Source organism: Schistosoma haematobium, chromosome 1 (assembly GCF_000699445.3).
Source record: "Schistosoma haematobium chromosome 1, whole genome shotgun sequence".
NCBI lineage: Eukaryota > Metazoa > Platyhelminthes > Trematoda > Strigeidida > Schistosomatidae > Schistosoma > Schistosoma haematobium.
In genome coordinates this window covers 78,852,774-78,924,862 of record NC_067196.1, presented here as the reverse complement: position 1 = coordinate 78,924,862, position 72,089 = coordinate 78,852,774, and the positions used below count along the sequence as shown (strand labels likewise).

Genomic DNA, 72,089 nt, shown 5'->3' with positions numbered 1-72,089 from the left:
CTCTTCCACCCGAAATGCTCTCAAGTGGCCATGTACATACAAACACTGCCAGGGAAGTCCTACTCACTACCTTCTCGTGCAGGGAGTGCTGTTTACGAAATTGAGAGGACGGAAAGCGAATGTTCGGCGCTTTAACCGGATCCACCTAGAGGAGTTGAGAAACCCTGATTACAAATCAGTGGTTTACATGGGCTCCCACATCTTGAGGGAACAAATGGCGTATAAACCAATTATTATTCACCGGTTACCATGGAACTGCATCTCCTGACGCTGCTCCCCTGTTTTGTAGATCAGATTTTAGATCAAAGGCTCTGGTTATGGCCTGCTTAGAAAACTACGTAGTTCGGTTTGAGCACCCGGGCAGTATCCCAGCCCTCACAAAAATAGAGTGATTTATGTGGCACATATCTATTTGGTGCCTCCTTGTACCAATGTTTATGTGTTTAAATAAATGAATAAATAATAAGTAATAAACAACAAAGTCATTCACTCCTGCCCCTCAACTTGTTCATACTTATTTTTTATTTACATTCACACTTTTGATATCATTCACTTTTTCTATGTTAGTTACTATGCTTTACTGTTTTTGTGTAGAAAGGTGTTTGTACAGATTGTTACAAGCAACAATCAGTTTCACTCATTTTAAAAATTCTGCTGTCATAAACTGACGATTATTGTTTTTAGTAAAGCAAAAATTACCATTTAGACGTTTGGAAACGAACGAATACTGCATATATATATTTATTTTCAATAATTTCTCATCACGGATCTACACCGAAATGTATGTTTAAAAATTACCATAAAATCAATAGCACTCAAGAGATGGTGTGTAAATTATAATTCATAAGTTTATGCCAGGAACTGATCTCAGCTAGATCGTCATTGAAAACAAGGGAAAATCGGATGGCTATATCGTCCTATTATGGGACTCCTCAGATATCTCAATCCATCATCACACCACACACAATCGGACCAACCAACCTCCGTCACAGCTAATCAATACTTCACCTCTATATCACTGAACGACAAAACAATAGCAACCACGAACTCATTGATCACTACACTCCTGATACATTTTGTGGAGTTGTAGAGATGAGTCGTGACTAGTGGAGCTCATCCATGTTGAGTGTGAGGTATTTATTGATTACAGATAGTGATAGAATGTTGTGTAATATATTGAGTTGATGGAAGTTTGACTTGGTGGTGTATAGATTGAGTGTGGATAATTGATAGCGAGAGTGCTAGATGTGATTTTGATTTGTGATTGGATGGATATGTATTGTTGAGTAGTCTGATAATAGGATGAGTGAGCAATCCATTGCTTTCAGGTTTTCCATGGTGTTCTAGTCAATAATAATTTCTGAGTTCAATCATTATCATGTACACCTGTTATTAATGTTCTTCATACTGGACAACTTTTATTAACAGTAGCCTTTGTACAACACATAAAGAACAAATCTTTTTCTAGGTCAAAATAAAGCCACAGTAAATAAGGCTAGAATTTAAGAAAGAGTTGACATGTAAAGTAGAAATAAAACGATACTTCTGTTTACTTAATCCAACTGAACAATCTCATCTATCCACTAGTACGATATCTGTCATATTGCACAGCCGGCTAACATAACTATTTAGAAACAAAATGATTTAGATAGTTCCTTTTATTTTGACCGAGGATATTATACTATTTATACAAAAGCAGTTAACGAGTCCCAAGTAGTACGAAACGCGTTTCCTAGATTCCATTGCTAGCCACTATCCATCTTTGCTTATAATGCTTGTGACTTGAAGTAATACCGAGACAATCCGCACAGGATGCATATATTCCAATAAGAGATCAATTGCAGTCCTAAACATCAATGGGAAGATTCAAACAAACAGTATTAAAATGAATTAAAACTAATATTGTTAGAATCAAACAAAAACAGATTATGGTAGACCCAAGTCAGAAGACAAAGAAAATAGAGCAAGACCTATTGTACATCTAAAAAGTATTTCAAAAATTCTATGTGAGTGTACTGCTTTTTCTGTGTTATTTACACTAACCATTAGTCAGATTTTGAATAAATTAAACTGCCTATCATTTAACACTAATTTTTCAGGATAGGGATTTGTGGAGATTGAAGTGATTTCAATGGTTGAATTAATGAATCGATTAGTTGAAGTTAGACGTTAACACCATTGGATGTCAGCCGGCTCAGCGGTCTAGTGATTAAGCGCTTGCGCGTGAGACTAATAGGTCCTGGGCTCGAATTTCGCTAGGCGGGATCGTGGATGCGCACTGATGAGGGGTCTCATACTGGGACGAAACGGTCTTCCAGTGCTTCCAGGTTTTCCATGGTGGTTTAGCTTCAATTGACCCATGATCTCAACTATTAAATTTGCTATAATATCCACAAAATCCCTTGTGATATAAATTTTTAGCAGGATATGCTTTGCTATTTTTGGTTCAATTTATATCCATGAGAACCTTTGGATGGTAGATTTGTGATTGTTCATAATGAATAAGTTAACTAAGATGATAATACAGAGGCATATTTCAGCGAGTCAGGTGATCATTCGCAGAACTTGACAATTATAAACCCAATCATGGTTACTAAAGTTAACCCTGAACTAAAAAAGATGGTCTTCTTTTCTCATGAGCACCTGTGTACTTTGATGATTAGTTATGATAACTAAAAAGACAGATTTTGAACAACATGATGGATAAATTAAGACAGTTTAGGTTAAGCACCTTACCCGTTTACATGAATCTATATTATTCCAAACATCTTAGTACTGATAAACTCGTTAATTTAGACTTTCTTTTTTCCTGAAAACCGATGAAAATTCAATTATTTTAACGTCAGACTTTATTGAAAAAAACAATGTGATAAGAATTAGTTTTTATAAGATCAGAGAAGAGGTGTTTGTGGTGCTCCTGATAATTGTTCGAAATTGAAATTCGTATTTTAATTTAATTATCATAATTTCTTTTTTGAATAGGTTTAGGGCTGTAACTGCTCAATCTGTGTTATTTAGACAATCATTTTTAGGAGAAAGAACCTTATGAAGATGACGTATTGCGACATAATATTCAGTGTCTTTTTTAATAATGATTGACGGGTGTTGAAAGCATTTATATTAGGCATGTTTATGATCTTATTATGCATTTCAGTTAGTTTTTCCTTCAAGTTGTCCTGAAAAGAATGATTATCTAGAAAACATTTAATGATCATTTCTCTCAGATCGTCTATCTTAGTGTCAAGCAGTTAGTTTTAACTTGAGATTTGAAACTGCATTGACAATATTCATTAAAGCATACTATTCATGTATTTATATACTTTCGTGTTAGCATAGACAATTTCCGGATATTGTTCATTTTAAGTGCGATTCATATCACTGTAGTGTTTTCGGTGCCCATTGTTAGGGAGAATCATACTAGTGCGAAGACTGCATAGCTAAAGTTAGCCGTTGATACAATAATGGTTTCTTTAATGAAAAGTAAATTAAATGTTACACATCTTACTGTAAGGCTTTCATCAATCTCTCTTATATTTATCTTTTTTTTCAGTATTAAGAAATTCTTTTCGTCCAACGTGATATGTGAAGAAGTTGTGTATTTTTGACAGTACCAAATATTTTCTATTGCAATTAATCGATTCATGTGTATACCTTATTTTCATTTTGAATTTTGCGTAAGAAACTATGCACTACCGCAAAGATCTATAATAATTACCAGGGGTGTTATAGGTACTGAACTTTGTTATAAATATGAAGATAGTGGCTAGCAGTGGAATCCAGGACGAGCGTTTCGTCCTGTTTTGGACTCGTCAGCTGGACGTACCTATATCTCGAAGTTGATGTTCACTCTGAGACTCGAACTCAGTACCATTCGCTTTAAACCCCATCGCGTTATTCATTTAGTTACTGAGTCCTGATAGCCACTTGTTTGTGCAATGGGGTGAAGTTTAATTCACTTGGTATTGTTTTACTTGAATCTTCCCATTGATGCTTGTAAATTAAGGCAATATCGAGGCATACACACAGTATGCACATATACCAATAACAGACTGATCGATTTCAGTCCTAAACATCAATGGGACGATTCAAGTAAGACAATACCAAGTGAATGAAGATAGTTGTTAGCAGGTATTTGAATTATTGTAAACAACTGGCTAGTGTACTTCTACCATATTCGAGGTGTTTACTTAACTGATAACATTCCCGGCGTTTATTCTCTGATGCAGTGAGAAGTGAATTAAATACATAAAGCTAAGTAAAACAAGCTTGATTGCATCTTATCTAACGTATATACTATGCGATGAAAAGTTTTCAGAGAACTATTCTATAAATGCTACAAGTAAAAATTTAACTTTCCAAGATTAAGAGGTAGGCTTTATCGAATACTAAACTGAAAATTAGGAAACTGTGAGCATTATACAGATGTTTTATCTTTCTTTACTATTTGTCGGCATTATACATGTACTACAGTTACCGCTGATAATATTAGGAAACGATTGTTCTAAACCATAGATCGTCATAAATATAGATTAGTGAACTCCAGCACAGTGACTCAATGATACAATACCCATTTAAAATTTGAATGTGATGGATTCGATTTTTTGTATAGTTGTTTTAATGTTGTTGGAAAGTTTCAAACTAAGGTGTAGTGGATGGTTTGTCATTCATAGTTTCTAACAGTTCTCTAACTGATATCATGCCATAATGTAGACTAACTTCAAATTGATAGACTTTAATGAAATCCCAATTTTAACAAAATGTACTTGTTTGTCTACATTCATTTTAATAGGTTTGCTCTATAGTGAATAAAATGAATTTATTAAAATTAAATTATTGTCTTTCTTACAGAAATTAAGTTAGTGACACACTGAGGTGTTAGGTGGTTGGTTGATCCTCATTTCGAGCCTGTGTTATCGAGTTTCATTGTCTGAGGTGGAAGTCCTAACTTCATTACAAATTTTAAGAAACGAAATTATTTAAGTAAACAGAAAGTACCAGTAAAATATTGTATTTGTTAAAATCAGTTTAGCTAAGGTGCATATTAGCTTGTGAATAATAACTAAGTATCTATTCTTATAGTCAATTAAAATATTGATTAATTTGACTCAAATCTTGAAACATTCAGTTGGTGATTCATTTAGCTAAGTAACCTGATTAGTAATTGATTTTTCATGTTCTTGTATGATGCTTTTATGCATGAACTGTTATAATATAGGTAAACTTTCATAGAAATTAGTAGATATCTATTTGGTTCAACTTTGAACTTTTAGTGCTACGTGATCTCTTGGTCCTTTTAAATTTTGAACATATAACCATAAAATTTAGGATCACCTACTTTACTGTTCAGACGCTGATCATTACAGTCATATATTCTAATTTGATTTGTTTGCCTTACTGATAATGAAGTTTTGTTCAATCAATCACATACTGATGTGTTCCGTAATTTATATTGTTTAAAGATAGTTTAATTACAGTCGAATATACTCCATAGAAGTGTGGAAAACCAATAAACCTTGAATATGTATTGCATCTCAATGAGGATCTATCTATCCAAAAATTATGTAATCATAATAAATCTGTACAAAGCACTCAAACCAACATTTATATGATTATGTTCGATAGTGACTAAATTGACGATGAATTTTATAGAGGTTTTTTAAGATGTCATGAAATCTATAGTATTGCTCGCATTATATTACCAATCGAATGGATCAAAAATGTTTGCGACCTGTATTCTTACTGAATAGCTTAAAGGTTATATGCTCACTACAAGACCTGATAGTTGTAGCGCAGTCGTTTTCATGTGGATACACAATGGTAAATATTCCAGATGAAAGACAAGACGGTTAGCCAGTAATTTCTAGCTTTCAACAATTAACCAACTGATGTTATTTCATGATGAAAATTATTGTTTAGTGAGAATAATTTTGAATTGATGAAAGTACCAAACTGCGTCACAAGGCAAACCCTCACTTGGAATCCTCAAGGCCAATGGAGGAGAGGAAGACCAAAGAACGCATTAGGCCGAGAAATGGAGGCAGAAATGAGAAGAATGAACAACAGTTGGATAGAACTAGGAAGGAAAGCCTAGGACATAATGGGTTGGAGAATGCTGATCGGCGGCCTATACTCCACTGGGCGTAACAGACGTATGTGAGTAAGTAATAAGTAGGTAGCAGAATACTTTTATTTTATCTGTACGCGCTTAATTATTTAGATTTAATAAAATCATCTCAATGAATTAAAACATTTCATCACTAATCAACTATAAATAATCATTTTGTTATTGGTAAACAGATTATTATTTATGCTTACCAACATGGATATTCCAATGGTCACTTCTTTTATTTCAAATGTTTACACTTGATCATACAAACAAGCTCAAATAAATTGTTTACATTTAAATAAAAACGAGATGTTATTGTTTTTGCACTCAAGGTATATGATTGTCAAATGAACATATTTCACTGAATGGTTTGTTTGAAAATTAGTAAGTAAATAATTTTAGCATAGAATTTCACCAGTTGAATTGTTTACATCATGAATAAAATAATTCTGAATGATCAATTTACATCATTAATATTATTAGTATCATTTAGTTGGACGGTTTGTTGTGATTGATTCAATGTGAAAGAGATCTGTTTATCTGTTTATCCCTTTTAAAAACCAGGGATCATTGTTTTTTCATCCTTGCTGTGACTCTTAAGCAATATGATGGATTGGATTCTGGCTTGTCAGGTAACGTTACCTTTAAAGCCGTGAACTTATGAACTTTGAGATGAACTATTGAAGTTATAGAGTGAGATTAAGACCCCTACAGTTTAACTCTATCATCACCAATGAAACTTAATCAAGCTCATTATTATTATTAGCAGTAGTGGTAGTATTGTCATGATTATTGATGACTGGTAGTTTTTTGAAGTGATAACCCGAAATATTAAACAAGATATGAGGTTTGTAAAAGAAGACCTGAGATACGTTTATCTCTGTCTCATTGGCCAAAAAATATTTCGTGACTAACTGAAGATAGGGGTTTGTGGAGATTTTTAGAAATTTTCACAGATTGAAATCATGAGTCAATTGAAGCTAGACCACCATGGAAAACCTGGAAGCACTGGATGGCCGTTTCGTCCTAGTATGGGGCACCTCAGCAGTGAGCATCCACGGTCCCGCACCCCATGGGATTCGAATCCAGGACCTACTAGTTTCGCGTGCGAGCATTTAACCATTAGACCACTGAGCCGGCATCCAACGGTGTTAATGTCCAACTTCAACCAATCCAAAAAGTTTTGCCACCGTATACCATTGTCTTCAGTTAGCTGATATCTCACAACAGACCTGGTTGATAGTTAGGGAAACATTGATAAGCATAGGTCAGATGACAATTTTTGGTCTTTGCTGGTGTTTTTTAAAACGTTTACATCAACAACCCACTGAGAACTTTATTTCTTGTGATACGTTGTGGTCGCGTTATTTGGAAATTCAATTGATATTAGGAAATGTAAACAACTGGATTCCAATTCATTATGTGAAATGAGGCAGTTCAACTATCTAAAAGTCCAGAATTCCGTCCCACGCAGAGTAAAGAGTGTAAACTGATGATTAGTTTAAAGTTACGACGGACAATGTGTTATCGCTTGTTAAATGTGAGCAATTACGTTAACTTATGATGCAAGGGCCCCTTATACTGAAAGTGATTAGCTGATTTCTTGAATAACAACAACAGAAAACTATGACAGAATATGGGCATCAAATTAGATTACAATAAATTCAAAAAATACAGTGGTTCCGTCAGCCAAGATTTTTAAAGATGGTATTGATAAATAAAGTAAAAACAGCATAAACATGCGTAAACATGAAAGAAAAAAACTTTATTGGCAGTGTAGTCATTGTATAGGGCCAACATCAAACTTGGCTGTATATTCATTAATAAAGGTGACTCTGAATCAAGAATTGAAGAAATATAAGTCTCAACTAACTAATAATGTTTTTATAAGTTTGAACAGCAACCGAACTAGACAATTCAACTAAACAATAAGCCTGAGAATCTGATGGATTTATTTTGAAACGTCTATCTGCCTACATGCCATGAATGTGTGCTTTTGAGGGGTCCCTTACCAGAATGAAAAAGCTGTCCAGTGTTTTCTGCTTTCCAACGATTATTTAATGAAGGTTAGTTTGTGTTATAGACTACAAAATTTCGTAGTTACGGTGTATTTACTGTGTATTCACATTCCTGATGAAGCCAAAGTCTGTAACTAATATCTCTACAACAGAAATCCAAGTAATCTACCTTTAAGCTTATCACCAGTGAGGGTGCGATGATTATTCAGTTGAATGATTCATGGAGATTGTCTTAATGGTAAGACAGTTTTCAAGAAAAATTGAATGTTTCATTTCAGTGTCCATCGTCTCCTTAAAAGTGATATTCCCCATAAAACTCTATTATTTTTTTAACCAAAACGCCCAAAATTAGAATCTCTTAAGGCTCATCTGAAAATGACGTTTTGAAACTGTATTTGTTGAAACTACCGTATCTGTTTAGTCCAACATATTCACATTGTGATCGATTGAAATAAGTACGTTATTTGAGTTTTGTATTTTGGGAATTTATCTGTGTATTTATAGTAGAAGTAAATTTCCAGTGTATTGGAATCAATTTAACAACACTCGAAAGATAAAAATGGTATTCCTAAACTCTGTAAAAACAACAAATATCTATTCAGTATTCACATGTATTTATTGATTATGTCTACCAGCCCAATCAAGGACTGTTTCCAGCTGAATCGGTCAAAGAAAGGGAGTATGACAAAAATATTGGCACCACGAAACAAGTATTAATTGAACATTATCTAACTTGAGGTAAACAAATGGTGTATTTGTTTCAAAATTTCTCTCGTCCTATAAAAAATAAGGAAATGATTTAGAGAAATTAATCATGTACAAGTTGGACAGAATATCTGTCTTTTTCTGACTCCGTATTACTTTTGATAGGAAAAAAATTAATATAGGAGTGACAGGGTGGTAATACACTGTAAACAATCTTTAATTTCAGTATATACCATTCGTAAATCGTTCATCATATAGAATCATATTGAAGTCTCATTAGGATAGCTCCGTTTGTATGCATCTTTCAGTTACAATTGTTTATAAGTTTTTAGTAAGCATTAAAGTGTGCTTTATTATCAATGGAAGCTCATACTGTTGAAATAAATCTAACGTATATAAAAAGAAATTAATTGTACATTTGCTTCTGTTACTTATTTTGATACATTTTTTATGAGTTTAGTGGGACTATGTGTTCTTCTTTATAGGAAAACGACTGTTAATATGTATAAGTAAAATTAATTCTTTTTAGTGAATTTATATTCACCGTATTCTCGTTCAAGAGAATGTCATATTCTTTGGTCCAATTCAATAACTCATACGTGCTTCTTAAACAGTTCCCTAGACATCTGTGCAGATAAAAAGGATTTAGATTGTGTGAGAATATTTAATCCTAAAGGTTGAATAAATATATACAAAACTTATGCGTATATGTATAATGCTATACTGGTCCAGACTGGGATTTATAGGAAGTGATGTTAAGTAGATAAGCAATCCATTATCAGTAATTCCGCACGCATTTGAATTCTTAGTTATAATAGTATATGAACATTCCATGCTTTTTCCAACATACTGAAAGCCTATTTCATTGTGAAATATAATGTATTTAATAACGACTATACCTTAAATTAAAATGTTTGCTCTTCAGATCATGAGAAAATCCCATTTCTGCTACAACATCCATTACTTTATCATTATTCAGAGTCAAAATTCATTATATATCTTACCTTTGTTCGATTTCGATCATGGTATCTGTCACAAACAATATGTAATATCATATGTAAAATATTGTTTCGATTCTCGTTTGGGTTGGTTCAGAATCTTTATTCTTAACTCTTATCCTCATAACAGTTATACTTGTTTACTGAATAATGTAGTTTATTCACCCCATTGCACAAGCAAGTGGCTACCAGGACTCAGTAGCTAAAAGGGATAACGCGATGGCGTGTAAAGCGAACGGTACTGAGTTCGAGTCTCAGAGTGAACATCAACTCTGAGATGCAGGTACATCCAGCTGACGAGTCCCAAACAGGACGAAACGCGCGTCCTGGATTCCACTGCTAGCCAATATCCATCTTTGCATGTAATGCTTGTAAATTAAGGCAATGTCGAGGCATACACACAGTATGCACATATGCCAATAAGAGGCTGATCAATTTCAGTCCTAAAACATCAATGGGAAGATTCATGTAAAACAATACTTAGTGAATTTCTAAGGAACTATTAATCAGTGTCTTGGTTTCAGAAGTATTGAAACTAGCATGTATCTGTTATGAATAATTCGCTTCAAATTAATCAGATTCTTGCATAATTCATCATGCCATAGAAATCTCCAGTTTATTAAAGTTCTATTTTCTTTTCTTAAAGAAAATACACTTGGAAGTAACGGAATTTAAAGTCTAAAACCAGAAATTTTAGATTAATCAAGTTAACCGAATAATCATTGATAAATGGATTATTAAGTTGAAATAAATTTGATTAGAATTTCATTTTTAATGGATTTCTATGTATTTCAAATGTATCACCGAAATTATTCCTAATTCATTTCAAACAATAGTTTCATTATCAGAAGGGGTTTTGTGGAGAGTTTAGAAATTTCAATAGTTGAAATCATAAGTCAATTGAAGCTAGACCATCAGGGAAAACCTGGAAGCACTGGATGGCCGTAACCAATGGAGTTCAACCAGGTCTGTTGTGAGATATCAGCTCACTGAAGATAATAATGTACGATGGCGCAATTTCGTGAATAGTTTCATTGTTAAAGTATTTAGTTTTCAACCGATAGATTTAAGTTGTAAACATCGTTTGATTCATTTAGCTTTGGTTAGTCAAGTTAAATCACTAAACCTTAGATACGAACAGTGTTGCTCAAGGTCGAATTCATAAACTTGTACTAGGTAAATGAATTACATTAGGTAACGTTTTATTTTAATTTATACGGTTCATATGAACATAATCTAAGTTCCGATTGTAATATAAATTTTTGTTGTGTTGTGAATTAATGTTATTTATATTTAAAACAATTAGTTTTCAAACGAACCGCAATCACAGGTGACAAATATAGAAATGCCTGGCAAGCGCAATAAGATCACTGAAAGTATGGTTTTGGGCCAAGAAGAAATGCAATCAAATGCACCTCCAGATGTACGGCAAGTACCTTTAGATGCATTTTCATGTCATAGGTCTAATGTTAGTTTAGTTAGTTTATATAGAAATATGTAAACAATAATTAAAAAAAAGAAACTAAGATATGAAAGATGAAAAACAATAGATGTACATTCCCGTTTTTCTAATGTCCCGTTTTTCTCATCGAGTAGTCAATGATTGGAACGCCTTACCTGAACAAGTGGTATCAGCCCCATTAGTGAATATTTTCAAGGAGAACTGGACCTTCACTGAAAGGCAATCTGTCAGGATTAACACAGGTTCACCAACCTACTATCCTTATTACTGAAGACTGAATAAACAATATTTTCCAAAACTTCAATTTGTTACTTTAAAAAGCACGAGAATGTTTACTTAATTGAATTTTAACTTTGTGATTATTGATAAACCAACTTTTAATTTTGAATGATTTAATTGGCTATGGTTTAGAAAATGAAGACTGACTAATGAATTGCTAGCAATATGAAAAAATCTTGATCAGTTGTCGAGTAATATATTTCGTGTCTGAAACATGTCTGAAGCTCAATTAATAGTGAGTTCTTTTATATAAGCTTATACAGTTTCCTGCTAAATGTTACAGCTTTGAATTTTGGCGAAAAAAATTGGTAATCCTTTACAACAGGTTTTATTTCATTGATCTTTCGAAAATAAAAATTCGGGTCCTTAAAACTGGTTCATCTCTTCTATGTAGGTCCTGGAATATTCCCGTCTGTACATATTTTGATCAGTTTACAGCTCATTAAACTGCCACTCACAAATAAAGAATATTCAGACAGAAAATTCAGTCATTAAAATCCTTGAATCTTGAAGCTGTTGAATAAAAATTGATTAATCTAGAAAATTGTGAATATTTAAGCTAGAGGACGCAAAATCCCATATAAGAAACCAAATTTATGATATTTGAAGAATATCCAGTATCCTCAGTTCCTGCCCTTCTACTGTCGGAATCTATCTAGTTTACCAACAGGATAAAAAGGCATCCTGATAATTACACACTAATGTTAAATCATTTCGTATAATAATAAATTAATTCCACAAAAGATTATCAGTGAAAAGTATCGACCTTTCAAGAAACCATAAATCAATAATTGTTGACCTTATCTGACTTGACCAAAGATGTATACAACTAGTGTGCAAAGTATATTCTAATTTTGTCTAAATCATGAATGACCAAGATTAGATCACATGGTTACTTAGTATTTAGAAGCAAATAGAAACACAACAGAATTTATTTTGTTATTGGTGCTTTTGTCTTATTCGTCGTAATAAATTCATTTTTATTATATCATATATCAGTTAACACATCTAGCATTTAAGATGACATTATTATAATTGATTTTCTTCTTCATTTATTACATGAAAAAAAGGGGAATATATCAGAATGAAAGTTGAATTTCCAGCTTATTTCTAGGTAAAACTTGTATTTTCGTAATTTAGAGATTAAAGTTAGACATTAATACCGTTGGATGCCGGCGGTGGTCTAGTGGTTAAGCGCTTGCACGCGAGACTGAAGGCCCTGGGTTCGAATTCCGCGAGCGGGATCTTGGATGCGCACTGCCGAGGAGTCCCACAAAAGGCCGGAACGGCCGTCCAGTGCTTTTAGGTTTTCCATGGTGGTCTAGCTTCAATTGACTCATGATCTCAACTATTGAAATCGCTATAATATCCACAAAACCCTTCTGATATGATTTAGAGATTGATCACATATAATTACCATCATTTGTAAAGCATCATACTTTTAAATAGAAACGCTCGAATTGTATTTTATTTACTTTACTTTACCACATATAAACATCCTTTGTTAATTTACAACCTTATTATGTCCAGCTGTTGAAAAACCTATATTATTTGAAAGATAAAATACGATATGAAATCATAATGTATTACATTCTGCATAAAAGTTATGTGTAACCTAACAAAAAGAAACATTGAAGTCATGTTCAGTGTTTATCAGCATTCATGAATGAATTAAGAAGTCTTATGACTCTTTAATGAACTAAATGTGCACCTGTTGCTATTCTAATATTGTTGAGTTAGTTTGCCAATACAATTCAACACTATGATTTTGTACAAATTGTTCCTTGTTTTTGATAAATTAAAAAAAACACAACAAGAATTAGAAAATTTACAAAGTAAAATGAATCCATTCTACTCTAAAGCTTTGCATCAATTGTAAACAGCTTAAAATTACAAGTCATAATATTATAATTAGCACAGTTTAACAAACTTTAGCCATTACAGTTTACATTGATATTTGAAAAAGGGAAAAAGTCTTAGGAACAATAAGTAGTTCAGGTTGATGCTTAAGTTTATTTTAAAAATGAAATCATAAAGAAGAAAGTTATGTCGTAAATTCTAGTTTACACAATGAGTAAAAACTAATCAACAACTAATAATGCAAATGAGCAACATAGTTGACATTAAATTGATGTCATATGTGAATGTCAGTGGCTAATATAGTAAACAGATGAAGATTATGACAACTATGGTACATTAATGTAATGCATTTCGAACAGTCTGATCACATGTATACTTGCTGAGTACATTTATATATGTAAAGATAAAGTTCAGCTAGACAAATGGAAGGAAAGAAGAAACAATGATAATTAAGAAAATATTGTAATAAACAGTCGGATAATCACAACTCTGGATAATAAACCAATCAGAAGGACTAGTTGTTTTGAGTGTCAGTGCATTGTTTGGAAAATCTTGGGTAAAAAGTGTCGTGTAGTAGGATATTTCACTGTGGTAATGAGAGATTTATCATACCTTCTTTCTATGTAAATGGATCAGGTCGAATGAACTTGATGTCATTTACTTCTACATAGCTTAGTGGAAGAATTGTTTGCTACTTTTTGGTTATTTGAACGCATTTGTGATACTAGCTTCTTGTTCGCTGTACATTAAATGTCTAGTGATTGAAACTCCTAGTATATTACTCACTTCCAGACATAATTTTCAAGGTGTAAGTCCAAAAAACCATGTGAATAGCCTCCTCTCAGTCCTTTTTATATAGCTGTCAAAAATAAATATAAATTTATAAATACAATTGGAGGTGACCTCAAAGAGTAATGTCCTACGTTTGATCAGTTTAAGTACTATTTAGAATTATACGGAAGAACTGGTTGAACAGCAAGGAAGCTTCTTTTAATACCGCCTTAGTTCTTTTAGGATACTACCCCAAATCTTATCCCTTTGAATGAAAGATGAATCAAGGCAGGTTTTCCTATCGACCGAGTGTCATGAGTTTTGGGGAAATCTCCATGTTTTATATTAAATTTTCACTCAATTTTTAGGAACATAGTTTTCAACGTCTACGAGTACCTCTTATTTGTTAGGTTAAAGACAACTTTTTAGCTCTTATTAGTAGAGTTTCAACTAAGCATCGACTGAAGCTATCCAAAAGAATTCAAGAACATTGTCCGGCGTGACTAAAAAGAGGAGGCAACGGCTCAGTAAGAGGTTCAATAATCGAACACCTCGTGAACATAGGTCACTCAATCAAGACAGACTCTGCGTTCAAAGTCATCTACAAGGTAAGTAGAAGCCTTCCAAAGAATATTAGGCTGCATCTTCTCTGCGTTGCCGAAGCATTAGCTATACATCTGGAAGAACCAAAATTGTGTGTGCAAAAACGGCTGGTACAACCTATTCTTCAACCACGGTCCTAATGTCTTATATATTCTCTTTCTCATACTCTCCTTCCTTTACAGCCATCTGGTTCACCTTCCATTCTTCCCCTTAAATCCTCTACCCCCAACTAGTTTATTTTGTTTCCACGATCATTCTGATTACATGTATTCTCAATTTCACCATTTTATCTTATCATACTGAGCCATCCTTTCCCGTTGATAGTTTTCCCTATCTGTTTTTGATGAATACTTAAGCCAATAACAATTAAACTTTCCTTGTTTTAGAAAACAAAGAAATGTTTAATACCTTTGTTTATTTTACCTCACTATCACCATGTCTAACAGAAGTTTATTATCAGTATTATTATCATCCTGTAAAAAAGTATATATATTTACCATTGTACCGCTTTGAAAATGAATTCACCGAAAAGAGGACTCTTCGCTGAGCTAATCATTCTTATTTAATTTCTTAATGGGTGTATTCCGTTTACTGAAGCTAAGAAGACAATTTAATTATCCCACAGTCTACGTTTCTTTCTTAAATACCCCTCATTCAGTTATTCCATCATTTCACAGTTTTATGCCAAAATCCATCAGTTTATCTCAATTACTGTTTATCGAGTTAGAATTGAACCATTTTTGTACAGAATAATGGTAATAAATTTCTTAGCTCGTTTTGAAGAAAAAAAAAGGAACCAAACTCAATTAAATTCATTTTATACTGCAAATTGTTTGTTCTAGCTACACTTGCCTGGCGCGAGACTGATAAGTCCTGGGTTCGAATCCCGCTAGGCGGGGTCGTGGATATGCACTGCTGAGGAGTTCCACAATGAAACGAAACTGCCGTCCAGTGTTTCCAGGTTTTCCATGGTGGTCTAACTTCAAGTGACTCATGATCTCAACTGTTGAAAAATGATTTCCCTTGATTTTGAATATATTTTTTTCTACTAAATGGTGTTAAAACCCCACTATTTAAGTCATTTCATTTAACTACAACAAACAGTCGACATCAGCAAATGTTTTTAATATGAAATCATATCAAATTAACAACATAATCTCTAATTAGCTCACGTTGAAATGACATCAATATTGCTAATGAAATTAAAGGTAATAAATACAAGACGTTCTGTGTTAAGATACAAAACAAAACAAAACAAAACAATTGAAGACGATTAATTTTTTTTACACAAAAGGAATGGAATATTTTTCAACTTTCAACCGTAATTCATAGTAAACTGATTTGCTAGGAAGTCATTAGTTTATTGTATAAATTGTCCAATTTCGTATCATATTCATCAATACTAAAATAAACTGGTCAAGTTAATTAGCCAAATTGTATTAAACCAGCAAATGCTTGAAATTTAATAAGTTCATAAGCAGTAATGATATTCATTCAGTTTTATGATAAATACTATGTTGATTATTATATAAACGTTGGCTGGTGATTAGGTTGATGATTTGATTTATTTTGATATTATTGTTATCAACTAAATGTAATCTTTTTTCATATGCTTGCACATAAGATAAACAAACATACTACTTAATGATACTACTAATGTAATACACAGTAGAGCAGCTACAATGACTATGTGCATTGAAATATCTGTTACGAAAAACAAAAAAGTCCAAAAAATAAATAAATCAACAGAGATTATAATTTTAAGATGTATTCAGCTATTTCAGTAAAAAAAACACTAATCAGAAGAAATTTTACAGATCGAAATCATGAGTCAATGGAAGCTAGACCACCACGGAAAACCTGGATGCACTGGACGGCCGTTTCGTCCCAGTATGGGACTCCTCAGCAGTGCGCATCCACAATCCCGCACCCGACGAGATCCGAACTCAGGACCTATCAGTCTCGCGCCATGCGCTTAACCAACTAGACCACTGAGCTGGCCAGCATCCAACGGTGTTAATGTCTAACTTCAACCAATCCACGAAGTTGCGCTACCGTATACCACTGTCATCAGTGAGCTGATATCTCACAACGTGGATGCGCGCTGCTGAGGAGTCCCGCACTAGAACAAAACGGCTGTCCAGTGCTTCCAGGTTTTCCTTGGTGGTCTAGCTTTAATTGACTCACGATTTCAATCTATGAAAAACACTACTCGTCAAATTTTTATCATTATGTTTTCGAAAAATTGATATTAAATAGAATAGGAATGGTTTTTTGATGCTGTCAAGAAATAATATGATAAAGTGATTTCTAAAAAAAATCAATTCATCCGTTAAAGAAACTCCTTACCATTAGGGACTGATTATTTCTAGCTAATGGGTAAATCATTGTGAAGCCCTGTTGCCAAGGTTTATAATCTTCAAACTGTACAGCAACTTAATTACAAAATATCGAGGAAATGACGATGTAGTGGTTAAAGCTCTGCCTTTCTAATGATGTCGAATGAATGTTGATTAAAATTACTAAGTAAATATTTAACTATGTGTACATAAACTTTGTTTTCGGCAAAGATTATTTACTGTCAAGGACAAGAGAGGTGTCTTGTTATTCCTAACTTTATATTATTATTTAGCTGCACCTTATAAAAAACATTCACATGGAAATTGAGATATTTGAGATGTTATACGACTGATACTTTAACTTTCCTGAAAAGGTTTTGATAGAACTAAAACTCGAACTGAAAGAACGAATAATTATACACAATTTCAAGGGGTATTACGGTAGTTCTAGGCCTGCTTCATTTGAAAACGACATGAAATATTAGAATTAATGGATAGTTAATTTGTTCATTCTTGAAATAATCGTCAGTTTTCGCATGATTATTACTATTAATTCAAATAAATATGTCGTGGACAACGTTCGATAGTCCTGGTTCTCATCGATCAATTCAAGCAAAATGAACATCATCATAGCTAGAGTTCTAGAACTAGTCAGAAGTGTGATATCACAACAAATGTGCTAATTATGCGTTCTCACATATAAGATACGTGAATTTAGCTGGAAGTGATGAATTTATCTTAGACTCCATCTAGTTAGCAAAAGATCAAAGGTTGTCTTTAAATGCTCAGCTGTCACCACTGAAGTGTTCCATTATGTAATCAAACAAAACATTGATAATTTAAACAATATCAAGCCTTGATTATGATAATACACTCTGTGTCGTAAATAATATCTGAATCTTTTCTCCGAGCTGCATAATGGTATGCATGTCCCAACCAGTATGTATTTTCAGTGTTAACCATTAGGAAAATCATTGATCTACTGAGACAATATCTTGTTTGAACTGGGAACAAGTTTATCAGTAGCTGTAAGGAAGTGGTCGGTAGCTTGAACACATCACAGAACTCGTCTACCATTCTGTCAACTCAAATATCAATCTAAATCATCTGTATTATTCATTAGACAGCTGAGGAGTCCCACACTAGGATGAAACGGCCGTCTAGTGCTTCTAGGTTTCTCATGGTGGTCTAGCTTTAATTGACTTATAAATTCAACTATTAAAGCAAAATCTTTGTTGAAGCGAATTTATTTCCAGATGAAAAAAGAAAATCGATGGAATAGTATTAAACTTTTACGTTGGAAGCAACAATTTTCAAGGCATTTACTTTAGTAAGTTTATCATCCAAGTGAATAATTATGACTAGGTTTTAACGTAACTTTATTTCCACATTGATATCAACTGAAAAACTAATGAAAATTAGGTAGTACTGTCAATATGTGTCCATTCTATTTCGGGACACTTTAGCACGGATCATCCGTTGATCTTCATTAAAACGATCGTGTACAAATTACTAAGTTTAAACAGCCTTGAAGTTATTTAAAGTAGTTACCATATTTGGCAAGCTACAAATGAGTGTAGAAGAAAGTAGATTGCACCAGTTTACTTAGTTCACACGTTTTAATTCTGAATGTTTATCTTGTCTTAATTCGTGAAGATGCATACAGTTTGTTAATAAGTTTACTTTTTTTCACTCATGTAGGATGAGGTAAATATTGTCATGGATAAACTATCAAACAGAACTCTGAACCAATACTGTATGTTAAGTTTAACTAAAAGAATATCTTTTCCATAATATATTCTAAAGGTAATTTTTTTCAAAAACAGAAATACCAAACTTTCAAATTCAATCTTACCTTTGATCGGTTTGATATATTCTGTACACATTGTGCTATATCCATAAATACAATATCTTGCTCGAAAATGAAATTTATTTTGTAATGTGATTGGAATTTCTGTATAGTGATCCCATGATAATGGTTTACAATTACTTAACTCTATATATCGGTTGTTTGTTTCAGAATGGAATATATTTTTATTTATAATGATATAAGGTGAATAATTTGATGAAAAATGTATTGAATTCCATGTAGTAGTACTCGTACTACTACTGCTACTACTATCATTGTTGATGGTACCTACTTCAACTTGAGCACAGAGAGCTGGATTACCTTTGGAAAATTGTATTAGTTCTTTCGTTTCCTCTAAATGTATAGGACCGGGAAGTTCAAGGTGAAGAACTTTAGAAAAAATAAATAAGACAAAACATTCAAAGAACATTCAATAGATACGGCATTTGTAATGAACTTTAAAATCCCTATGTACCAGATTATACTATGTATGTGATATTTCTGGTAAAATTATAAATATTTTGTTTAATGGCAATTATTATAAGGTAGTTAAGAGAGTGATATAGTCTTTTTGAATTTATAAACTAAGTTTATCCGGGTTCGACACTGATGTGCATAAAAACTAAATAAGTGCGAAATCACTTTACGGAATGTATATCTAAAAATTTATGAACTCTTGTGAAGAGGGCCGCAGATATAGGGTGATTTCACAGTAGCTAGCACATTTTGCTACCTGAAATAACGATAACGTGGTCACTGTAAAAATTACGTGACCAGTTACAAATAATATCAAAACGAGCTCAGATGAAAATTGTTTTCATATGAGAATTGCCACTCTTTTGATATTCATATGAATCTGTAACACGTTTAAATAAATAGTCCACACTACCTACATAAAAGTTTAGTTGAAGCGAATAACTTTCCCATTTATAACACGACATCAATAAGTAAGTTAATAAAACTATCCCAGATAAAATTATGTAATGGAGATAAAAACAAAAGTGGTTGCAGGGAGTATTACTACAACTTTCTAACCATTTGATGACACACAGCTACAATAAAATAAAGGCTACTATTTAGGCTTTATAAACTACGTGTTCAATATCTGTTGGCTTTACAAACGACTCGTTGAAAAACTGCACTGAATTGACTGCAAAGTCATAACATTATTTTCCTCTCTACCAATTTTGTGTGCTTAATCATGCTACTTAATTATATTCAGTAGCTACTTTACATTCAACAATTTTCTTTTATGCATTATTTCACACGCATCCTGAACTCAATGAAATGTTAATGTGCAACAATCGTATCAGTCCATTTCCTCAACCTCTGCATAATTTCTTCTTTTTGGTCTATAAAACCTGTATTACTTGTCGATATACTGTTTATACTGAAAAGGCTGATTAAAATATTGGTTATATTAATTATTATTACTCATTTGGCAAAGTTATGTGGTGTTTGTTGAACATACTGTAAATTTATTCACATTCACTTATTTGAAGGGCAAATTCCCTTCTTAACTGAGCCTGTTATAGTTTTACAGCTGTGTATTACTGGGAAACATATAGATTGAAGATTCATTTAAGTGACATTGCTTTTTTAATAATAACACAATCTCTTGGTTTAGGGAATCAGATGTAACCGATTCGTTGAGTTAGAATCTACCTCGAGTTTTCGTAATAAGTTTAAATATCATCTGAATACGTACTACTACTATTATTATTTTGTGTATTTGAATTCCGAATTATAATTGTTCTTATTTAAAACATTAATCACTTATATTTTTCAAATTTCGAAAGTCAAATGCTTTGAGAAAATACTGTCTTTACCAATGAAGATTCTATAAACATAGGGATAACCTTATTTTATTTCTAGTTAAATCCCCTGTACGAGTAGTATTATCTGTTGATTCATACGCTTGAATCATAATCCTGACAAGCGCATAAAATTTTTATGCTTTTGTTTGATAATGCAACGTTTTTATTCGTTAAGTTTGATTTTGTTTCAAAGTAACGACTATCGTATACCTTTGAATAACAAACAAATTAGGCATGGAATTATCTTGCTGTTGTTCTAGAAATTTGGTTCACTTTGCTTGTAAATATATTCCCGTGAGTTAACAGTCTATCCTAGTTCATCAAATCTGAGCAAAACATAAGGTTAAATATCACCTGTTATTCTCAACAATAATGCTAAGGGGGAGTTGTCGAAGGTGGTTTAAATGACAGAAGACATTCAGATACAAATCAAACTACTTCATATACTTATTTTCTATTTTGATGGGGTTTTGTTCGCTGAGCTGGATGGTTTGGTCATGGAGCTTTCATTGTTCCTCTGAACGACATCATCAGCACAAGTTCCAAGTAGTAGTGAAGTGTCCGAATTTCTCCATATATGACTCACAGCTTGCCCTGTAGACTTCGATCATGATTGTTTATTATTGACCTTTAACCTGTCATTGCTTACTTTTTTATTCTGATTTCATCTCTCATTGATTTGATTCTTGATCTTATATTTGTCTGATTAGTTGATAAATTGGATCGATTTCATTGTGTTTATTGATCAATCAATAAAGGTAATTAATGACAAGTTTGTGCTGATAATATCGTTCAGGAGAACAATGAAAGATCAATGAACAAACCATCTGGCTCCAACATTAAATAAAGTAAGACCGATAATATTAGTATTTCGTTGCCTTGTACAAACTGATTTGTTCAATTATTTCCAGTTATTACTATAATGTTCAATCTAAAAAAATACGAATTGTCAATCAATAACGAATAAGTTATGTGCAGTATGAAAGAATTTGAAAATTAAGCTTTTAAAGTGACCCTTCATATAATTACTCAAGTTGATAAATAGTTTGAGAGTATTGAAACAATTCCGTTACGTAATTGTAATTGTGATCATCATCTAGTATAGTTAATTCACACATCCCCATTTCTTATCTACATTCCTGGACTTTTTTTGTTATATTGTGTAATAAAACCATTTTAAGATTCTAGAACTATTAACTTAGGTAATTATAAAGAAAATCCCTTTAAATGCTTAATTCTCAGCTTCTTCCATATTACACATAACTAATTCATTATTGATTGACCATTTAGTGGCCCGAGATCTGACTTGAGTTCGATCGTAATGAATGTTTGTTATCGCCAATCCTCGTTTATAATCATCGAATTAAATCACGTCAGTCAATAAAGGAATTAGACAAGTCAAATAACCAGAATGGACTTGTGAATACATGTATTTCGTATATAAAGCGAATGGAATAAAGAGAAGAGAAACGATGCACAGTGAAGATGGCTGGTAAGCCAACTCCCCTTTAACCAAGCGTTAATCAGTATTGATAGTTACACAAAAGTAAGTTACATACATGTGATGAGTAGTGGGATAGGAAGTGTACACACACCAACGCACTCATATAAAAACAGTCAAGATTGATAAGCGAATAAATAACAAGGTCAGAATGTGACTTAAGTAGAATGAACCGAATGGGCTGTCCGAATGCTAGAATAAGGTATATGGGTTTAACATAATAACCGATACTACAACTATTCGTCTTCCGATATTATATGTATCTTATGGAAATAAGTAAACATATTAGATTGTATGTAATTAAAGACAAAGTAACGAAATACAATGAATTCATCGATATTCAGCGAATATTACCGTTAAATTAAACAAAAAAAGGTACTTTCTTGAAGGATCTTTATTTATCTTTAAATGAATTCTAATTATTTACTCTGGTAATCAGGTAAATAAACATTAACACTTAGAAATAGTTTTGTTCATTTTAAAACATAATAGAACATTGGTAAATTATTCATTTTGTTTTAGATGACAACTGATGTTTACAATTCAAATTGTTTATCAGTTAGAAAAATCACTCTATTATGGACTAGATACATATGGTTGTCTGTTATTTAGTAAGTTAGAAATGGACAATCTTGGACTATCACGTGATATATATAAAGATATATTAAATTGAAACACTTTGTTATTGAATTATCTAAATGTTTTGATAAAATGAATACAATGTTTTGTTTTTATATATTGTTATTAAGGCATAAGTAATAGTTGAAATCATGAGTTAATTGAAGTTAGACCATCATGGAAGACCTGGAAGCACTGAACGACTGTTTCGTCCTAGTACGGGACTTGAATCTCGCGGGGGGCGGGATGGTGGATGCGCACTGCTGAGGAGTCCCACAATGGGACGAAATGGCTGTCCAGTGCTTTCAGGTTTTCCATGATGGTCTAGCTTCAATTGACTCATTATCTGAACCATTGAAATTTCGATACTATACACAAAACCCCTTCTGAGCATAATTCACAATTAATTTTCGTTTATAATAAAGTTTTAGTATCTTGTTACATTTTGTCGCCCTTAGAATCACTATGCAAGCAAGTAACGGTCTTTGAAAGAATGTAGATAGGCTCTAATGAGGTATGCCAACTGGTAGAAAACTAAAGTCAAACAAGGTTTCTTGATGATTGTCTTCAACTAGAATTGTCATGATATGGAACAACACTATGAAATAGTTGCAAAGATGAGAGGAACACTTATAATTAACTCAATTTATTCACATTAAATTCTGAAATATAATTCTTAGATTGTAAGGGAGAAATGTAGGAATATACAGAACAAATCCTGTATATATTACTACTATATATCAATCAGATGCAACTAAAATTTATGCAAAAGAGCCTTATGAAATGTAATTTCTCCTGACTAACATTCGTTGACAGTCAGATCTAACATATTATAGAGAATTGTAACTTTTAAGTATCAACTATACCAAGTGTAATCACCAAATTAAAACTAAAGGAATTAAGTTGGGAGTATTTATCAGTGGTGTCGATTTAGACTATTTCTAACTAAGATTTATGTGATTAGTAGGTGAAAGTTTTCTCTTTTTCTTCTGTGGAAATTACAAAAAATGAGTCAAACAAACTACAAAATGAATAACCTAGTAATTTAATAAGACAATAAATAGTTAGACCTAACAGTTCAAAAAATATTTATATTTAATACGTTATTTAAAAGGTGATACAGGATGAGATTTTAACATGTCGACTAAGCAGATATCTTAAAACGACTTGTTATGCTGCTAATTAACAACTGACTTTTTCAAAGAAGCCAGGTCTAAAGCAGCACATTATTGATAGAATGCTAGTAATTGTATCATCTGTGTTTGTTTGCCAATATAGCTATTCTTGTGGGCTAGTTACATAAGTCGCACCCAAAGGTCATCATATCTGTGCGCTGGTGAACACGTTCCGGTATGGCCAGGAAATGCCATTACGAAACTTACAATTAGTGTCATTCTCTCCAACTTTATAGATACAAGATACAAGCTCCAAATGGTCTACCAACAGACGCAATACTACACTGACTGCATACAGCTGAAGCAACTAGTATCAAATCAAAGAAATATAACAGATATATACAACCACTTTGTTTATCTTGGCACAAATTATGGTCGTTTTATTCATAGCTCCAATTTTGTTCCTTCCTCAATCTGTATGATTCGCACTGTCTTACAAGACATTTCCTATTATCCTTAGTTGTACATTCATCTTTCCTATTCTTGTTGTTATTACTGTCACAACAACTATGAAATAGATTTTACATGCGATTTTATCTGATTGTTTAAAACCCATCAACCTAATTCAAATATTTAGTTTTTTTATTCTTTCTGTATGAACTTTTTCACGACTGGTGGCATTATTTTGTTTCACTAGTAATCTGTGGTATTTAAGATTCGATGGACGTGAAATTTGCCACCCACATGTAAATCGGTCAACACAATGTAATATTCGGTGGTGGATCTTCGTATTATGATTGTTCAAAAGCCAGTTACTTCTTTTATACTAAAGCCTTAACAGTTTGTTAGTAATCTAGATTGAAATAACCACATGATTTAGTATATCGTTACTATTCTATTTGTTATGGAAATAATAGTCAAGTAAAAACTCTTAGCTGAGCAAAAGCTAATAATTTGATACAAAATTACATTTATGAAGATCTTGGAAGCCAAAGTAAATAATTTCAATGTTTGACGCCATGGTTCGATCTGAACTTCTTAATGAAAATCATTAAAATTAAACTTTCGAAGACATTTATAAGCTAGAAAACTATAGAGTTAAGTCTAGTTATCGAATTTTGTACATGGTATAGATGTGAGTAATTGAATTTCTTACTAGTTAACAGTAATTATTCGATCTTATCAGATTGTATGTTCTTTGTATTGTTATCTTTGAACAGATTAATTGCAATTACTGAAATCTTTATGCCACACCCAATTTTTATGAAACTAATTGTTTAAATACTCATGAAAATTTATATTAACGTAACTAATCGATTTAAAATGGATATTACCAGATTTTTTCTTTGTTTACTGTTTCTCAACAGTAATTTCGATATTGAAAAATCAAAAATAAGCCAGGATATAGCCTATTAAATAATACTAATTTTCTCGATTATAAAACATATGAATTGTCTGAAGACTTAAAAACCAGTAGTAATGTTTAATACACAACATTTATTGGATAGTATTAACAGCTTAATATACCTAACTGCATTTTATCCACTCAAGTTTAGGTATTGAATAGTTTTTTTAATCATTTGTTTAACCCTTATTTTCTACTGTCGGTTATTATGTTAAACCCATATACCTTATTCTAGCATTCGGACAGCCCATTCGGTTCATTCTACTTAAGTCACATTCTGACCTTGTTATTTATTCGCTTATCAATCTTGACTGTTTTTATATGAGTGCGTTGGTGTGTGTACACTTCCTATCCCACTACTCATCACATGTATGTAACTTACTTTTGTGTAACTATCAATACTGATTAACGCTTGGTTAAAGGGGAGTTGGCTTACCAGCCATCTTCACTGTGCATCGTTTCTCTTCTCTTTATTCCATTCGCTTTATATACGAAATACATGTATTCACAAGTCCATTCTGGTTATTTGACTTGTCTAATTCCTTTATTGACTGACGTGATTTAATTCGATGATTATAAACGAGGATTGGCGATAACAAACATTCATTACGATCGAATTAAAGTCAGAACTCGAACCACTAAAGTGGAGAGCCCTTTCGACAACATCGTCCGATCTAAATGACGACAAATAAAAGGGCCCCACTAAAATTTTCCTATGCGTTATCGATACAACCATTTTTATGTAACAGTGGTACATGAAACTTACATTTTGTTCTGAAAGCCAGTGGCTTAGATGGTTTACTCTTTCCATGTTTATTTATTCTTGAAATTGTCACGGTATACAGGTGATTTGGCATTAAACCTGATGTTAAAATATGTTGTAAAAATAGATGCTTGATTATTCTCATATCTATATAAACATAAAAACATCGAACAAATTTCAAGACTAAAAAGGAAAGTTTTTTTCCGTAGACTTAAGAATACAGAACTATAGATAACATAAAATACTCAAGATTTAACGTTTAGAATTGTAGACGGTGTCCAAGAATTCTCACAAAGTGAATAGATTTCTAAATCGAAAGGGTAAACTTATCTGACTACTCTATGCTATTATGAGAGACATTAAAATTTCGAAATCCTCGAAGTATAGCAGCGTCGGTTAATGCATTAGAAATATATTGAGAGGATTATTGAGTTTTTTACATGTATAAATAGGAGTAAAATTGTGTCATGTTATGTATATAATCAGCAGACTTATAAAGCGTGTGTATCATCACTGGCTGACACGAAAACCAAAGGACCATTAAAGGTAGTTTCAGAAAAAAGTAGTGAACATGGAAACCTAATAAAGACAAAAGTGCGAATATAATTGCAAGGGAAAGAATTAGATAAAATGTGGAATTAGGGGTAAACAGTGATTGGACAAATACTTCGTTGTAGGACACAACAAATAAATAAATGAATATACTCAAACTACTCAATAATATTAAGTAACATGTCGTGGAACAAAATAAAAGTTAGTGCAAATTAAGTTCACAAGTGATAGACGGATGTACTAACTTCAGTAAAAATTAAAACATGATATTAAAAAAGCTCAAGGCTAATATTATGAACATAAGAAAAATAGTTGGCCCGTTATAACCATATATATAAAATTAACTAAACGTGATAATCCTTATCTCACTTAGTTCGTAGTTCTCCACCTCGGTTGATGACCAAGAATCAGCTTTGTTCAGATGAAGATGGGTTTTGAACCATAAAATCATTGGTTCTTGAACTCAACGGGGTCCAGAAAATTTAAAAAATTGGTGACCAGATATTATGTAGCTTTATTCTTATTGAAATTTATGTTTGATTTACTTTCTATGTTTGTAGGCCAATAGTATCTGTAGCAGTTGAACAGATTAATTATCGTATCAAGTTCTACAAAACTCAGTTTTTCTTTTTATTCATTAAATATTAGATATAACATGAATAAAAGTTGTAGCCATTAGTATGATCACATTTTTCATTGTTTTGAAATGAAATTTTCCTCAAAAGAACCAGAAAACTATAATGATTCCGTGAAATTTCGGATCTTAATCATTGACATTGAAACAGATAAACTAAATTTTCCTAGTACCTGTCATATAAATACACTTCATTTCATAAGGGATAGGGAGAATATGATATTAGCCACTCAATGTTTAATAGGATTAGATTTGAATAAATGCCTTTGAGAAGCATATAAAAAATGAAGGATCTTTGTTAGATAATTGCCCATGTTGTTACTACATTTTGTGTGCTTGTAGAAGCTTCTGGAAGACCAAGTTCACACAAAACTATGTTTGTAAATAGAATTTACAATGAAACTTTTACTCTTATTTCGAGCTGCCTATATTCCAACTACGAGTATAGGAGTGGTCTGTGGTTATAAGAAACAAGTAGAGTTCAGGGAGCAGACTTATCAGTTGATGGTATTAAATTCTTACTAGTAAAGTCAACTGTCAGTCCTATTTATAATTTACTTTTTCACATGACCCTCAGCCTTTTCTGATCAATTGCCATGATTCTTAATTCGTTTATTTTCTGTGTTTGAATGTCATGCTTATGTTAGTATCCATATTAAACTGTCCTGTTCAAATATCTAGTTGCTCCTACTCTTTCATCCAGTATTAGCAGCAAGCTGTTGACATGCTATATGCCAGCTGCCGTTATTGAGTACGTAATAAAACCTTTCATATTAGAACAGCACAATCATTCCATAATTATAAAGTGTTATAGACCTAAAGGAAATCCTGGTAGTCGCTTTTATACACATAAAGAAAATGAATTGAATTAATTAATTTCAGTAGTTGAAATCATGAGTCATTTGAAGCTAGACCACCATAGAAAACCTGGAAGGACTGGACGGCCGTTTCGTCCCATCGTGGGACTCCTCAACAGTGCGCATCCGCCATCCCGTTTTCCGCGGGCGCTTAACCATTGAACCACTGAGCTGGCCGGCATTTAGCGGTGTTAATGTCTAACTTCAACCAATCCACGAAATCGCGCGACCGTAAACCATTGTCTTCAGTGAGCTGAATTAATTAATTAATCTTTAATGGTGATCCTTCTTACCGCTTATATTGATGTAATTTTGTCCTTCAGTATTTATTAGAAATTCATTTTGTAATATCTTTCTTTTGTTGGTCTTTCTCCCCTTGATATTTGATAAGTCAGTGTCACTTGAATGAACTGAAAATGGACCATTAAAGTTATCTGAGTTGTTCAGTGACTCGGAAGGATCTAGTAAATGTGATTCGGTTCCATTCGTTAAAAAAGAAGTAATTCCATGATCTTCCAAAGTAACAGAATATTGTTGCATATCCTGAATGTTTTTAAGCCAAATGGATAATGAATTTTGAATTTTGTTTCGAATTCCATCGACTGAATTGTTTAAGAGATCTTGGTATGACATATTCACTGATGAGCTATGATATCCACCTGGCTTCCAAAATATAGTTGCCGATGTCCACGTGGACTTAATATGATACAGTTTAGTGATAGCCTGGGGAGAAGCTACAAAATGAACAATATATAATGGTGTAAACATAAATGATAAACTCCACCTAGAGCCCTTCTAGGGTTTCTGCTTATCCCAAGCCCAGATAAAGGAAACGGGTTAAACTTGTGGTTAGAGATTATGTCCCACAGAAAAGAACTTTAACCATTCAAACTCACCTCGAAATTCGGAGGTTCTATACTTAGAAGAGTGATGGCGCTTGCTAGAGAAGGCCTAGATTCTCCGGAAAGTGAGAAGATACAATTTGGTAGTTCTTAGAATAAATGAAACCCATTGAACCCAAGTTAAACAGAAAAAGTTAGATTCGGGAGAGATGCTACTGTAGTCTAGTCACGAAGAATAAACTGAAGCTAAAGAAGCAATGGACAACTGGGAAAACAGCATTACAAAGGTTCAATACAGACTTCCTTCCACATATTGACAAACTCAACCAATTCAACATAGCACTCAACAACAGGATCTACTCAAAGAAGAAGAAGAAGCTATTATGGGGAACAACTGGAAATGGATAAGAGGGACACTAACTTCGACGTGTCAGGAGGTTCTGGGTCGCAAGGAGCATCACCAAAAAGGAGTGCGTCTCTACGGGAACCCTGTTTTGGATTCACGAAAGGGAGAACACTAGGGCAGAAGTTAACGACAATCGAACAAGAACAGAGAGATCCAAGGCACAAACTGAATACACTGAAGCAAACAAGCAAGTGGAGAAGAGCATTAGAGCTGACAAGCAGAAATATGTGGAACAGCTAGCAACGACGGTGGAAAAAGCTCCAACATAAGGAAATATAAGACAACTGCACGATACGGCGAAGAAACTGGCAGGGAGGAACAAATGCCACAGACAGACTGTAAAGTAAAACAACTCATGAAGATACTAAATAAAAGAGATCCGAGCAAGTGTGAAAAATACAGAGGTATCACGCTACTACTGGTACCAAGAAGGGTTTTCAACAGGGTCGCTCCACCGGATGGAAGATTCAGTATGCACCGAGCTTCAAGGCCAACAGACTGACTATCGACCATATGCCAATGAAATCATGGCTTTAAGGATCATCGTTGAACAATCGATGAGATGGAATTTGTCACTGAACATCGATTTCCTTGGCAATCAAAAAGTATTTGACAGAGTGGATCGGAGGCGGAAAGTTTTATATCATCACTGATGAACAAGGAGGATCTGATGCATATTCGGAGAAACGGATTAGTGAATCATAGATAGTATTCCTACAGTTGAAGAATACCTGGAACTCAAAACGACTGCTTATCAGCAAACACCCAATTTGGAGTCTGCAATACGAATGTCAAGGCAGTTCAAGTTTGAATATCTGAAACGTGGAGAACCACTACAATTATAATCAAAGCAGTACAGGCTTTTCTAAACAGTTTTCTACACAAGATACTCCAGATCTGTAGGTCATACAGCATCAGCAACAACCTATTGTGGCGTAGAACAAACTATCGTCCAGGTGAGGCGCAAATTATGGAAAGAATCCGGGCATAAATAGGACACACATTGTGAAATCAAATTGCATCACAAAGCAAGCTCCTACTTGGAATCCTCAAGGGAAAGGGAAAAGAGGCTGACCAAAGCAGACATTGTGCCAGGGTTCCGAGGCAGACATCAAGAGGGTGAGTAAAACTTGGCAACAGCTGCAAAAGATAGCTCAAGACAGAGTTAGTTGGGGATCGCTGCTCCTCGGCCTATGTCTCAAGAGGGTAACAACCGTAAGCAAGTTAGTAAATAATATGAAGGACAAATTGTAAAGTTTGTTGGATGTTTACAAGTCAATTAAACATTGACTGTTTAATCACTAATAGATGTTCAGAAAGTATGAAAAAAGAATGTCACATTTCTTTGAGCTAAATTCTTTAATCGTACTGATTTCAATGAATCGAAGCATGCTATCCCAATGAGGTAATCTACCTACTAAGCTGAAGAATCTTTGCTGTTCTAGAGATATATAAGACAATACATAAATTTTCGGACTGACAAATATGTATTTATTATACTCGTGATCGAAATGTATTTTACAGAGCAGTTCTGTTGTGGGTTTATAACTACTTGTTGCACAGTAGTTATACAGGGACAGATACAAGGTAATACCCGGAATAAATGGGCATCAATCTAAATTTTCACGTGCATAATTAACTTACTTACTTACTTACTTACGCCTGTTACTCCTCGTGAAGGAACATAGGCCGCTCACCAGCAGTCGCCATCCAACCCTGTCCAAAGCAATCCTTTCCAGCTCCTTCCAGTTGTTATTCATCGTTTTCATATCTGCTTCTATTATCCGACGTAATGTGTTCTTTCGCCTTCCTCTTTTCCACTTCCCTTCAGGATTCCAAGTTAGGGCTTGCCTCGTGATGCAGTTTGATGATTTGCGTAATGTATGTCCTATCCATTTCCATCGTCTTTTCCTAATTTCCTCTTCAGCTGGAAGCTGATCTGTTCTCTCCCACAAAAGGCTGTTGCTGATGGTATCCGACCAGTGGATGTTGAGTATCCTGCGTAGACAACTATTTATAAATACTTGTACTTGTTTGATGACGGTTGTAGTAGTTTTCCAAGTTTCAGCTCCGTACAGTAGTACTGCCTTGACATTGGTATTGAAGATTATGACTTTGATATTGGTTGAAAGTTGTTCTGAGTTCCATATGTTCTTCAAATGTAGGAATGCAGCCCTAGCTTTGCCAATCCTCGCCTTTACGTCTGCATCTGAACCTCCTTGTTCATCGGTGATGCTTCCCAGGTATGTGAAGGATTCTACATCTTCCAGAGTTTCGCCATCAAGAGTGATTGGATTGCTATTCTCTGCGTTGTATTTGAGGACCTTGGTTTTCCCCTTGTGGTCTAGTGATACAGGGACTCCTGCTACATTGGCTGTCTTTATCTGCATTTGTTCGTGTGTATGCGATAGGAGGGCTAGGTCATCTGCGAAGTCCGAATCGTCTAATTGATTTTGAGCTGTTCATTGTATTCCGTGTTTTCCCTCAGATGTCGAGGTCTTCATAATCCAATCGACCACCAAAAGAAAGAGGAAGGGAGAAAGTAAACAGCCTTGTCTGACTCCGGTCCTTACTTGGAATGCATCTGTCAGTTGTCCTCCATACACGACCTTGCACTGTAGTCCGTCATATGAGTTCCGGATAATATTGACAATCTTCTCAGGAACTCCGTAATGTCGAAGAAGTCTCCATAACGTCCTCCTATCCACACTGTCGAATGCCTTTTCATAATCAATGAAGTTGATGTATAGTGATGAGTTCCACTCAATTGATTGTTCGACGATGATCCGTATTGTCGCAATATGGTCAGTGCACGACCGATCCTTACGGAATCCAGCTTGTTGATCTCGAAGTTGGGCGTCTACTGCATCCTTCATCCAGTTCAGCAACACTCTGTTAAAGACTTTCCCTGGTATTGACAGTAGTGTAATGCCTCTGTAGTTTTCACATTTGCTCAGATCTCCTTTCTTTGGAATCTTGACGAGGTGTCCTTCTTTCCAGTCCATCGGCACTTGTTCCTCCTCCCAAGTCTTTTTGAATAGAAAGTGAAGCATGTTTGTGGTTACTTCGACGTCTGACTTCAGTGCTTCATCTGGTATGTTGTCGGGTCCTGCTGCTTCCCCGTTCTTGATTTGTCTGATGGCCATTCTAATTTCTTCCATCGTTGGTGGATTGAAATCTATAGGAAGATCTGTATGTGCTGCTTCGATGTCCGGCGGATTCATTGGAGCCGGCCTATTCAGGAGTTCCTCGAAGTATTCTACCCATCTCTTCCGCTGTTGTTGAATTACAGTGATTGGCCTGCCTTCTTTATCCTTGACCGGCCTCTCTGGTTTACTGTATTTCCCTGCTAGTTTCTTCGTTGCATCGTAAAGTTGTTTTATATTTCCTTCTCTTAAAGCTTTTTCCGCCGTCGTTGTTAGTTCTTCCACGTATTTCTTCTTGTCGGCTCTAATGCTTTTCATCACTTGCTTGTTTGCTTCTATGTATTCAGCTTGTGCTTGGAATTTCTCTGCTCGTGTTCGGCTGTTGTTAATTGCTGCCTTCTTGTTCTTCTTTTCTTTGATCTTGTCCAGTGTTTCTATAGAGATCCATTCCTTATGATGATACTTCTTGAGGCCCACAACCTCTTGACACGTTGAAGTTAATGCTTCTTTGATACTTTTCCAGTTGTCCTCCATAGTAGTTTCTTCTTCCTTCAGTAGATCCTGTAAGGCTTGGAACCTGTTGTTGAGAGGTATGTTGAATTGGTTGAGTTTGTCAGTATGTGGAAGGAAATCTGTATTGAACTTTTTTTAATGCCGTTTGTCCAGTTCTTCATTAGCTTCAGTTTGAAATTGGCCACAACAAGATGGTGATCTGAAGCTATGTCAGCTCCTCTCCTGGTTCTCACATCTTCCATTGTCCTTCGGAATTTTTTGTTGATGCAAATATGATCTATTTGGTTCTCTGTAGTGTGGTCCGGTGAGATCCATGTAACCTTGTGTATACGTTTGTGTGGAAATATTGTGCCTCCTATGACCAATTTGTTGAATGCACACAGATTTGCAAATCTTCCCCCATTTTCATTTCTCTCACCTAGTCCATGTCGTCCCATGATATCTTCATATCCAGTGTTGTCTATTCCGACTTTGGCATTTAGATCTCCCATTAGAATGGTGAGGTCCTTTCTTGGGCATTTCTCTATGATTGACTACAGCCGCTCGTAGAATTGATCTTTAATGTCGTCGTTGCTATCATTGGTGGGTGCATAACATTGGATAATATTCATTTAAGATCCCCTTCTTCTTTGTTTTGAATGATGCTTTGATGATTCTGGATCCGTGAGATTCCCATCCTACAAGTGAATTTCGTGCTACTTTGGACAGCATAAGAGCGACTCCCTGAGTGTGTGGAGCATTTTCCTCTTCGTGACCGGAGTATAGCAGCATCTCTCCCGTATTTAGCCTTTGTTGTCCAGCTTGGGTCCAATGGGTTTCTCTGATTCCCAGTACTGCCAAGTTGTATCTCCTCATTCCCGTTGTTATTTGACTTGTCTTCCCGGTCTCCCACATCGTTCGGACGTTCCATGTACCCATAAAAATCGTTGCTCTGGTTGTTAGAAGGGGCATCGGCCTCGTGGCTTCCGAAGGAACTCGGCTTTCACCATGAAGCGTCATAATTCTTCTAAATAAAGACCTTCTAAGTCCCAGGGCAGAGTTAAAGTGGTTTGAATTATTTTTTCTGGTAAGCGTTTTATTAGCGAGTTAGTTTTCTACGGGATGGGGACGCTAACCCCATGCCCAACCCTCCTCCTTTACCCGGGCTTGGGACCGGCAGTAACTCTGGAAGAGCTACAGGCGGAGTTGTGCATAATTAACACTTATTTAAAAATAGTTCATACTATTTGAATTCGAAAAAACAACCTTACTTGGTTTCTGGAATTGACGAATTTCAGAAATACTGCCTATTTCACTTTTTGATTGACATTTATAATATCCATAATCTTTATGATTAAATTTCTTCAACCACAGCATTGTGAATACCGTGAATCTATAAGTCATCTTTTCCAAGTTGCGGACAAGAAACTCGTAACTTGATTGTCTTCCATCCATAATGAAATTAAATCTAGATGAAGTGATGAATGCTGGATTCCCGGTGATAATTAGTAGACTAGATGTTTCCTGAAAAAATGTATAACTAAATATGAAAACATTAAAGGTCTTTCCTAGCTACTGAAAAAAATATAAGTAGTTAAATAGCCCATTTGAATGAAGAAATGGTGATGGTTTTGACTCCCATACATCCAAAAACTCTGACTGTTAGGAAGTAACAATTTCGAGCATTTATTCTATCAGTAAAGCTCATGAGGTTTTTATTGTACATGGTACATTTATAAATGATTAGTTTTGGGTTTATTTGGTCGAATGGAAAACGTCAACTCATTCTAGTTTATCGCTGGATAGTAGTCGGTACGAGGCCTTAGACCTTGGCTTTGTGTTGTTGGCACCACAACCACCACCTCACATCTCACCATAATGCACTCGATTTCTAGTGTCCTAGACTAGTGGTCACACTGTAATCCTATGGACAGTACTAAGAAAGACGTGACATGCCTGACTTTGGTCACTGCCCAGTGATCAATCAATTATAAATACGTTTTAGTCCTTCAGAAAGTTTATTAAATCCCAGACAGCTCATTGATGATGTCTCTGACTGTGAAGCTTAGTGATAAGATATCGAATCTATCAGATAACAACAAGTTCTTCAAGATTACAAGTTAACCTTGCTGATGAGTGCCTAACAGTACGAAACCTAGGTCCATGGTGTTCAAATACATATTAAATTTCAGTTACTTTTCTTTAATCCAATTTTACGTAGTGAAGTGACATCTAATCATGAATGATACCAAGTAGCTAGATGTAGTTACGTAGAATAAATCGAGTCATTAGAGTTTATTGATATTCAAACGATATAAATTATCTAATTAGTAAGTATGTTTTGGATAAATAGATTGTATACGCTAGTGAACTAAATGGTAGATCCTTACTGCAGGTCAACCGATTTCAATAAATCAGTGAAATGACCACACTTTAATACGTGTCAAATAATATTTACCTAACATTACTTGTAAGCCTACTACATTTAACCCATGAATAGTCCTAAAGTATATGAGACTTATTTTCCTTATTTCTAACGATAACCACTAGTTCGTATGGGATTAACCAATAGTAGGAACAAATATGAACAGATTGAATTGTAAACTATCTGTCTTAGTTGGCAAACATTTTGCTGTCATACTTATCAATATTACCAACATGGTTTTATAGACTCTTCAATGAGATCAACTGAATAGTAAAGCACTTTTAAATCTACTAATATTCATTCTGTAAAAATGATGATTATAAAAAGCATACATACTTCAATATGAATGGATTCGTTAAAGTTTTCAGTTTTATAAATTAGTTCCCATTGATTTGGCGTATTTTGTTCATGATAATTTAATCCTGTATATCTCCACCATTTGATTTGATTTAAAACTGGTTTACCATAGAATTGACAAAATAGTGGGCCATGTAATTTGATTTCATTTTCATTATACCGATGTGCGTTTTCCTCGCTAATAGAGATTGATATTGCTTCACTGAAGCTGATAATTGAACTTGGTGATTCTAAAAAAAATCAGTAGTAAAAGAAATGACTTTAAAGTGAATCTTATTTTGAAGATAGCATTATTTAAAGAGTGATATCATCGAGTAAACCACTGAAAACTAGAAAGCTACACCGGGCTGTTTTTGCCGATGATACCTCATCGCCCAATGGTCTTAGGGTTTTATGGTTTCCTGAAGAAATAAAAGTAATAAACTTTATTTTTTGTGAGGTCGCTGATGCACATTAATAATGATTCTAGAAGTAAGATAAAATATCTAATAGTTACTGGAATGATGTCAACTCCTTGTAGAAACAATCTTAGAATCATCCGAACATTTTGATATCACACCTAAATGTATAAGCCTTATTCAACTTCATGACAATACTCCCGAAGTCGATAGCTTCAGTAATGCTGTTAAAATACTTATTTTTGATTGAAATTATGAGTCAATTGAAGCTAGACCACCATGGAAAACCTGAGAGCACTGGACGGTCGTTTCGTCCTAGTACGGGACTCTCCAGCAGTGCGTATCCAAGACTCCCCACCCCGCCGGATTCGAACCCGGACCCCACCAGTCTCGCGCCAGGCGCCTAATCAACCAGACCACTGAGCAGGCAGGCGTCCAGTGGTGTTAATGTCTAACCTCAACCAATCCACGAAATTGCGTGACGATCTTCGATTGTACTGAGGTAGACAGATGTTTTTACCCGACACGGATTAGCTCTGAATAAAATTGGTGGCTAAACTCCAGGTTTCTCCTTTTATTACTAACATTGACCATTAGCTTACGTGACTGATTCATTGTGTTTTTGACTATGGTGTCGAAAGATCAGTGTTTCAGCCTCCGATTGTGCGTCAGTTACTCAAGTATGTCAAAGAAATGGAGACTAATGTCTCCCCAGCAACTTACTGTAAAAATTTCTCATTATCCATAATGGTTTATGACGTTGAGCTATTTCCTTCAGTGCTCAGCATGTATGATCAGGATTTTTTAAAACTAAAATTAGGATTTAAATTAAGAACCAATCTTAACCCGACCACTATTGTAAATGCGAGGGCGCAGGACATCTGTTTCGTTCAGTTATGATACTTTTCAGCAGCGCGAACTCACTAATCCACAGGCGGTACTCGAAGTTAGGACCTTCAGTCTCGCTTGTATTGTGGATATTCGTCTTGGATTGAATATGGTTGAGCTCCAGTGGTTACGACTTCTTACTAGAACTTTAGGTGTTACATCTTGAAGCTAGTCACTTGTGAGCACATGATTAGCAGTGGGTCAAGGTTGCGAAATATTAAAAATTGGTTGAGGATAGACACTAACACTATTGGATATCGGCCCACCGATCTAGAGCTTAGGCATTCGTGCGCGAGATTGAACATTCTGAGTTCCATTTGCGGATGTTGAGCTACGGATGCGTATTGTTTAAGACTGTCATACTATGACGAAATGGCCGTCCGGTACTTACAAGCGTTCGACAGTAGTCTGTCTAAGATCATTTTGTGATCTAAACAGTGACAATTCTAACATCTCCATCAATTGTTTGATGCTAATATATACTGAAACAACGAAATATTCAGTGGGAATACTTTAACTGATATTAATTAATTCATAGCTTATTGAACAAAAAAAAACTTGACTGTTACCAAATGTAACTTTGCATAACTTCACCATTCCAAGTTAGCGCTTGCTTCGTGATTCAGTTTGGTGATTTCCATAATGTATGTCCTATCCACTCCCAGAGTCTTTCCATCATTTCCTCTTCAGATGGAAGCTGGTTTGTTCTCTCCCAAAGTAAGCTGTTGCTGATGATATCCAACCAACGGACATTAAGTATCTTGCGTAGACAACTATTTATAAATACTTGCACCTTCTTGTTATTGGTTGTAATAGTTGTCGAAGTTTCAGCTTCATACAGCAGAACTGTGTTGACGTTCGTATTGGAGATTGTCATTTTGATATTGGTTGAGAAACAGTTGTTTTGAGTTCCATATATTATTCGATAGTAGGAATGTTGTTGTTGCTTTGCCAATCCTCACCTTTACGTCTGCATCCGATCCACCTTGTTCATTGATACTTCTTACCAGGTATATGAAGGATTCTACATCTTCCAGTGTTTCACCATGAAGTATAATTAGTATAGTTGGTGTTCTCTGTGTTGTATTTGAGAACTTTAGTTTCCCTCTTTTATATATTGTGGCCTATTGATGCAATCTTAACTTTTACAATATAAAAACGATATCATTACATTATACATGAATAGAGTACATAGGTCACAAATGATAACAATATATTAATCAATTAACAAAAATAAATCCATTCTACTCACTTTGTACCATTAAATTAATTAATCCATGTTCAATTCCTATTGAATTTGTTAATTCACATAAATAATTACCTTGAAATTGAAGAATAATTAAAAATTCAATGAATTGTTTTAATACATAATAATCCCAATTATATGGAATGAATTGATTAGGATATTCATGATTTAATTGATTCATTATTTTATTGAATGAATTCTTTATATATAATATAATTGAATTGAATTGAAAATTTAATGATGTTATAATTTTCCATAAACCAAATTTATTTTTAATTAAATAATTATTTGTCCATTGTTTTAAAAGATTTTGATCAATCATTATATGTTTATTTAAATCATTTATTGTTTGATCACTTTGAAATAACCATTGAACATCAGATGTTAAACTGGATAGAAATGTACAATTCATATTATTATTATTATTACTATTATTATTATTATTATTATTATCAGGAATTATATGTATAGTGTATTCTAAGAAATTTTCAATGTTATCTTGTTGATGAGTTGTGTTTTGTTTTAATAAATGAACATTTTCAAATTTAAGAATCATTTTTTCATTTGGTCTATTTATTAAAACAGGTTTACCTAATGAATGATGTAAAGAAAAAAAACAAAAAAAAAGAAAAAAAGAAAACAGAAAAAATAAATAATAATAAATTGATACCGGGCATACCATCGACATTCCGCACGCTTTTAAAATTATCAGCAGACAAAAAAGTACGACTGCTCTCCGTTTTGCTGAAGTGATCGTGATAAAAAAAACTTAGACCGGATTTATGTATTCAAAAAGAGACATTAGTAAACTTATTATATTACCTTGGTAATCCGTTTTTATTGTTTTTATTGTTCTTTTTTTTGGTTATTTGTGTTATTTCATCGAATTATTTATTTTTAAAATATTTATTGTGTTATGTTCCCCCACCCCATTACCGAATTCTTAAACCAATTTTTCATTCACACATTTCCGTCCACTTACCCTCTTAAATTATGTTAACTTTTCAAATTCTGTTCAATTATTACGTAACCTATCTTATCACTGTTTAATTCCATGAAACCTTCACTACTTCTAAAATTAGCACACAATTTATGAACTCCACTCAACCATTATACCACCCACCCTGAATTGATTCCGTAATTCCAACACCAATTAACCTCTGACCCGTTCTTGCTTATATATATATATATAGCTATTATTGTAAACCTTTGTCATTCCAATCATTTACATTCATCATTTACATTGTTTCACATTATTTCTTATCTCAATGTAAAATTCTATTACATATTTGGATGTAAGCAACTGACGACAAACCACGAAGTATAGTGAATTCATATTATTCTGCATCAATAGTTGTTCATGCTTTATTTAAATAAATTCTTCTTTTTGTTTTTGATGGAGTTTTGTTCTCTGAGCTGGATGGTTTGGTCGTGGAGCTTTCATCGTTCTTCTGAACGACATCATCAGCACAAACTTCAGATAGAAGTGAAGTGTTCGAATTTCTCCATATGTGTTTCACAGCTTGTTCTGTGCACCTCGATGTTGATTGGTTCTTGTTGACCTTAAATTTATCATTGTTTACTTCTTTGTTTTGGTTGTGTCTCCCATTGGTTTGATTTTTGTTCCCATATTTATGCATGGTTTTCCTGATTGGTTGATAAATTGGATTGATTTCAATATGTTTGTTGATTGCTGATTGACCTGAGTGCCAGGCTTCTAGAAATTCTCTGGTGTTTTTGGAGTTTCCTCTGTCTAAGATTTCTACATTTTCCCAATCGAATGAGTGTCCGTAGTTATCCACGTGTATTGAAATAAGTGAAGAAATATCATGGCGTTTGACTGCTAATTGATGTTCATGTAGGCGTAGGTGGAGGGGACGTCCGCTTTGTCCGATGTAGTGTTTGTCGCAGTTGGTACAGTTTATTTTGTAGATAATGTTTGATTTGTTCTCCTTTGTTATTTCATCTTTTGGTTTGCATAAGATTGATTGTAGTGATTTTGTTGGTTTGTGTGCCACACCTATCCCGAAGGTTTTCAGCAGTCTCGTTGCAGTTTCTGATATTCCTTGTATGTACGGTAGGGTGATCCTTTTACTGATTTTTGTGCCTGACTTGGGTTGTGATGCTGTGTGCCGTTGTTGCTTTTTGATAAAGTTGATTGGGTAGTCGTTCTTTTGAAATATGTCCTTCAGGTATTTCTCTTCATTTCTTCGTGCTGCCAGTGTGCTGCAGTGTGTCCTCGCCCTCTTGAACAATGTGTGTACGCAGTTGATTTTGTGAGCCCTTGGGTTGTTGCTGTTGTAGTTGAGAATTTGATCTGTATGGGTTGGTTTCCTATATACTTGAGTTTCCAGTTTTCCTGTATCAGTTCTAGTGATCAATATATCCAAAAATGCTAGTTGGTTGTTTGACTCCTGTTCCATTGTGAACTTGATGTCATTGAAAACGTTGTTGTTGGAAAACACATACAAACTGATCAACAACGTTTTCAATGACATCAAGTTCACAATGGAACAGGAGTCAAACAACCAACTAGCATTTTTGGATATATTGATCACTAGAACTGATACAGGAAAACTGGAAACTCAAGTATATAGGAAACCAACCCATACAGATCAAATTCTCAACTACAACAGCAACAACCCAAGGGCTCACAAAATCAACTGCGTACACACATTGTTCAAGAGGGCGAGGACACACTGCAGCACACTGGCAGCACGAAGAAATGAAGAGAAATACCTGAAGGACATATTTCAAAAGAACGGCTACCCAATCAACTTTATCAAAAAGCAACAACGGCACACAGCATCACAACCCAAGTCAGGCACAAAAATCAGTAAAAGGATCACCCTACCGTACATACAAGGAATATCAGAAACTGCAACGAGACTGCTGAAAACCTTCGGGATAGGTGTGGCACACAAACCAACAAAATCACTACAATCAATCTTATGCAAACCAAAAGATGAAATAACAAAGGAGAACAAATCAAACATTATCTACAAAATAAACTGTACCAACTGCGACAAACACTACATCGGACAAAGCGGACGTCCCCTCCACCTACGCCTACATGAACATCAATTAGCAGTCAAACGCCATGATATTTCTTCACTTATTTCAATACACGTGGATAACTACGGACACTCATTCGATTGGGAAAATGTAGAAATCTTAGACAGAGGAAACTCCAAAAACACCAGAGAATTTCTAGAAGCCTGGCACTCAGGTCAATCAGCAATCAACAAACATATTGAAATCAATCCAATTTATCAACCAATCAGGAAAACCATGCATAAATATGGGAACAAAAATCAAACCAATGGGAGACACAACCAAAACAAAGAAGTAAACAATGATAAATTTAAGGTCAACAAGAACCAATCAACATCGAGGTGCACAGAACAAGCTGTGAAACACATATGGAGAAATTCGAACACTTCACTTCTATCTGAAGTTTGTGCTGATGATGTCGTTCAGAAGAACGATGAAAGCTCCACGACCAAACCATCCAGCTCAGAGAACAAAACTCCATCAAAATCATCCACCTGAGCTACAAATCTTCTCCACCATCTTCTTTTTGTCCAACTATTTACAATGATCAAGTACATAGAAATGTTTGAATTTGTAAGAACTATTTGTTATACTGATATGTCTTGTCGTTTAATGCTACTTGTTATGTTTGATTGTTGTGTTGGAAACAGTTATCATTTAATACTTGAAATAAGGGATCTGTACAGTTTTCACGACGCGAAAGTATGTACACAAAACTGGTACAAGTGAAAATTTATTAACTCCCGGAACACGACGACAACGATGATGACGTCGACCCTAGTCGAAAATATACTTATCTACGTATTGATTGTACATACACTACAATAATCAGCACATACATTCATAACGTTAAGTAGATCTAAGATTTGAATGATGTTATTTCTTGAATTGCATACTTTGAATAACTCAAATAATTACAAAATGAGTTACTTATTAAACTAAAAGATCAAAATAATAGACAGTATTCAATATATGTGTTATTTTTATAACAAGCGAAAACTATAAGTCGATGTATGCAAATCAACAGACTAGAACAATATGGATATAATATAAAAAAAGAGAGGCAGTTGTAACAGAAATATGACTATAAAGATGGAAATCAGCCGTTGAGTCACTGAAAATTAGAAAGAATAGAACATCTATCGTCCCACTTTGAAACTCTAGAACAGTCAACAGTTAATTTTCGATGATCACCGAAAAAAATTTGATATCATTTGCTCAATCATGTTTGGTAATGTTGATGGGTACTACATAGAAATCTTAAAATATGTAAAATAACGATTATTTGACACATAGATTTGGAAGCGGTATCTATTTATGATAAAAGGGAAACTTCAAACCATACAGATCTTTCATCAAAAATATCTTCGTAAATAGCAATACTAGCGAGAATAAATTAATTTAAAATGATTCTAATGATGTGAAAAGAGAGGCCATAGATAAAATTGAGACAGAATCAGAGATAAGCATTTATAGTAATAGAAATAATTTTCAATATCTAACTGTCAAGCTAAAACATGAAATTACTGTAAACAATTATTCTCAGTTGATTTTTTTGTTGAAAATATTTTTTTCTTAGCAACATCTGATATCAAATTGGTTTTATCAGATCAGATTTTCCCTAAATTATGGATTATGTTAGAAAATAGGTCGGAGAATTTTGACATTGGCTCGTTGATTTTCCAGCATATGGTTTATTTCAATGACCACATTCATAATAAGTTTTACTTAACATAGTTAGAGTAATGAGAGTATGTTTGGTGACCGTAGACAGAAGAATCTTACTCATAATTTATGGCAGTTGAATTGTTTGAAAACAACTGTTATAATTAAGGAGCATTGAAAAATGCTGATTTATTTTGATCCCTAAGGTTTCTCCATAAGAAATGAGTTTACAGCATGTGGTTCAAAAGTGACTCATTCCAGTCACTTAGTTTTAACATGAAGAGTTTGACACTTAGAGCAGAGGATAAACATCCATCATCCTCTATTGCTAAACATATAATTGAAACAGGTCACAAGATTGATCTAAATTCAGCTTTTGTAGTGCTGTATAAAAGTGTAAAAGGGCGTATACTAAGGTTCATTGAAGCCTTAGCCATACGAAAATTCAAACCCCCTTTATGTGTTCAAAAACAGTTTGTTCTAACCTTAAACCTACCCTGGTAATATTGACTTATTATCCAGAGTGATTAGGTTTCAAATTGTGTTCACATTATTATTATTATTACTCTTATCATTATCCTTATCTCCTCTTACCCGTTTCCTGTCTAGTTGACCTTTTATTTTTGTATATAAATGCTCTTAACAAGTATATGTGTGACCAGATTGTTCGAAATGTATTGCGCTAATATATCACATAGTTCTGATAATCTTCGTCTTCTCATTGCATTATCGAAACTTAGAAAACAAATTCTTCGAAGATCACCGAATGTTGTTAGATGAGGCATGAGACTTTTAAATTATATATACAGTTTAATTTCATAAACTAACAGGTAGCATATTTGATCAGAGGGAAACTCATATATCGTTGGAGTCATCAGTAGTTTTTTTGGCTACATTAAAACATTATAGATTTAAAAAGGAAGAATGTGTTTGTAAAATCTCAGGAGTGAATTTGGAGTAAATCCAACGTTTCGCCTGGCAATATGGTCCAACCTTTTTCAAGGAAATATAATCAAACATCAAAATTATCGAATATGAATAGGTAGGTGTTTCTACGGTTTACTATTTACTGAATAAGTCATCCAATCAACGTTAACAATGTTTAAAGTAGGTATTTACATTCGTGTGTAAGAGACATATGGTGTGAAAGGAAAAATGTTAAGATAACAGATTGTGTGCATATTTGTATGAGAAGAAGAAATTTCATTCATTATATATTGTCTTCGGTCAGTGAATATTAAGAAGACATAATTTTTATATATGATATGAATCAAGAAAGGTCGCAGCATGCATTAAATGAAGATAAATAAACAAGATAAAAGAATGATTTCAAAGAGGACCAGATTTTACATATACATTCTTCCTTTTTAATGTCTCACATTATCTCGGCGCCCCAATACTGTGAAATTATTCGATCAACTTTAGACGAAAGTTCTTATTTATTACAGATTTAAATCGACTAATACTGAGTAGAAGATAACATTACATCAGCTTGTTTGTGTGGGTCTCCCTACAGCCACATCTAATTTACTTTATATGTCATGCATAAGATTTTCCGGCTCATGAACTTGTTTTTGAGTGCCAACCTTATTTAGAGATTCTTATCTCGACTTGAGACATTATTCCAAAATAAAATTTATTCTTTAAAATAAATTTAAGCCATTACAAATGATTTGAAAAACGATGCCGGTATAAATCAAATTATTTCAGAGTCATGTATTTGATTAAATTGGGTTCTCTGAGCTAGATGTTTTGATTGCGAATCATCATTGTCATTTTGAACTACATCATCAATGCAAACTTCATGAAGGTGAGCGTTCAGCTGTTTGGCTATCAATAAGTGTTTAATATTATATACAGTGTTGTATAGTTACATATAGGAAGACTATAATCTCTTGAATTAGATTCAAAGAACCATAACGAATTTATTCGCTGGAATCTCAAGTGTGTCGTATGAAGAAAGGTTGGCAAAGCCGCGCCCATGTCCCTCATCACACAGAAGGGTCAGTGGTGACCTGATCAAAGTATCTAAGTTACTAAATAGTAAATTCCGGTATAACGCCACTCAAATTTTCTTGCCTTCTAGGATAACAAATTTACAATGGCCTACAAAAATTTAAATACCACAAAACCAAATACTTTTCAACCAACTAACCGCTAACCAGTGAATCCCTCTTCAGTAATTAAAATTAAAATGACAAAATCTAAACTATGATAATCAATGGCCTCCAAAATGAAGAGCTATCTTTGAATTGAATGCTAAACAAGGATGAAAGTATGAGAAAGGAACGTAATTCTAAATACCCATTTCATTGTCGGATAAACTTATCATTTGAAATCTTTGATACATGATATCCCAAGAACACTGACTTTAAGATCTACTTATGAGAAAACAAAAAAAAGACAATGATGAATAACACTGGGAGTATAAAACAGGTAATATGCATAGGGAGATATGTCGAAATTATTGAGTGTTATTGGTATCACGAATCGAACTAAGTTAGACAACCAATGAAAGCCAGGGAACTCTGGACAGCTATTTCATTTTACTACGAGCCTCCTTAAGGCCAAGTATCTATGATTCCCTCAATGTTGTGAATTCATTGAAATCAAACAAGTACATCATCAAATGGCAGCTCAGTAGTTTAGCAGTTAAGCGTTCTCCACAAAACTGAAGGTCCTGGGTTCAATTCCCATTGAAATAATGAAGTCTCACTGATGATTTATCTTATACTACAATAAAAATACTTGTCCAATGTTTTCTGATTTCCAAAGTATATCCAAGCTAGATGGTATCAATAACATTGAATACATGTAATTATTCATTTGTAGCTACTCAAAAAAAGACCCATGATATACCCTGAAAAATTGATTAGTTACAAAAAAAAACTTTATAATTTAAAATGTCAAAACTGAACTCATTTAATTCAGTAAAAAAAGTGTTTTGATTATATTATGAATTACAAACATACTTTTAATGAGAACATTTACAGATGCTAATTGACTTGATCCAAGTTCATTTTTTACAAAACAACTATAGATTCCAGAATCATATATACTTAAATTATATAATTTAATTATAAAACTTTTTGACTGTTCATTATATTCATAATTAAAGTACTGATTTATAATTTCAGTTTTTTCATTCATTCCAATTGTACGAAGCCAATGAATTGTTGGACGTGGTAGACCAGGTACTATTCAATAAATTTAAAGTTTTATAATAAGATGAATTGAGAAGAAAAAATAAAGGTAATATAACAATCTTAAATTATGTGTCCCCCCCTTTAAAAATTCTTAGAGATTTACTATTAATATGTACTGACAAAGTTCAGTTCAATTTTGAAGGTGAATACTTTCGTCAAATTGATGGGGTTGCTATGGATAGTCTGCTAGGACCATTATTAGCAGATGTGTTCATGGCACATGTTGAAAATTTGGTTGGTGACCGAATCGAAAACATGTCACTATAAGAGATATATGGACGATATCTTAGTTGTTTGTGAAAGAAATGAGGATATATCAGCTTCCCTTCCTAGATATACTTCTGAGTAGACGGGAAGATGGCTCAGTCAAGCGATCCATTTCTAGAAAACCAATGTGGACAGGCCAATACATTAGTTATTATAGTTATTGCCCTGTGCAATACAAACGTGGTTTGACAAGGTTCCTTTTCAACAGGCTTGATTGTATTCGTATAAATGACTCCATTGATGATGACGTTAAGTTGCTAAATAAAACATTAATGGAAAGTGACTATCCTTTGAAATTCATAAATAGATGGAAAGTCCATGGTACAGTGAGACCTACTGTAGCCTTAGTAGAAAAATGCCTGTCCACATCACCTTACCATTCAGAGGTGATTCAAATAGCCTTTTATTGAAACGAAGACTTAAATCAGTCATCAACAAAACGTATTGCGTAGCAAAGGTCATTATCAAAGAAAGAACAAGGTGCATGCTTCATCTAAAACCTAAAAGACATGAAAACGATTGTGTCACATCCCACTGTGTTTACCAATTTCAATGTGTGTGTAGTTACACATACATAGGGAGGAGCAATCGTGATCTTAAAATTAGGATGTGTGAACACGTACCAAAAATGGTTGAAGAAACAAATACAATCAGGTGACCCAATAAGAGCAGAGGATAAACATCCATCATCCTCTATTGCTAAACATATAATTGAAACAGGTCACAAGATTGATCTAAACTCAGCTTTTGTGGTATTGTATAAAAGTGTAAAAGGGCGTATACTAAGGTTTATTGAAACCTTAGCCATACGAAAATTCAAACCCCCTTTGTGTGTTCAAAAATAGTTTGTTCTAACCTTAAACCTACCCTGGTAATATTGACTTATTATCCAGAGTGATTAGGTTTCGAATTGTGTTCACATTATTATTATTATTATTACTCTTAGTATTATCCTTATCTCATCGTACCCTCCATTTCTAGTCCAGTTGACCTTTTATTTTTATATATAAATGCTCTTAACAAGTATATTTGTGATCAGATTGTTCGAAATGTATTGCGCTAATATATCACATAGTTCTGATAATCTTCGTCTTCTTATTACATTATCGAAAGGTAATATTGTAAATCTTTTTTACAAGTATACAAGTGTTCTACTTAAATTTCTACAAGTAAGTCTTTTGTCATTTCCGAATTGTTTTATTTTTATCATGATCGTTCATAAATAAAAAAGTAGTTCTTTGTTGAAGACATTCGATTATTCAATAATTTTTAATAGAGAATTTGGTCTTATTAAAGAAATTGTTCACATTCAGTTTATGATTTTGACGAAACGGCCGTAATCCCGTAATCCTGAAGGAACTGATGTTCCCTGACAGGACTCGATACGGTGACACACAGTTTCACAGTCAGAGACGTTACCACTGAGCTATCCGAGCCGCGAATTACCTCCTGTAGGATTCAAATGTGTTTACAATTGACTGATCACTAGGTGGTGATCAATGTCACATATGTCAGGTCCTTCTAAATGCAGATCGAATCCTATCGACCAATTTTCAGTTAGTAAAACGAGAGTATGTATATAAAACAAAAATAACAATTGGACAGAATACCTATTCTTATAGTGTTTTATCACTTAAATACAAAATAGCATCTCATGGGAGGTCTGATTTTTCATACTTAAATTTGTTGTCATGATATTATTGAAGAAATCCTATAGATTATATGCAAATCAATTAGTGGAAGTGAGTTTTCAACGTCATTTATTAGTTGTTGATATTTTTGTCACTATTGCACATTAATTCTTTCATTTCTGTTGATCAGTTTCCATAATTTATAAATCAAATATTACTTTTCTTTATCAATTATCCCCTCATTTTGTTCCTCTTACATACAAACATATACAGAATTGATTAGGAATCGAAATTTCAGATAACGTCTCATATTGATCTATCAATCCATAATGCAAGTTTAACTTATCTATAGATATCTGAGATATCAACAGTTACTATGTTTCTTTAAAGATGCATTAAATCTAATGATAGAGGTTATATATATATATATATATATATATATATAAAATTTCTATTCAAACATGTAGAATTAATTGAGTGTGGCATTATATATTTATATATAATAGATTAAAGTCTACGAAATTACTGTTAGCATACTTCTTAAACATAATTTATTTTAATATCAAAATGGGTATTTGTAGATATTATAGTAATTTTAATTGATTTGGGACTCCTGAGGATTCCCAAAATAGGATGAAACGGTCGTTCAGTGCTCTCAGGTTTTCCATGGTGATCTAGCTTTAATTGACTTATGATTTTAACTATTAAAATAATTTTTGTCATAATATAAGCTCAAAAAATATTACCTGAGGAATTTTCTTGACATCGTAATATAATATAATCTTCACCTTTATTATTAGTCGAATATACTACAGTTAAAGTAGGTTTTCCAGGAGAGTCTGAATTTTAATAAAAATTTCAAAAGAGATTCATATGTAAGATTTAGAGTAGATTTAAAGCATTTTTGGCCAAAAAAATAGTGATAAGAAGGCGAGACTATAATTTATGGACGAATCAATCAAGTATAAGATCACAGGTCTTGGATTTTGGCATGAAATTCATTCATCCATTTGGCTAAACAGAGTTTTGAAATTAAAGCTGATGCCATTTCGTGATGAAAACCCTAAATCTAGTTCCTCAGCTTAACCATCAACTGTAAATAATAACTCTAATTCCTCACAGTAAATCAATAACTCTCATTTGGTCCTGGTTATTAGGTGGACACTACCAAGGTCACTCGAGCGTCGCTCAGAGGTCGTCCATAGTATATAGTCTCATTTATAACTGTTTTTTAATCAATGGGGACAATATATTCTAAAGCTTTCTAAATCTGCTTATCAGGACCTGTATCGTGAACTCTTCAGTACTAAAGAAGTCACTGGAGGTTAACTTTATTAACCCTACTCTATAGCAACTTGTGTGACGTAGTAAAAGAAGAATAGCAATAAATGGTTTTGGGATTTCCCTTTTCCTTCTAACCAGATTCAACTGACTTAGTGGGCTAAACAGAAAGCTTACGAAATGCGAAGAAAACTGTATCTTTGAGTGAAATATTGAGTAACTAACACTAATAATATATTAATAGTTAGGGTATACGCATATCATACACAATTTTTCGAGGAAACAGAAGGTCACAGCGTCTCTTATAATTCACCTTTTCAAAGATCGCTGTGTTATTATTTATATAATCATTTCGAGTCATCGAGAAATTACAGGCAGTGATATAACTAACGAAATTCTTGACTCACAGTTTATGGTTAAATTAACTGCTGCAAATGATCTAGATCTTTGTTGCCAAATAGACCATACTTCACTGGAAGTTGATAAATTTTGAGATAACCATAGATCTTGTGGCATATAAATCTCAGCGTCTGCATGACAATAATATTGTCCTGAATGATGTGGATATGTATAAGGAATTTTCAAGACGGAACCATCTATTCGCTTAGATTGAAACCAATGTAAATTTGGTTGATCACGTATATTCGTTTGATCAGGAAATTTATTATAAGTCCAGTATATTGATGAAGCAACTGGATTTGCATCAACACGACAAGCTATTTCTAATGCTTCACCTTCATTAACAGTTACTTTTGGCTGAACATGAACAGTAGGAGGATCTAATTGACATAAATAAAAAGTGACTAATATGTGTCAAAAATTAATCTGAATTTTAAGATAAAACAAAGTATTTCCCTATATTCTACATCAGTATGATAGGTAGTTCGGTGTCTTGGAAAAAACCTTAGATACATAGTCAAATTGTAGTGAAGGAGAACACAGGTGAAGGCAATTGATTTGTGAATTAGGACATTGCAGAGTTACTTGATAAAATAGAAAAACCATACTATAATACCCAATTTGCAAAATGTTCAGTAATTGTCTCGGACTTCATCGTTCTTGCATTTCTATACCGATTGCTTTCTATTCCCGTTCCTCCTTTTTTGATCTTTACAATTTTCTGCTGCCAGACATTACATTCTTGACTCGCGTTATATACTACTTATGTCAGTATAAGTAGCACGCACCACAAAATCACAGAATTGGATTTCAGTTGGAATTAAATTAAAACACTCTTAATATGCAAAATCTCAGCTAATTCTGCATGTATCATTCAAGGTAGTAATTCGCTAAATAATTTGAAATTATTTCTAAAAATGTACATTTACTGAAATCAGCTGTTTTCCTAAAACAACTAATTGGAAATATTAATATGTTATGTAAGTAATTGCATTTAAAGCTTAACATCAAGGAGTAACTGTAGCTTGGCAGTAATTAGAAACCTAAAAGTAGTGAATAGTTGTTTTATCCAGGTAATTTTCAGAATTTTGATGAGAATTTGTGAACAGTACTGTTTGACTATACCAGGGGCAAGACAAATATCACATGTTCCAATGGAAGATGGTCAGGTGGAATCATGAAGTAACTAAAATTTATCAATACACACCATTGGATAGTACTTAAATAGTCTGAAAGCTAAGGATTTGCTGGAGCACTTGATGGTCTTAAGCTAGATTTGTCATGGATTCATGGAGGGGCAATGTTTAGTAGTCCCATGATAGGGTAACACAAGTGTTCAGTACTTACTTGCTTTGCCAGTCCTCGAAGTTGGGCGTCTACTAAATCTTTCTACCGGTTTAGCAACACTGTTGAAAACCTTCCAAAGGACTGATAGTGGTGTGACACCTCTGTAGTTGTCACATTTGCTCAGATCTTCATTCTTTGGTATGTTGATGGGTTGTCTTTTTTTCCAGTCCGTCTGTGGCACTTGTTCTTCCTCCCAAATATTCTTGAGTAGAACGTGGGACAATTTGCGACTGTTTCTCTGTGTGACTTCAGTGCTTCGATTGGTATGTTGTCAGGTCCTTCTGCTCTCCCACTGTTGATTTGTCTGATGGTCACAATTGATGTGTTTGATTGTTGGTGGAGTGACATGTATAGGAAGGTCTATGTTTGGTGCTTTGATGTTCAGTGGATTCAATGGAGCTGGCCTATTCAAGAGTTGCTCAAAGTGTTCTACCCATTTGCCTCTCTGTTCTTGAATCTCAGTGACTGACTTGCCTTCTTTGTATGTATGTATGCATCGTGATATACTATTCTAAAGAAAACGTGTTCATCTTTCTGCAAACCGCATTGTTTATTTTAAACTCAAATTTTATCCGATTTTAGAATAATAGGTTAGAAAATTAAACAGGAAGCTTTCACTTACATAATACATCAATCAGCAACTTTTGATTAGTTTCTCCGATTACATTAGAAGCTATACATTTGTATATTTTTGGCCCATTTCTGCTCACATAATGTGTATCAAGTAAAGAGTTATCTGAAGTTAGGAAAGAAAAAAAGATTATTCTAGCTGTTTAACTATACTGAACATGTTTGAAATGAATGTTTGATTCCAAAATAACGGGTTCTTAACTAAGTTCTATTACTGAAAAATACTTACTGATCAACAATAATGAAATATGGATTTTTGAAGTTCAATAAACATGGATCAGCACTGACTAATAACTTAATTCATATGTTCCTTTGTATACAGTAAAATAGAAATAACTAGAATTCACTGTATGAAGATTACAGTATACCAATAAATTAAAATCGGGTTGAATTTTTAATCACTTTATTTATTCTAAGTGAATTGATTTACTACAATCTTCACTAGGATTCTTCTAAACGAAGTGTTTTTATAGGTATCTTTAAAATGATAATAATCATAGACAATAAATGGTAATTTTTTGAACATTTCACAGTAAGATATCAGAAGTTATTATATATATATCTTATCATAGTATGGTGTATGTTAGTTATGTCGACAAATATAAGTAGTATGTGACATCAATCAGAAGTGGAATATCTGGCATCAGAAGGCTAAGAAGATCGAGTTGAAGAGAAAAGAAGGGAGAAAAGAAAGGAACTATGAACTGGAAGAATCATAAAGAATGTGAACAACAAATGATGGGAGATTTGCTAATGAAGTATTTAATGTATGATTCTCATATCTTGTGAATACATTCATATATTTAATTACTTATAAACAGATATAAAGTAGTAAAACATTTCAGATAGAAACTTGGGAGAATTTTCGATTATCTTCTGCTACATCACTTTTTCACTAAGAATATTTATTATTGAACTGATGAACCTTCATTAGTTAAAAGAGGTAAATGGCATTTTTACTATGTTCTGAAATAACATCTAATAGATTAGAAAGATGAAAATAAACGTTGTAAAAATACGAGATCATTCAAAGTCAAAGTATGATTGTATACATCTATTATTTACAATTACTTATAAATGTTTAATTATAACTGACAAGAGACTTAGCGATGTACATGGAATATTTGTCAGTCAGTCAGTCAGTAACAACGTAGAACTTCGTACGTACGTACATCAGTTTGAGTTGCCACACCACATTAACACAGAGATGCGGTTGTCGACTCAAATTCCGTAGTGGTAGATGTAGTAAGAGTATAAGCAGTAATCAGAAACATTAGGGCTTGGAGATTTTATATTTTTTCTAAGAAATTTATGATTAAATTGTTTAAGAAACATCAACTAATCGCCAGTAATCTTAATATTTTCAAAAACATTCTCGTTATAGGATTTCATAGTTATAGAAAATTGATTATTCTCACAGAAACAAAGTGAAACCAAGTTATATTTCTATATGGATACGGATATGAACCATTACGTATGGATTGTTCTCAACATACAATAAGTTTTGCTTATAGCCAAATGACCAAAGACCATCTTTTAAGTTTGATATTGCTTCAGAATCACAATACAAATTCTCTTAGTTTTTCTGATATTTAAAGTTTATCTCATTGGTGTACCAGTCACGTTTTTAAAAAATTTGCTTCAAGTGAGCAAACAGTCTCTTAATGTTCAAGCCTGATAAAATTCAAATAATGTAGTGTAGTAGCCTTACCCTTACACAAGCTTGCACATATTCAAATTAGTTAGGTCCTTGAAATAATCTACATGACAGATAGTGCTATTTTAGTCCGCAATAATTCACCAGTATTTTTGTGTATATCGTTATGTCTGTGAGAGTGTGTATGATAAAATGCATTTAACAACCTACTGATATATTTCTCCTATCAGGTTAACTAACAGTTGCTTAAGCTCTTAATGACTTATTTACATATACGGAAATACTTACTTGCCAAGTTGTATTCATTCGTCCATTTGTCTCTCTCATTCCTATACTTGTTAGTTGTACAGTTTCAGGTATTTGTTGCATTAAAGCGTTCCGGCTACTGCGTTTTGCACTTCGAAAATTATGTACTGCTGTGACTTGTAATTGACTGATATATGAATTATATGGATAATCACAAAGATGTTCTACACAAGTGAAAAATGTTTTCATCACTAACTGACATCAGATAGATAAAACACCGTAAAGCATCGAGAGTATAGATCAGTAATTTCGTAGTAGATATAAGTTCCTCAGAATCGCACATCAGTTATTCGTCAGGGAATGAAACTGAGAATTTCCGATGTCAAGCCCGTCACCTATAGATCGCTGAGTTGGATTCCGATGGTTCATCTTTTTAAAAATTAATTAGTTCACGACATTAACGAAAACGGTATCTAGCTTCACTGATGATGAGTACCTTATAATTAACATGGTTAAATATATCTCACTTTTTAAACATTTCTCGTTCTTACTATGCTAAGAAAAATATTTAAAACAATAACGTTTGCATAACGGAATAGAAAAATTTTACTTAATTTATTATTTATGATAGGAGAATTGTTTCTCATTACTTGAAACCACATTTTGATTTTCATCGACCCAATGAATTCGAGCTGCAGGATTTGCTTTAATCCTACATACTTGTTTAAATGAAGTAGTTTCTAGTACACGTATTGGATTAGATTCAAAAGGATATATGATTGGCACATCTAAAATAAAATGAATGAGAAATGAAAATTACAGAAGTGAATGTAAAACAAGTATGTGACTAAGATTCTGTTGATAAAAGTGTTGTGTTTAGAATGTTTCAACAGAATGATGTAGCTTTTGTATATAAAGTATAAACACGGTTATACAAACAAGTGATCAAGGACTATATATATATATATATATATATATATATATATATATATATATATATATATATATATATATATATATATATATTGTCTATTGTACATTACAGTCGCCGGATTTAAAAGCTTTCTTGTAAACATTCAAATAAAAATTACATGAGAAGAATTCGTGCATTTTTAAATTTACTTTGGAAATGTTAAGTTTTTAAAACAAAGAGCTATACACGTGAGGTTTATCTGCAGTTTCAACGTCTTTCACTATCGATACAACTAGAAAACTAGTTAGTAATCTGTAATTGACAATAGTAGACGAGTAAAATTGAATGATTTCTTGGTGAAATTGGTAACATAAACAAATACTACTTAAAATTGGTAGAAATCAGGTTAATTTAGGATAGTGATTTAAGTAATAAAAAATCTGATCAATCACAGATAATTTCTTTCAGTGAGTATAATAATAAAATTATTGACTAGCTATGAAGTGAAATGTAAGCGATGAATAAACTAAACTAGGTATTATATATTTAAATTCCTGTTAGGGATAGAATTATATAGATAGAAAGCATACAGTGTCATACCTAGATCTTGAGGAATTCCTGTTTTAATCATCAAAAATGTCATCAACTGAAAATCATACAGATTCTTTCTTAAGATTTCACTATTGAAATATTAATTTATAGTTATTAGCATTTTCTACTGATAAGCAATTTCAATGTTATAATAGATCTGTAATCAGTAGTTAATCACTAACACGCGTTTACTGTTTATACTACTTATCGATTAGTAGTACATTTCTGTTCGTTATTCATTACATTGCATACGTGTTAAGATACTAAATAGACGGTAAATGTCTACTACTTCCTAAATAAAATAAGAAAATTTCACATGAGCTTAAGTAAACTAGGCGAAGAATTATTCAGTTTTCATGATAATTATACCAAGTTGGATTCGACGAAACATTATTATTATTACTGTTAAGTGACTTGTTGGTCCAGGTTACAAGCAAATGAGGTAAACATATTCAGTAAATAAGATAAATGACAACAAATATTACTGACGGAATTGATAAATAAAAATGTTGTTTTCTCATTTTCAGGACAAATTAATTAACTATTTTCATCAGTATTCATTAATATAAAAAAAATTATATTTAAAATATTATTTTTAGAAAAAGAAAATACAAAACAAAAGCGCACACACACAACTAATTCTGGCTCAAATTTCTAATCAGTCTGTTTATATTATCTTGTCAAAATATTTGTCCTATTTACCTTGTAAAATAAATGTCTATACAATTGTTGATATGCGATAATTGATAGTATAATTATCTTCATTTATGGGTCATTTTATTGTGTTAAGTTCAATATTATCATAAACATAATAATAATAATAATAATAATAATAATAATAATAATAATAATAATTAGATTTTGACATGAAATAAGCCGAATATTATTCTACTCATATTATACTGATAGATTAACTGAGACAATGTTCTATACAGAATTCTATTCATTTAATAGACTGATGATGATATTGATAAGCAAAGATGGATAATGACTAGCAGTGAAATCCAGGACTCGCGTTTTGTTCTAATTGAGGCTCATCAGCTGTATGTACCTGAATCTCAGAGTTGATGTTCACTCTGGGACTCGAACCTAGTATCTTTCTCTTGAAACACCATCAGGTTATTCACTTAGCTACTGAGTCCTGATAGCTTGTGAATAATATCGTACAAATTTTGGAATATTAAACTAACTCGTTATTAACAATAGATGACAAGAGTCCTGTATTACAAAAAGAATGAAGTTGAATATGCTCAGAGCTGGATTTATATCTAGTAGTTTGAAAACAATACATTCTACGAGAAATCTATAGGTCATAAATTTGATTCTCTATGAACTGCACACAAATAAGAAGTTATAAACTAGAAAAGAACAGATGTTCAGGTCTCCATAATTCCTAGTGATTTACTTGGTGAAATATTAGTTTCCTATCAAAATTAACTTCAAAATATCATTAGCATTAAATAATAGTAATAATCAATGTACTAACAGTTCTGAGTGAAAGTTCTATTTTGTGTATTGACATTCACCAATTAAACATTTTTTGATAACCTCGAAAAATCTGATGTTTTCTGCAATATTCTGTTTATTCTGACTATAAATTCAGTTGTGATTCCATATAGTCAATGACATCAAGTAGTTAGAAGCTTTTAAAATATTATTCTCAGGATATATTTTAAAGCAAACTATACTTATAACCTTCTAATATAGAATATACATTAAAACTAGAAAATTAACTAATGTTTATATATAAAACTTTATATACAGATTAATGATTGTGATGTGTGTAACGCATGAACATCTAATAATGAATAATACACTGAAAACTATCAGATAAATTATTACAATAATTTTAAGAGAAAACTGATCATCTACTTCAATACTATTTGTAACGATCAAATTGTAGACAACCATTTATATTCATGAAACTTTGAATTAGATCGTTTGATAAGACACATAATCAGTTCATCTGATCAATTTTTATAGATCAAAAGTTATAAAAATTATCAGTCAGTCAGCTACAACGTAAGACCAGAAATATATATATATATATATATATATATATATATATATATACATCGGTCCAAGTTGCAACACCTCATTAACACAACAACATTAACACCAAATTCATAGAAGTAGTTACTTCAGTAGTAGTAATATACAAATGAAAGATTATGTATAAGGATTAGTTAGAAAGAAAGATATAAAGCAATTTTAATATCATAGATTAAGGGAAGACAGAGAGTGCATACACAGACGCCATTGTGGTCGATTCTGAGACATGCCACACAGTCTCCAATGATTAGTTACGATAGTCACGTAGACCCCAAACAAGTAGTCTGCATCTTCCAACATGGCTCAGACTAGAAGTTAGTGACTTTAATGGCTGATGCCAAAGTTTGGCTTGGCCGCCCCTTACTTCCTTCCAACTATCCACAACATTAGTCAGCATTTTGCATCCTACATTGTAGGATCAGATGAATGCAAATTCATTTGATAAGCTTTGATTAATTGATATACTCACTAGATTTTTCCATACAACCAATAAATTTAAAATGTAATTCATGAAGTGTTTGTCATATTTATAGATATCTATGAAAATAAGATGATGGTTGGAAGTAGTCAACAGGAAACCCTGAACCTAGGTTAATTGGCACTCGTCAGCAACGTCTACCTGTAATGTAGAGGGAATTGATTCTCCCTGAAAGGATTCGATTCTGTGCCATACAGTTTCACAGTCAGAGACGTTACCACTGAGCTATCCGAGCCGCGAATTACCTCCTGTAGGATTCAAATGTGTTTACAATTGACTGATCACTAGGTGGTGATCAATGTCACATATGTCAGGTCCTTCTAAATGCAGATCGAATCCTATCGACCAATTTTCAGTTAGTAAAACGAGAGTATGTATATAAAACAAAAATAACAATTGGACAGAATACCTATTCTTATAGTGTTTTATCACTTAAATACAAAATAGCATCTCATGGGAGGTCTGATTTTTCATACTTAAATTTGTTGTCATGATATTATTGAAGAAATCCTATAGATTATATGCAAATCAATTAGTGGAAGTGAGTTTTCAACGTCATTTATTAGTTGTTGATATTTTTGTCACTATTGCACATTAATTCTTTCATTTCTGTTGATCAGTTTCCATAATTTAAAAATCAAATATTACTTTTCTTTATCAATTATCCCCTCATTTTGTTCCTCTTACATACAAACATATACAGAATTGATTAGGAATCGAAATTTCAGATAACGTCTCATATTGATCTATCAATCCATAATGCAAGTTTAACTTATCTATAGATATCTGAGATATCAACAGTTACTATGTTTCTTTAAAGATGCATTAAATCTAATGATAGAGGTTATATATATATATATATATATATATATATATATATATATATATATATATATATATATATTATATAAATTTTATTCAAACATGTAGAATTAAGTGTAGCTTTAAATATATAGTTATACAATATATAGTCTTGTGGGCCAGGGTAATTATTCATTTATTTTTAGGAGAACCAGACACCATCCAGACTTTCGCGTGACAACCCAAACAGTACAGCTCAATCCCCGTTCGCAGAAGAAACAGACACCGTTTAGGCTTCAATGCTACAATCTGAATAGTACAGTAAATTATAGTACAGTATATATCCATTGTGGATGCGCACTGCTGAGGAGCCCCACGATATGACGAAACGATCGTTCAGTGCTTTCAGGTTTTCCATGGTGGTCTAGCTTCAACTGACTCATGATATTAACCATTAAATTACTATAAAATCCACAAAACTCATCTTATAATTGTATTGATCATAACAAATCATTGTATTATGATAATATTAGACATCGCATTAAATTCAATGATTTAGTTTACGACAAAACAATTATGTGGATATAAATTGTTGAATATCATATTTTCATGTATAAAGCATACAGTTTTGACAATATTTACATTTCACTTGGTAGATTTTTTTCATTTTTTTTTTACTAATCATACATTTTAGCATAAAGTGTATTCAGATATGAAGTATCTAGTAAAATTATGCTCAAAAAAAGACAGAAAACTATTTTTAAGCCAAGTGAATCAAATCAATAATTTTCTGGTTTGCGTTTTTTTAGCGAGTTAGTTTTCTACGGTATGGGGTCGCTAACCCCATGCCCAACCATCCTCCGTTATCCGGGCTTGGGACCGGTAGTAGCCCCCGGGGGGACTCCAGACGGGTTGGTAAAGTGAGAGCAGTATATTTACAACTGAAGAACATCTGGAACTCAAAACGACTCTCAACCAACACCGAAGTCAGAATTTTCAATACAAATGTCAAAACAGTACTACTGTATGGGGTGGAAACCTGCAGAACTACTAAAGCCATCATCCAGAAAATACAGGTGTTTACTAACAGTTGTCTACGCAAAATACTTCGGATCCGTTGGTCAGACACTATTAGCAACAATCTATTGTGGGAGAGAACAAACCAGATCACAGTGGAGGAAGAATTCAGGAAGAAGCGCTGGAAGTGGATAGGACACACATTGAGGAAAGCACCCAACTGCGTCACAAGACAAGCCCTCACATAGAATCCTGAAGGTCAAAGGAAAAGAGGAAGACGAAAGAACACATCACGCCGAGAAATGGAGATAGACATGAGAAAAATGAACAAGAATTGGATGGAACTAGAAAAGAAGGGCCAGAACGAAGTGGGTTGGAGAATGCTGGTCGGCGGCCTATGTTCCATTAGGAGTAACAGATGTATGTAAATAAAGTAAGTAAGAATCAAATCAGTTCAATTCAATAGTAATAAACTAGGTTCTAATTGTTTCTTTGCAAGTGTACCCATTCATGAACATGATGAAAAAGAACAATCCAAACTAATACCGGTTAAATAAATAAGTACAATTTTGATAATGATTTTCTGTGATAAATTCTGTGTTGTAATTTTTAATGAGTAACCTTTAAATTCAGGTATAACACTTTGTAGCTAAACAGTTAGAATAAAAATAGGCACAAACTTTCGATCAGCGTTTCATTAAAGCCATAAGAATTTATCTAGTGTGATAAACATGAGTGTTGTGTGGAAAAAAAGGCATTAAAACAATTCAATAGTGTTTTAGTAAATAATTTGTTTTAAATTATCCAAGATTTTCACCCTAAATCAAAATGATCAACTTGTCTAACAAGAGTATGATCTTATTACAAGGTAAAAGATAAGACTGATAGTTTTTAACAAATTACTTAGTATATACATTACACAACTATCTGAAAATATGTTGTCCATAATCAATCGATATATACATTAGGGGATGCTAAAATATTCTCAAAAATATTGTTGGCATAATAAACGCAGTGAATAATATGTACAAACTTTTTTCTATGTAACTGAGAACATTATCTTCAAGCACACAATATTGTTAGCAGTTTGATCCTCATTCAATTTTAATATGTAATTATAAATATGCATGAAAAGATATAAGAGTATTTTAATGAAGTTTTGTTCTCTGAGCCGGATGTTTTGGTCGTGTTTTATTTTTTTTCCACTTTGTTCAGCTATTCTCCATCCGAAAGGGCAGTTGATTGGAGGTCTGTATCATACACTTGTTGGTAGAACATGCTAGCGAAGACACTCGTGGAGAAAATACAGTTGTTCTCGAGTGGAAGTCTGCCTTTTGTCGAAATTCTCCTATTTTCGTACAACGAGAAGCGTAGTCCGGTCATATGATTTTGAGGTGGTGGAGATTTGTAGCTCAGATTGATGATTTTGATGTAGTTTTGTTCTCTGAGCTGGATGTTTCGAACCATTTGTGAACCGATTGTAATTAGTATATAGATCATACCAATTGATATTATTATTAAAAAGTAAAAACTAAGAATATCAAATCATGTGTACTGATAACTACACGAATATTGAGAACAAGATAATATGAATATGTATTCAAACATGGAATACAAATCACATAAATATTGTGGTAGAAATATAGATGAGGTAAAGAAGAATAAACAGAAAGGAAGAAATGAGTTATTAGTTCCTACATTTTGTAGGAAAGTATAGGGATATTCCGAACTTTTTTCGAGTACGAAGATTACGGTCGTTCGCCCGAATCTATATAGCCTCAACTTGATTTAAGAGATAAGGCTAAAAACCATTAGAAAAACTGTATAGTGTACTTTAAATAATTCTGAATACTTTCAGTTTTGTCAATTTAACAAAAGATATGTAGTGATCTTATTTGATTTCTTCGAAAATATTCCAAGGAAATACTTTTCGACTAGCGGATTAAACTGACTGGTTATGCGCCTCATATTATCTTTTGACATTTGAGCAGCTACACTAAAAAAAATCAGATAATTCATCCCTTGTTCAATAAATGATACCATTTTGTTTTTATATCTTTCTCTAACTCCAAGTAAATTATTGATGATTTTAAGGATTATAAACATATGATCTATATTATCAATATTGGATGATATAGATTAATCATCTCATATTACAATATAAAGTCAATAAGATTAATTAGCTCAGTAACATTTAGTCAGTAAAGGTAAATTATTTATTGGTTTTGTAGGCATAAACATTTACATTACATAAAGGTATTCATTGTGAAATGAATGCTCTAAATGTTGTGTATTATGATGTCATATTTATGGACTGACTAAACTAATCAGTGTTCTCTGAATTTCATATTATGATGGAAAACATAAACAAGGAGTACAAATATCTCTCAAAAAGAAAACAGCTTTATGAATACAATACTGATAATGTCATGTATATATCTAATGCATGATATAATTAACACTAAAATTTCTGTTTTCTAAGAGTTTAAGGTAAAGTATAGTTTGCTCAAATTGTGTAATTTGAGCTGACTGGTTCAATCATCAAATTTCTCTTATCTTTTATGACAAAATCATGAAATCAATTGGAAAATTAAAGCTCCAGTAGTTTTATTTAAATCTAATGGAGTTCTTGACAATAATCGAAGATTAAATTCACTTGATATTGTTTACTTGAATCTTCCCATTAATGTTTAAGACTGCAGTTGATCAGTCTCTTATTGGTATGCATGCATACTGTGCGTATTGCCTTTATTCACAAGCATTCTAAGCAAAGATGAACATAGTAGCTAAGTGGATAACGCGATGGCGTTTAAAGCGAACGGTACTTGGTTTGAGTCCCAGAGTGAACACTAACTCTGAGATTCAGGTACATACAACTGACGACCCCCAATTAGGACAAAACGCGAGTCTTGGATTACACTGCTAGCTACTATCCATCTTTGCTTGATAATCAAACATTGTATTCCAGGCTTTCTTATTAACGATGTGATAGTAAGCTTAGTTTAACTTACTTAAAAAAGATAGATTGCAAAATAGAAAACTAGTTACCATTAATGAAGAGCTTTTAGTAACATAATGGATATGACAAAACAATAAGATATTATTCAGTATCATACTATTTTTGTATATCGGATTTCAAAAGAAAATTTCAGTTGACTTCATTTATTATTAAATGTGATATTAAAAACTACCCGGTGAAGTATTTAAACTTTAAGGTGTTAGAGGCTTAATATGTATTTAAAATCTAGTAGGTTCCGAAGTTTTTTAGTTCATGAGTGAATAATAAAATAGTGTCACCATTAAAACGAAATACAATCATCTACTTGGACTATTAAATATCATGCAACATACAAATCTTCACCCCAGTATAGAGCTTTATGACGATGTACTCCGTAGACCTCCAAAGGGATAGAACACCTAACTTTTAGGGTTTTCACGAAGCGCTTAAAATTTAAACCACCAAGTTGGGATCCAATGATTCATATTTCTCATTCTTTGTTTACTTAGCGGTCTGAAGTTTAGGTTTCAACTGTAATGTATGGAAAACCTGAGTTCGGTCTCTTGCGAAGAACATATTACGCCGGGAAATGGAAATAGACATGAGAAAAATGTACAAAAACTGGATGGAACTAGAGAAGAAGGGCCAGGACAGAGTGGGTTGGAGAATGCTGGTCGGCGGCCTATCCTCCATTAGGAGTAACAGGCGTAGGTAAGTTTGTATTTTAGTCTAAATATCATTATTCTTACATGATTTCCTATCATGTTCGAATGATTCAGATTATTTTTAAGCCATTCACTTATGTAGCTTGAAATTTATCTTATTTCTTGGATGAGTAAGTATTCATCTGATTATGTATTAAAACCATGAATTCTATCACAAATTACATTTCGATAGATTTCTTTTAAAGTTCATAAGAAAGTGAATTGTACCCATTATAGTCCATTTAATAATGTATCATTCCCTGAATGAGTGAACTTTATGGATTATGTATATAAAGAAGCAAGTAAATGATACACCCTATTCATCTGATTTCAAATAGTCTATTTGTTTTTGATCAGATTATACATAGATAATTAAACTTACATTCAATATTTAAGTTCACTTCTTCAGAAGATGCTAAACCCATAGAATTTGTAGCTGAACATTTTAAAAATGTACCATCATCTTCATGAGTTAGAACATCAGATGTCTGTGTATCCACATAATTTGAAAATGGTTTCCATAATTGTTTACTATAATTTAAATTATCAAATGTAACAAGTTCCCGAATCTCGTCGTTAGAATATCGAATAAACCAGGTTACAACCGGTTTGGGATTAGCATGAGTGATAAGGCAACTGAAATAATATAATTTTCCACTAATAATAGTAAACGTCTTTTCCAAATTCTTTGAATAATTGAATATTTCAGTATCTGGTGGCATAGTATCATCGATTCTTACTATTTCCAAAGGATGCTGTGGAGGAGCTGTAAATAAAAACAAACTGTACAAATGTATTTAACAATGAAAATAAGTAGAAAAACTTATCAGATACACGTTTACAACGTGATCGATTGAACCCTAGAAGCATGAAACTTTTATAAAAAGCTGACAAACAATTTATATTTATAGTTTTACAGAAATAAAGTCCTTTGAATCACTTTTCTAATACTGATGTAACAAAATATTCGTTTACTCAAAGACAGGGTTATTTTAGGTACCTTTAATCTTGCTTCTCTACGACTACAGTAATGATCAGCCAAAAATATTCAGAAACTAAATTTCAGTATTTCTTGTGGTTGTTCGGTTTACAGGAGTTATGAATAGGTAAGCACGTAGTCACAACGTTTTTGGTGTAAGTTAACCTGTCTATTTGAACATAATTAATTCGAGTTAAAACAAATTACTTCAATGAGTTATTAGTGAAAAGTGATTATAGTAATCGATAAACATTTCATAGTTTTGATGAAGATTTATTCTCTAAGCACGATGGGTTAATCCTGAAGATTTCATCATTTTTCTGGAAAAAATAACCAACAAAAACTTCGGGTAGAAGTTGATGATATTATAAGAAAACGGTGAAAGCTTTATATTTACACCATTCAACCTGGCGAAATATTTCCACTAAAACCAATTACCTGATTCCCAAAGCTTCTCTCCCATTTCAAAATTTTATAGGTGAGTTCATGTCATCACAAAGTATTGCTGACTAAAGTCTGTCAAACCAGGAAATATGGAAAAGTGTTAATATTCCCAAGTTTAATATGCATTTGTCTCTTCGGGAAAATAAGAGGAGAACATGACTTCTTAATGAAAAGTGAAACTATTGAAAGTCCTCACCTTATGCTCTCTATTTGAGATAGGTCATCATTCAATGATTGAGTTAACTGATACTGTGTGTTGATTTAGGTACACTTTGTGTTTTTTAAAACTTACTAGTGTACTTACTTACTTACACCTGTTACTCCTCGTGAAGGAGCATAGGTCGCTCACCAGCATTCTCCATCCAACCCTGTCCAAAGCAATCCTTTCCAGCTCCTTCCAGTTGTAATTCATCCTTTTCATATCTGCTTCTATTATCCGACGTAACGTGTTCTTTGGCCTTCCTCTTTTCCGCTTCCCTTCAGGATTCCAAGTTAGAGCTTGCCTCGTGATGCAGTTTGACGATTTGCGTAATGTATGTCCTATCCATTTCCATCGTCTTTTCCTAATTTCCTCTTCAGTTGGAAGTTGGTTAGTCCGGCCACAGCCTAGTCCGGTCTAGATGACTTGATCGAGATGCTGCGGTGGGTTGTGCTCGAGTCGTCGTTACTAGTGTAAGCGGCTTTAATTTCTATAGTATATTTCATCCAAAATTACCGTAAAAATAAAATTTTGTATCACTGCAGTAATTTAACTGTTTACTGATATACAATAGTTACGTCACAAATTTCGGCTGCTTTAAACAGAAAATCAGATCAATTAATTCTTCTTGACTTACACTTGAACTACTGAGCCTAAAGCAGAAATCTGAATCCAAATGATTTAAATGTATATTTGTACGTACCTTTTTTGATGTTCGTTGATGTTTTCTTAGAGTTATTTTGTGTTGTACACATAAGTGAAACATTTATCAGAAACTATTTTACATCGTATTTATTGACTTCAGGTGATACTAATCATTGTTTCTTCCACCCGGAACAGCGGTTAATATGACAAAAATAGCTCATATTTCAACTACCCCATTCAATATCAATCTATGACATCTTGCTTAGTGTTTATAGTCTAAGATATCGACTAATTATGCTCATAAATACTTAGGCTCACTTATTTATCCACTTCATTCATTCTCATCGACTGTATCATACTCATGTATCAATGCCCTTATAATAAAAAATACCATCTTTGAATTATGCCGGGCATATATCTGATCCTTATGCTTGATTCTAAATAGCTTTTGAAAGTATCTGAAGAATTCCAGAGTTTATTGTGGCTAAGCTAGAGACATTGAAACCTAGTGTAAAAGAGTTAGCCATCTTTTTGTAGATGATATACTTAAGATGATATGCAGCTTCTATAAGTATCGAGTTTCTTATCTTCAAAAACACCAATTCTAAAAATACAGTCGACCATGATATAAATCGATTAGAAATAAAACAATCAGTGAAATTAATTTCAAATAGCGTGGATTGTTAGGAAATTCTAAACCAAAACGAAGCAATTGTCTACTGATTTTTGGTTCTCAAAAGTTCTTGATCTGTTGATAATCTGTGATAAAAGCTATTTGAAACGCTGCTTTATCCATAACTTTATTCAGTTGTCACTTCTATGTATACCTATTATTATTGTTATTGTTATTACATCGTTTAATAAAGAAATGACTTATATACATGACTTTAACACAAGTAGTAATTGTAGTAGCAGTTGTTGCTGTTTGCGTCATCGTCATCGTCGTCTTCATTGTCATATTTCAGAGTGATAACAAGTGAAAAACGACTATATTTTAATTAGTTCTATAAGCATATTGATCTAGTATTCATTGGTAATGAATAATAGTCATATAAGTAGTCAAAATTGTAGTAATTTGGGATAGAAATAATCATTTCTCCATAATTTAGTTAAATGTTATTATCCACATGATATTCATTAATTCTTTTCATAAAAACAGAGAGGAAATAAAGTACATTGACTACATTAATAGAAATGTACATTATATATACATTATTATTATTGTTATTGTTATTATTTTTAGTGACATTAAGATAAAATCTCTCTCTTAACTCAGTTGATCAACAATTATCATGCTATATGCGAGTAACTAGATTCAATAATTGTGTGTCATTATACATAGAACTTGTTTATATATATATATATATATATATAGTGGAGTGGATTATGGACATTAGTTCCATGTGAAAATTTTTTCAAAACAGACTGGTTAAACAAGAAACCATGAGATAACTGCTTCATTCTAGCATAGAGCTCCTCAGACTGATGAATTACATTAGGAATCGAACCTACTATCCCCAGAAACTTCTGTGTGTTAAATTTAGACCACTAAATCGGAATCCACTGGTTCATAATTCTACCTTTAGTCAGCTAATAATAAGCGGGACCTTTACTTTATGTCAGTATTAAGTTGCTCTTAGGTCACTTTTTCCCTTTAATTAGCATACCGTTTTCTACAGTTTGACATTCTGTCACTTCCATACTCCATATTCTTAATTTGAGGCTCTTATAAATCCACCTTGAACTAGCTACTACTGAGTAGGGTTAGGGAAAGTGCTTTGATTCGGTAGTCAAATATATACATCTCTTACAGCATTTCAGGACTATCTACAATCTATTCAGCGAAAATTTAGCTGATATTCTCAAATCAATACAACATTACAAACCATCCATTTATATGAATAGATATAAAGACTAAATTCATGTTCCTATCTTACCTAGAATATTTAAGTATCCACGTTTATCATATGCATCTAAATTTACTAAAGTCTGACACTGAAATAATCCATTCATATCTGATTGTAAATTAGTTAATGTAACTGTAAATAACTGCCTTCTTTGAATAAGTTCAATATCATTTGTTGCAGACAATTTATTAGCTGCAATTGGGTTATTAAAAGGCGATTGATTGAATTTATTAAATACACTGTACTGATTAACGAATTCACATTTGTTAGGTGGTTCCGGACATCTAGCTAAATCATCATCCTTGTGAATGAAACTCCAAATATTTGGTGCTGGATCTTTGTGTGAATGTCGAAATCTCCATATTACATAGATACTATCAGTTTGTTTGGGTTCAACAGGAACCTGACATCTTAAATATAGAGTTGAATTAATTGGTATGCTTAGATTGTTTGGCGGATCGTACAATTCAAGTTGTAAAACTGGATTGGGATTCATTTTATAAGCTGTAAAAGATGAACAAAACATGTATCTGTTAAATAACTATGAATTGAGACCACGAATTAAAATAAAATCTTATTCTACCCATGGTAAATTAACTCAGTCAGTCAAACAGACTTCAAATTGAGTGGTTGTTTAGCTATTCATAATGTTTTCATTCACTAAACTTGTATCAAATGTATTTTATGGTTCTATTATCTATAAATATGATAATACCAGGAATAATGATTTTTAAACGATTTATTTGTTGAGTTAATGAATTTAACAATGAAAAACTTAGAACAACTAGAATAGATACGAATTAGTTACTTTTTCAATTTTATTGATTTAATGGGTATCCATTACTGATTTGTATAAGTAATGTTGAATTAGTCACTTTGTTCACAAGAAGTCTTTCATGTTTGTTATGTCATTAGCTTATACGATTATCGCGATTACGATTGCCAAATGTGGATAAACTGAATTATACGACCAAAATAATGACGCATATACCAGTACGGGCAGCCTAAAGTTCCGATGGGTCCTATTTCCGCCTTGTCCTGCCTGTTAAGTTCAGAATGCCAACCTCAGCCTCCACGATACGAATCGTATATTTTAAATATACTTAGTTTATATGCAAACAAATCAGACCACACCACACCATAAAATAGAAAATAAAATTTGTACAAAATTAAGCCAAAAAGTGATTGTGAGAAAGTATTATCAATAGATTAGGAATATCTCATGAACAGTAAATCGTATGATAATAGTTCATAGGTGAAATAAAAGCTTATAACGAAAGAAATATGAATATGCATATAATATAGTCATTTAATAGTCATACAATAAGAATATACGTATAATATTAGTCCATAAGTAATTTCTAACGGTTACCATTCATTTATTCTCGTCCGGATATGACTATGTACATGTTTTTTAATTACGTCAATAAGTTTTTAAAAAAAAGAATCATTCACTTGGTATTGTTTTGGCTTGTATCTTCCCATCGAGATTTAAGACTGCAATTGATCAGTCTGTTATTGGCATATGTGCATACTGTGCGTATGCCTCGATATTGCTTTAATTCACAGGACTCAGTAGCTGAGTGGATAACGCGATGGCGTTTGAAGCGAACGGTACTGGGTTCGAGTCCCAGAGTGAACATCAAATCTGAGATGCAGGTACATCCAGCTGACGAGCCCCGAATAGGACGAAACGCCCGTCCTGGATTCCACTGCTAGCCACTATCCATCATTGCTTACAAAAAGAATCATTTCCAAAAAATTTGGATTTCAGAAAGAAAAAAATTGTTGTCTGATTATCACATTGCTATTTCCCGATACAAGTTAAACAAACAAGATAGTTTTCTCTATACATCAAAAAAAGAAATAGAAATGGATTATTTAAGCGTGAACTTTGATAGTAACCATAACAAAATATATGACTTTACTGAAATCTCTCGGTTTTTATTTTAATTATTCGTTATATTGTTAGTTGGGTGACTGTAGTATTCTAAGTTTGACGATAGATTTAATTAAAGGTGGTTACTGGCACAGATATATTATTAAAGAACAATTAATATTAGATTCCTTACTGATATACAATGATTATTCAATAATTATATTTAGTTGTTGAATAATTAGCTAACAAGTGTTATCATTACCTTTCTGATTAGTATTTTACAATACTGCATTACAGTTATAAGTAATATATATATCTAAATAAAAAATCAGTCTTTATCGTGTATGTTTTTTAGGTTTTTCTATTTTTCATTGAATCAACTTATACTGTACATGTAGGTTTGTATCTAATTACATGGCATTTGTATAGTTGATTAAAGCTAAAACAGGGAATAAGCATTTAAAAACAAAGGTATTTCGATAGGAATATAATAAAAAGATTTTTTAATCATAAATGTTCATTAAAATTGATAATGGACTGATAAGAATAATATTGTATGTCAGAGATAAATAAAATGATAAAACCATACAATTTAATGTTTATTATACACATACCTACCTTCCCCTGCAAATAAATAATAATCGATTAAAGAGGTAGAATGTATTTGTAAAATCTCAGCGAAAGAATTTGAAGTAAATCCAACGTTTCACCTGGCAATCTGATCCAAGCTTTTTCAAGAATTTACTTCAAATCCTTTCGCTGAGAATTCACAAATACATTCTTCCTCTTTAATGTCTCACATTAACCCGGTGCCCAAATATTGTGAAACTATTCGTTCAAATTTAGACGAAAGTTCTTATTTATTAAACAATAATTCAGTTTAAGTTTCATCTTTTATATAGGATGAAGTAATAACTTCTTGTTAAGTTTGGTACGATTTAATAATCTGTACTTTAGTTTAAGGTTTGTTCGTCGTCAAAAATATAAAGCGTTCACAACATCAATGTATTTAACATTAAGTCAACACTCAAACTTATTGTGTTTTCAGAAGAATGACAATAGTTTAGCGAAGAAAATCTTATTTTGGACGATTTCATTCACTTAAGCTGTATAGACATATTTGTAGTTAATTTATTTATTAGAAATAGTGGTCTATAGTAGAATAGAATAGTGTTGTATAATTTAAAAAGTTTAAAGTGGTGTTGTGTCATGTATTGTATACGAAAATCAGATATCAAAATGAGGTTATGTTATAACTGGCTAGTAAGAAATCGTTAAGGTGATGATAAGTGTCGACTTGATAGCTGTTAAGAATAGAATAATTCAAAGTTGTAATCATCGCTAATTAATACTTGTGGAAATAAGAAGTGGGAGGAATTTTTTTGAAAAAAAATGGTGGGTTATGGAGGATAGAAATAGAGGTTAAGACCATGGAAGAATGAAGGACTGAATATACTTTTTATGCACTGAAAGGTTAGGCTTGAACTGGTGGATGACCGAAATGTATGCAGTACATAAATTTTTCATTTAGATTCCTCATGATCAGACTCTTCTAATAGTATGTATGATTTTGAACGAGGCTTCTGGTATTTAATATCGAGCTCAATGACATTTACTAATAAGATTAGAATGAATAAACGATTTAGTCAGTGGGCAGTTACCAATACTGTTTCAGTCATTAAAACTTAATAAAGTTCATTCATCATTATGACTTGTGTAGGAAGTAAGACAAATAATTCAGTATTATGACAAACACTCAGAATAACAAGATATTTTTATAATCTAACTGAAAGCTATCCAGTTATTTAAATGAACCATTTTTAAATGGAACCTTAAAGTGTAACATTCCAATTAAATATATACGAAGTTATAAGAATAACAACTGTGAAACTCTGTAATCACCTAGAATCCGGTTTTCATTAATTATATTCATCATGAATAGTGTACACTAAACATTTCTATCAGATAGACAAAAATCTTATTATCAGAAGGGGGACTGGTTGAAGTAAGACATTAACAGCGTTGGTCTAAAGATTAAGCGTTGTACTTGATTCATTTTTGTAGTCAACATTTTTAAAACTTTTCCTTTTTAATGGAGTTTTGTCCTTTGAGCTGGATGGTTTGGTTGACATCAGTGATGTCGTTCAGAAGAACTATGAAAGCTCCACGACCAAACCATCCAGCTCAAAGAACAAAACTCCATCAAAATCATCCACCTGAACTATAAATCTTCACTATCTTAAAACTTACTCGTCTTTCTATGCTTCTACATAAATATTATATTCCTGTCTTCATTCTTTAGTAACTATTGTTTAATATTCAATTTCTTATTAAAACGTTTGTCAATTCATTTACTAGAAACTACGTACTTTGTTACTTTATTAATTATTCGTAGTTTTAAACATACTTTGAATGACGAATATGTAATATCCGTTTAAAAATTCATGCGTAGTTTATTTATTGTCTTCTGAGGTTAAGATTCACAAGAATATCTGTTATTTGAAACAATTAAAGAATCAACAAACTGGTACAGAAAACGCTTTCCGTAATTCCAAGGATTTAGTTTTTGACAATATGATAAATTGTGTTATATTAAGTGTAATTTAAGTTCAGTTATGGAACTAGGGATAAGCATGCCGTCACCTTT

At 32.9% G+C, this 72,089-nt stretch overlaps 2 protein-coding genes across 3 annotated transcripts; both read right to left on the bottom strand.

Annotated features, from left to right (window-relative positions):
* Window positions 1-15,795: 15,795 nt before the first annotated feature.
* IGCM-1_1 (CD80-like C2-set immunoglobulin domain) lies at window positions 15,796-37,875 on the bottom strand. 2 transcript variants are annotated; one of them, XM_051209773.1, is made up of 7 exons: window positions 37,776-37,875; window positions 35,900-36,150; window positions 34,410-34,662; window positions 28,546-28,986; window positions 26,213-26,308; window positions 18,997-19,380; window positions 15,796-16,506 (listed from the first exon to the last, which is right to left on the bottom strand). In XM_051209773.1, the coding sequence occupies exons 1-7, from the start codon at window positions 37,801-37,803 to the stop codon at window positions 16,391-16,393; spliced, it is 1,569 nt and encodes a 522-aa protein (XP_051075233.1). In that variant the 5' UTR covers window positions 37,804-37,875; the 3' UTR covers window positions 15,796-16,390. The 2 variants fall into 2 exon arrangements, with proteins under 2 accessions (XP_051075233.1, XP_051075234.1); XM_051209774.1 differs by lacking the exons at window positions 34,410-34,662; window positions 35,900-36,150; window positions 37,776-37,875 and adding an exon at window positions 27,131-27,332 and having other exon boundaries at window positions 28,546-29,473.
* Window positions 37,876-38,450: 575 nt separating this feature from the next.
* Window positions 38,451-68,059, bottom strand: IGCM-1_3 (CD80-like C2-set immunoglobulin domain; the record flags this gene model as incomplete). The annotated part of the gene is made up of 8 exons (XM_051218588.1): window positions 38,451-39,043; window positions 46,144-46,368; window positions 49,022-49,114; window positions 49,964-50,335; window positions 51,925-52,038; window positions 54,486-54,623; window positions 63,772-64,155; window positions 67,594-68,059. 8 exons carry the CDS (start codon window positions 68,057-68,059, stop codon window positions 38,451-38,453), a joined length of 2,385 nt encoding a protein of 794 aa, XP_051075232.1.
* Window positions 68,060-72,089: the final 4,030 nt, after the last annotated feature.

What these genes read in the sequence shown, in the direction of transcription:
- IGCM-1_1 (XM_051209773.1), bottom strand. Translation starts at nt 37,803, where the DNA reads ATGGTGAAGTTATGCAAAGTTACATTTG. An exon ending in AAATTACATCAATATAAGCG is followed by an intron (nt 26,309 to 28,545) that starts GTAAGAAGGATC and finishes TTTTAACATCAG; the next exon opens with GTTTAATGCCAAATCACCTG. An exon ending in ATATATCAAACCGATCAAAG is followed by an intron (nt 16,507 to 18,996) that starts GTAAGATTGAAT and finishes TTTTCGTAACAG; the next exon opens with ATATTTCAATGCACATAGTC.